The sequence below is a fragment of the Oryctolagus cuniculus genome, chromosome 6, assembly GCF_964237555.1.
Source record: "Oryctolagus cuniculus chromosome 6, mOryCun1.1, whole genome shotgun sequence".
NCBI lineage: Eukaryota > Metazoa > Chordata > Mammalia > Lagomorpha > Leporidae > Oryctolagus > Oryctolagus cuniculus.
Genome location: NC_091437.1, coordinates 29,517,567 through 29,587,611, shown reverse-complemented (window position 1 = coordinate 29,587,611; position 70,045 = coordinate 29,517,567). Strand labels below are relative to the sequence as shown.

Below are 70,045 nucleotides of genomic sequence, written 5' to 3'. Positions count from 1 at the left end.
GAGCCAGGTACTTCTTCCCGGTCTCCCATGCAGGTGCAGGGGCCCAAGGACTTAGGCCATCTTCTACTGCTTTCCAAGGCCATAGCAGAGAACTGGATTGGAAGAGGAGCACCCGGGACTAGAACCGGCGCCCATATGGGATGCCGGCTCCGCATGCGGAGGATTAACCTACTGTGCCACGGCGCCAGCCCTTCCATGAACTTTTTGAAGTTTGCTTATACTTAATATTTTTCTGAAAACTGACTATCTTTTTAACTTGGCTCCTGCTAAGCAATATATCCAAGAAATTATATATTTAATTTGCTAATTTTATTCTTGCATTACACACCAAAATATTAAAATACTTATTTTTCACCGCATTCATCGGTCTGACCCCTAAACCATCCTGAGTACAATATACATGTATCACCCACTGGGAATGTCTTTGCTCCTACTGCAAAATTCTAATAATCCCAAAATGGAAATGCATTTTTAGAAAGAAAAAATATATACTTCCTGAGTCAACAGCCAGCAGGACCCTTGGAACCAAACAGTGGTGTTTGACAACATTTTCTCTCACCCCACAGTTAGAGGACTCAACGCTAACTCCCATGCCCTGCATCTGGGGTGAGTCCTGCCCACTGCTCTTCCCTCAGCAGCCCCACAGTTACACATGGTCCACCTAAGGACCCAGTCCCAGGCTGCCCTCGGCCTGCAAACGGTGGCAGGGGGATTGCATGGCCCAGTGGGAATGTTGGCCCCTCTTTCTCACCCAGGTGACCAAAGGGTTGTGCGCTCCTCCAACATAAGAAATCACAGGTTCCCTCTGCTGGGTCCCTTCACCCCCTAACGCTTCCTGGAACTATTTGGAAGATACAATCCAAAAGACTCCTAGGGATCCTTGGCTGGGAACTCTTCTCTGGCAAGAAATTAGAAATCAAGAGAGGAGAACTGGACTCCTCGCTGGGGAGAGAGAACAGGAGGCATTTCCCTAGTGAACCGGCTTGTCTGCAACACCTACACGATGAAACAACTGAACAAAATGTCTTGAATCATCAAGGTTGATCTATCACTACCTCCAAAATTCCCAAATCTGGCAGATCATCAGAATCATATGAGGGGTTTTTAAAATGAAGTTGAAAATACCTCTGTGCTATTACTCAGAAATTCTACTCCTGGGTATTAACTCACAAGAAATGAGAACATTTTTATAGCACAAAATTTATTTCATTTATTATTCATAATGGCCACGGATGATGAGATGCATACACCAGGAAAACACTCAGCGGTAAACAGCAGTGAACTATCGATGTGATACACCCAACCACGTGGGTGACTCCTGAAGACTACTGAGAAGCAAAAGGAACAATATACACAAGAAGTGCCTATTCTGGGATTCCAATGACACAACATTCAAGAACAGGCAAACTCATCTACGGTGACAGAACTCACAACAGTGGTTCTCCGTGCAGGCGGACGGGAAGGAGAGACGTTCCGGGGTGATGGGAATGTTCTGTATCTTGGGAGTGGCATTAGCCAGATAAGTGCACACATCCATCAAAACTCATCTGACTCATCTAACTCCGCAGACCTGTGCATTTCACTGTTTGTAAATTTTACCTTAATTAAAAAAAAAAAAAAAGCTGAAAAATACATTCTGATCCCACCCTACTGAATCAGAATTCCTGGAGGTAAAACCTGAAAATTTTTATTTGAAAAAAACAAAACAAACCAAAACAAAACAAAACTCCCCAGGTGTGTCTGAGACACTGCTGAGTCTGGGAACTTCTGGCTCCAAAACAAACTTTGGCTGACTCCCTACAGTTAATGAGATCTCAAGAAGTGACAGGCTTCTATAAGGAAGGAAGATCATATAACAGCTACTGCTTTTGGAGTACTTAGATTCCCAAACTCCCTCAGTAACCCAGCAAGGCAGTTTTTTTTTAATTTTCTAATTTTTTATTTATATAAATGGAACAAACTTCATGTATCTCATACAGTTTTAAGAACATAATGACATTTGCCACCCTATTCTCCCTCCTTCCCTCACTTCCACCCTTCCTCCTACTTCCTTTCTTTTCTTTTAATTTTTGCAATAATATACTTTCTTTTTTTTTCTTTGAGAACAAGTTTTATCATTAATTAAAGAAGCACCTAAGGAAACAAGCAATGGAGCTGGGCACTTAGGCGTATCTAAAAGCAAGGTGGTTATTATTGTCTCTGTCTTATAAAGAAGCTGAGGGCAAGGTTCCTGCCCAAAGCACTCAACTGGTCGGAGGCAGGACTACACAACCCAACTCTTCCTTACTACAGGCAGCTTATTCTTTCCAGCACTCATTCAGTCGGCAAGCAGAACCTGTCAAGTACTGTGTACCTTCTTGCTGTCAGGCACTGGGCTGAGCACAATGCCACAGCAACCTCCCCAAGCAAAGCGTAGGAGGAGGGGTGCCGTACGTGCCAGGCCAAGCCTATGATGCTCCCTTTACATCTGCCTTCCAGCCTCCGGGAGGGAAAGGGCTCCCAGCGCTCTTTTGATTTTGGTTACGCAGGTGGTTTGGGGAAAGGCAGGAGGTAGCTGGTTATGTAAGCGTGACTACAGGAAACCTCCATGCAGCTTACTTTGGGAGCTTTCCAGAAGCTAACATCAATAGCAGGCCACGTTAAAAATGGGTTAAAATCATTATCAGATTATGAATAATTCACCAGGCACCCCCTGTTACCCATTACATTTTGTTCTACATAATTGCTTCCTGGAAGTCTGCTCCCAGTGCGGGGAATTGGGAGTATCCATAAAATTGAATATTTCTGCTTTTGACAAGTAAATTTAAACAAAATTATGAATTAGTTTCACTCCACCGCTGCCTGTCCCTTTTGAGCTGATAAGACTGGTCCTTGACTCAGCAAAATAACTGAGCAAGTGAGAAAGGGTCTGAATCCTTTGAAAGGGAAATCAGTGCCCCCTCCAGACCAGGCAGTGTCCCAAGGATTCCGCATAATTCAGAGGATGCGGGATGGGATGGGGGCACTGCTGGAGGAATGTCTGGGGAGGATCAGTCAACCCACAAAACATACTCTGCATGGTATGATGTGAAACTGGAAGCGACCAGGACAAGAACAGCAACCAAGCTGTGACTCACATACCAAACATTCATCTTTTTTAAGCATACAATATACTGGTTTTTAGTATCTTCACAAGATGGTGCAACCATCACCATTTCCTGCTCCCATTTTCATCCCACAAAGAAACCCCATGCCCATTAGCAGCCACTCCCCAGCACTCCCTCTCCGCAGCTCCTGACGACCAGTAACCCACATTTTGTCTCTACAGATTTATTTCTTCTGGACATTTCCTATAAATGGAATCATGACTCCCTTTGCTTTGATAATATTCACAAACTACATCAGGGCTGTAGCATGGGTCGCTGCTTCATTCCTTTTAACTGTTGAATAGTTTTCCACTGTATGGCTACATCACATTTTATAAACCCATTCACCAGCTGGGACACAAGTGGGTTATTTCAACCTATTGGCTATTATGGATACTACCACTATGAATATTCAATTGCAAGTTTTGTGTGAACACATGTTTTTAATCCTCTTGGGTATATACCCAATAAATGGAATTGCTAGTCACAGACTAACACTCTTGGATGTATTATTTTTTGAAGAAATACCTCACTGTTTTCTACAATAGCTGTACCACTTTACATTCCCACCAACAATGTACAAGGGGCTAGCCTTTTTGCTTATTTTTTATTTATTTTTTTTTTTGACAGGCAGAGTGGACAGTGAGACAGAGAGAAAGGTCTTGCTTTTTCCATTGGTTCACCCCCCAATTGGCCACTGCGGCCGATGCACCACGCTGATCCGAAGCCAGGAGCCAGGTGCTTCTCCTGGTCTCCCATGCGGGTGCAGGGCCCAAGGACCTGGGTCATCCTCCACTGCCTTCCTGGGCCACAGCAGAGAGCTGGACTGGAAGAGGAGCGACCGGGACTAGAACCCGGTGTACCAGTGCTGCAGGTGGAAGATTAGCCTATTGAGCCACGGTGCTGTCCTGTTTCTTTATTTTTAAAATATTTATTTATTTATTTGAAAGGCAGAGAGACAGAGAGATCTTCCATCAGCTGATTCACTCCACAAATGCCCACAACACATGAGGTTGGGCCAGGTCAAAGCCAGGATCCTAGAACTCAATTTGGGTCTCCCACATCAGCAGCAGGGACCTAAGTATTTGAACCACCACCTGCCGCCTCCCAGGGTACACATCAGCAGGATGCTGGTTTGGAAGCAGAGATGACCTGGAACCCAGGCACCCCGATATAGGATGTGAGGATCAAGTGATGTCTTGACCACTGCACCAACACCAACCTTTGTCCTCGTCTAGCAAGCCCTTTCTCTAGCAGCACTTTATTTTCCTTGTCAAAGCTCATCTGCTCTGCACATCATTCACAATTTACATGAAAATCTACTCAACATCACTCATCCCACGGATTATCCCTTCTAGACAGCAGTTACAGTTTAGGAAGCGCTTCTTGGAGATACAGTTCTACATCAGAGCACCCTCAACGGGACTGGCTCTGTGGTGCAGTAGGTTAATCCTCTGCCTGTGGAGCTGGCATCCCACAGGGGCGCCAGTTCAAGTCCAAGTTGTTCTTTTTCTGATCCAGTCTCTGCTATGGCCTGGGAAATCAGTGGAAGATGGCCCAAGTCCTGGGGCCCCTGCACCTGCGTGGGAGACCTGGAAGGAGCTCCTTGCTCCTGGCTTTCGATTGACGCAGCTCTGGCCGTTGCAGCCATTTGGGGAGTGAACCAGTGGATGGAAGACCTCCCTCTCTGTCTCTCCCTCTCACTGTCTGTAACTGTACCTAACAAAAAAGAAAACCCTCAAATTCAAACAGTCAGAAGTAAAAAGAGGATTTATTGACTGTGGAGACTGGGAAGTAGCTGAAAGACTATAAGGGGGAGTTACATTGACCAAGGCTTCAGGGTGAATCAGTCTCTCTCTCTCTCTGTCTCTGTCTCTCTGTGTCTCTGTCTCTCTCTGTCTCTCTCTCCCTCCCTCCCCTCCCCACTCCCTCTTCCCCCTGCTTGTTCCTTATTTCCTTGGTGACACCTTTTTTGCATCTCTCTCCATGTCTCACCTCTATTGCATCTGCTTGGCCTCGTTCCCCAGTCAGTGTTTTCCCATGGTGAGAATGCGACCTGGCGGAAGGCTCAGATCACACCCACCCAGTGCAGTGATTCCAGGGACTGGGCCCCTGCATCTTCCAGCACTGTGTTTATCATGGCCATCCCTGGAACAATCATTCACTCAAAAAAAGTAAGTGTCATGTTTGTCCCATGCTGGCTCCCATGTCCACATTTGTGGCCGGATCAGAAAGGAGTGGACGTACAGGGGTGAGTGGTGGGAGGCACACACAGAGTAACCAAAAATCATTGCTGCCAAAGACCTTCTCATTAAGGGAGAAAGCCTGGCATTAGAAACTTCAGGGGGCCAGCGCTGTGGCAGAGTGGGCAAAGCCACCACCTCAGTCCCAGCTGCTCCACTTCCAATCCAGCTCTCAGCTATGGCCTGGGAAAGCAGTAGAAAAAGGCCCAAGTCCTTGGGCCCCTGCACCCATATGGGATAACTAGAGGAAGCTCCTGCCTCCTGGCTTCAGATAGACAAAGCTCCAGCCGTTGAGGCCAACTAGGGAGTGAACCAGTGGATATAAGACCTTTCTCTTTCTCTCTCCCCCTCTGCCTTTCTGTAACTCTGCCTTTCAAGTAAATAAATAAATCTTTTTTTTTTTTTTTTTGACAGGCAGAGTGGACAGTGAGAGAGAGAGACAGAGAGAAAGGTCTTCCTTTGACGTTGGTTCACCCTCCATTGGCCGCCGCGGCCGGCGCGCTGCGGCCGGCACACCGCGCTGATCCGATGGCAGGAGCCAGGAGCCAGGTGCTTTTCCTGGTCTCCCATGGGGTGCAGGGCCCAAGCACCTGGGCCATCCTCCACTGCACTCCCGGGCCACAGCAGAGAGCTGGCCTGGAAGAGCGGCAACCGGGACAGAATCCGGCGCCCCGACCGGGACTAGAACCCGGTGTGCCAGCGCCGCTAGGCGGAGGATTAGCCTAGTGAGCCGCGGCGCCGGCCAATAAATAAATCTTTAAAAATTTTTTTTCAGTATTTGCTTGCCAAACACATTCTTATTACATTTCCCAACTGATGTCATCCTGATTTATCCCTAAGTATAAAAGTGACTTATTCATAAATGTTATAAATGCAGCCAATTTTTCATAAAAAGAATGATTCTATTTTATGTTTTAAAAGTTAATTTTGAATAGTATAAATATTTCATAAGCAGATACTATTGATGATTTGAACATCACAGAATTATAGTAGACTTTGAAATTGAGAGATGAGGTATTTGAATATAAATATAAAAACTTCATGTTAGGGCCGGCACTGTGACACAGCAGTCTACATCCCACATGGGTGCTGGTTCAAGTCCTGGCTGCTCCACTTTCGATCCAACTCTCTGTTATGGCCTGAGAAAGCAGTAGAAAATGGCTTAAGTCCTTGGGCCCCTGCACCCACATGGGAGACCTGGAAGAAGCTCCTGGCTCCTGGCTTCAGATCAGTGCAGCTCGGGCCCCTGCAGCCATCTGGGGAGCTAACCAGTGGACGGAAGACCTCTCTCTCTGCCTCTCCTCTCTCTGTGTAACTCTGACTTTCAAATAAATAAATAAATCTTAAAAAAAAAAAAAAACTTCATGTTGTGCCAAGGTTATGGTATCTTTACATGGATAAAGTTATAAAATATCTACTATTTGAAAAAAAAGAAACTTCAGACCCCATGACAGATAGGTAAAGCGATCCTTTGGGACTGGAAGGACTGAAATAAATCCCACAGCCTACTCTCTCTGTGTCTGCAGCCAGCCATACTCTGGACAGCCTCCTGGGCTATCGGAGATTCCTGAGGCCCTGGAAACCTGACATGCTCTTTTCAAATTATAGGGCCACAGGCATCACCATGGCAAACTTGGAGACCAGTGCACAGCCATCCCTTAGCCTAATTACTGCCTCCCTCGTCAATCTACTGTGTGTGATTCAGCTTTTTCCACAAGGAACAGAATCTTTTTTTAGGAAAAGCAAGGAGAACTTCAGTAATTGGAATCATTCTCCTTGCTCTCAGTGGGTTCCACAATCTAAGCAGCACTCTTCAGGGGCTTCCAAATAAGGTTAAACCAGATGCTGGAGACCAGATGTCGAGAAGAGGAAATGAGCTGAATCCTCAGATGTCAGAGCTGGAGGAATCCACGGGGACCCTCCCGTCCTCCCACTTGTTTTGCTGAGGGAGAAATTGAGGCTCAGAGCCGGAAGGAACCTGCCCGGTCATGCAAATCAAAAGTGGCAGAGCGAGCCCCAGATCCAGATCTCCCGGTTGGGAACTTTCCTCTTGCCCACACTCTCCCACAAGAACACAAACTCAGAGAAGAAACAGAGCTCCAGCTGCAGCTAAGAGCTCCAGCTACAAGGTCAGGGCCTGAGAACGAGGTGCTGAATGAAGGCACAGGCGTTCCAGCTGGAAGCCACTGGGCACCGCGGGAGCGCCGTCCACGCCTCCGGGAGGCTTTCTTGCTGAAATCAGCTCTGGCAGAGCCGTCATCTCGCTGTGAGTCAGAGGCTGCACAGGAAGCATCTTAACGACACTGCTTGGAGCTGAGGGCGAGAGGAGAGTACCTGAAGGTGAGGAACAGAAAGAGGTGCAGCCAACAGACTCCACCTGAGGACGGAGGACCGGGAACACCCCGAGGGGCCTGCGGACAGGTCAAGTGCGATGCCTCTGTGTATCTGGTGGTCAGGCTGCCCAAGAAAGCAGGCAAGCGGCTCAGACAGATTGTGGAGTTTCTTTTTTTCCCCATGAAGCTGTAAGGGCTCTTTACTGAAGAGTTCAGTTTTTGTTTTGTTTAAGATTTATTTAATTTATTTGAAAGAGCGTCAGAGAAAAAGGGAGAGACAGAGAAAGAGATCACTGATCTGCTGGTTTACTCCCTCAACGGCCACAACAGCCAGGGTTGGGTCAGGCAGAAGCCAGGAGCCTGGAACTCCATCTGGGTCTCCCCTATGCATAGCAGGGGTCCAAGTACGTGGGTTACCTTCTGGTGCCTTCCCACGTGCCTTCGCAGGGAGCTGGATGGGAAGCAAAGCAGCCGTGACTCCAACTGGCACTGCGATATGGGATGCTGATGTCACAGGCGGCAGCTTTCCACGTTGTACCGACACTGCATCCAAGAGCTCAGGACTTGTCGTCTGACAGGTTGCAAACATTTCTCTGCAGCTTTCATTTGTCCTTTGACTTGAGTTTCTCTTCTGAAGTATTGAATTTTCACATGTGATCCTGACAATCTTTTCTTTAGTGTACCTAAGCTTTGGTGTCACAGTTGTATCCATCAATGTGTTTCCCTTAAGCCATCTCAAAACTCAATATCCTAGGCCAATGCTGTGGCGTAGTGGACTACGCTTCTGCCTACAGCATGGGCATCCCATATGGGTGCTGGTTCGCGTCCCAGCTGTTCCTCTTCTGATCCAGCTTCCTGCTAATGGCCTGGGAAAGCAGTGGAAGATGACCCAAGTGCTTGGGCCCCCTGAACTCATGTGGGAGACCCAGAAGAAGCTCTTGGTTCCTGGCTTTGGATCTACGGTACAGCTCTGTTGTGGCCATCTGTGGGGTGAACCAGCGGATGGAAGACCTCTCTCTCTGTCTCTCCTTCTGTCTGTAACTCTACCTCTCAAAATAATTAATTAAATAAAAACTCAATATCCAGAGTATTTTAATTTTTTTAACAAATTTCTCCCAGCACTCTTGAATGTTCCCATGTTTAAACTCTCTGGAATTTATTCTGGTATAAATGTGAGGTAGAGGAGCTGGTGTTGTGGCTGAGTTAAGCACCCACCTGCAGTGCCGCCATCCCATATGGATGCTAGTTTGTGTCCCAGCTGCTTCATTTCTGATCCAGCTTCCTGCTAACAGCATGAGGAAAGCACCAGAAGATGGCTCAAGTGCTTGGGCCCCTGCACCCAGGTGGGAGACCTGGATGAGGCTCCTGGCTTCAGCCTGGCCCAACCCTGGCCATTGCAGCCATCTGGGGAGTGAACCAACAGATGGAAGATATCTCTCTTTCTCTCTCTCTCTGTCTTTCTTTCTCCCTGTAACTCTGACCTTCAAATAAATAAATAAATCTTTGTTTAAAAAAAAAAGCCACCTAACTAATTTTAAAAAATGTGAGGTAGAATATAGTTTTTGTTGTTTTGTTTACCAATGGTTAATTACAACAATAATATTTATTGACTAATAATTCCTCTGTACTTCAATGATGTTTTATAGAGGTACAGACTGACAGAATGTATATGTGACTATATATACTTGACTATTATTTTCATTTATTTTTTTGAGAGGTAGAAAGAAAGGGTGAGCTCTTATCACTGGTTCACTTCCCAGATCCCTCAGGCTAGGGCTTGGCTGGAGTTGGAGCCAGGAACTAGGAACACAACCCAGGTCTCCCAGGCGGTGGCAGGAGCTCAGTGACATGAGTCATCACTTCTACCTCGCAGGGTCCACATCAGCAGGAAGCCAGAGTCAGGATCAACAGTCAGGAATCAAACCCAGGCACTCCGGGGTGGGACACAAGCATCTTAACCACTAGGCTAAATGCCCGCTCCTCTTATTTTAAAAGACTGCACGAATCCTATAAACTCCTTTGTAAGGAATTCAACGTCCCCCCCTTGAATACAGACGGCCTTAGTAACTTCAAATGGTTACAGTGTAAGGGGTGGAGGAAGTGATGACATGCAGCTTTAAGACCAGGCCATACAACAAAGGCAGCTCACTTCCTGCTCGCTTGGCTCAACCTGTTCTGAGGAATGGCAGTTTGTACGCCATAAACAGCCTTACGGGGAAGATCCAAACAGCGAGGAAGGGAGGCCTCCCATCAACAGCCATGAGAGTGCGCCTTCTCAGAAGCACGCACTTTGGCCAAGCCTTCGGATCACTGCAGCCCAGGCAAGGGTTTGAACGTAACTTCTCCAGTGACCCTGGGCCATGATCACCCAGCTAACCACGCATGGGTTCCCGACCCACAGAAACTGAGACGTGCATGTCTGTTGTCCAAGGCTACTACGCTCTGGAGTACTTTGCTCTGAAACAATAGATAGCAAATATAATGGTTTTAGGGTATTTATTGAATGAGTCAATTAGTTTATTGAGTATTCCCAATTCCTCCTCTTCCTCTTCTCACGCCCCTTTCACTCCATTTCCCCTGCACTATCTGTACCATCTGGAAGTGCTACTGAGCAGGGGGTGTTGGGTGTAGCAGCTAAGCTGCCAGTTGGGATGCCCCTACTGCACATCAGAGTGCCAATTCAAGTTCTGCCTCCTCTGCTTCCGATCCAGCTTCCTGCTAACGCACCTGAGAAGGCAACAGATGATGGCTCAAGTAACTGGGCCCCTGCCACTCACATGGCAGACCTGGAGAGAGTTCCTGGATCGAGGCTTTGACCTGGCCCAGCCCTTTCTTGGGTATGTACCAACAGAAATGAGTGTTGATACATGCTAAGGTCTTTGTACAAAATTGTACAAACAGCTCCAAGTTGAGAATAACATGTATGTTTATTAGCAATAGAATGGGTAAAATAAATCATTGCCAATTATGCCACAGAATCTTATAAACAGTGCAAAAGAACAAACTACTACAACATGGATGCATTTCACAGATTGAATGTTGAGTGAAAAAACCCTAAATACTAAAAATAGTGCATACCGAAGAGGCAACCAACAGAATGGGAGAACTTATTTGCAAATTATGCAACCAATAAAGGATAAGTAACCAGAATACATAAAGAGATCAAGAAACTCCACAACAACAAAATAAACAACCCGGTTAAGAAATGGGCAAAAGACTGAATCAGGCATTTTTCAAAACAGGAAATCTAAATGGTTAACAGACACTCAGGATCACTAGGCGTCAGGGAAATGCAAATCAAAACCACAATGAGGTTTCCCCTCACCTCTGTTAGAAGGCTGTCATACAGAAATCAACAAACAACAAATGCTGGCGGGGATGTGGTTGGAAATGCAAACTGGAACAGCCACTATGGAAGACAGTGTGGGGACACCTCAGATATCTCAATACAGACCTACCATATGACCCAGCCATCCCACTCCTGGGAATTTACCCAAGGGAAATGAAATCAGCATATCGAAGAGTTAGCTGCACACTCATGTTTATTGCAGCTCAATTCACAATAGCTAGATATGAAATCAACCCAGATGCCTGTCAACTGAAGACTGGATAAAGAAATTATAGGATATGTACACCATGGAATACTACACAGTGGTAAAAAAAAAAATGAAACCTTGCTGTCTCCAACAAAATGGATGAAACTGGAAAACATCATACTTATGGGGCCTGTGCTGTGGCTCAGTGGGTTAATCCTCTGCCTGCAGCACCTGCATCCCATATGGGCACCGGTTCTAGTCCCGGCTGCTCCTCTTCCAATCTAGCTCTCTGCCGTGGCTGGGGGGGTGGGGGGCGGAAGAGAATGGCCCAAGTCCTTGGGCCCCTGCACCCATGTGGGAGACCCCGGAAGAAGCTCCCGGCTCCTGGCTTCGGATTGGCGCAGCTCCGGCCGTTGCGGCCATTTGGGGAGTGAACCAGCGGACAGAGGACCTTTCTCTCTGTCTCTCCCTCTCGCTGTCTGTGACTCTGCCTCTCAAATAGATAAATAAAATCTTTTAAAAATATAAATTAAAAAAAAGAAAACATCATACTTAGTGAAATAAGCCAGTCCCAAAACCACAAATAGCACATGTTCTCCCTGATCTGTGATAGCCAGGAGAGCTCCTAAAAGGAATTCTATGGAAGTGAAAGTGACGCTTTGAGATGCAGTGACTTGGAACAGCACTTGTGTTGACTGCTAAGGAACAGGGTTTTTTTTATACGATTTGTTGAACTCTTCACTTAGAGTTAATGGAGTTAATCATATGTGTATATAGTTAATTGAAAATAGATCTTAGTAAAAAATAAGAATGGGAATAGGAGAGGGAGGAGGAAGAGCGGTGGGAAGGTGGATATGGTGGGAAGAATCACTAAGTTCCTAAAGCTATCCATATGAAATGCACGAAGTTTAAATAAAAGGTTAAAATAAAAGGTTTCTGGGGAAAAAATCATGCACACATGAAGGTCACAACCAGGCCTACTGAATCTAGAATGAGAGATCAGACAGCTTCCTGCTAACGTACACCCCGGGAGGCCACATGCAGCAGCTCAACTACTTGGGTTCCTGCCACCTACATGGGAGACTTGCATTGAGTTCCTGGCTCCTGGCTTCCGCCTGGTCCAGTGTGGCTGCTGCAGGCATCTGGGAAGTGAACCAGTGAGTAGAAGATCTCTCTCTCTTGTTCCCCTGTCTTCCAAATAAGCAAAAAATAATTCAAGAACAGGATGAAATGAGCTGGTAGACACACAATGCCTGGTGTGCAGCATGTACGTGGTCATTAACAGGCATTATTGTCCATAATTTTCTAAGATCTGCTGTAGTGTCTCTAAACACATGAGCTCATTGACAATATTTAGCATCAGCTGAGCACCTACGTCGGGAGCCAGACTTTGGGTCACCCTTCCCTGGTGACAGCACTCGGCTTCCCATCCATCTCATGGTCCTGGCGGGCTGCCAAGCGCAGTTCTCTGTTCCAGCAGCTGCCGGACCCTTTAAAGCCCAATCAGCCTCGAAAGGCTGTAGCCTGTCGAAATCAGATTCTGGACTCAGGGAGGGAGGGTGCTCCAGACGACTGCTGGGAGGAAGGCAGCTCCCTCAAGGATTCCAAGAAGGGACTAAGAGAAGGGGAAATCCATTCTGGATTGGCTGCCGTTTGGATGTGGCATTAAGAAAAGCAGAGATTAACTAGGGATTGCATACTGCGATGGGCGGCACGGCTGAGTCACTGATTATCCTCGGTAGCAGACGAGAAGAGCAAAGCGGGCCTTTGTGGACATCAGGGTAAGAGGGCAGCGGCCACTCAGGTCAGGGCTCTGATCGCACTGCGCAGCTGCTGCGTTTCCGGTGGGTTTTGCAGCTGGCTTTCTCTTCACTGTGCTCTTGGCCTGCGTTTTCTCTGTTTCAGATCAAGCTGATTTGCACTTTCAGTTCCATATCCTCTCTGCACTCCGTGACTCTGCACGAAGACAGGCTGCCGCAGCACCTGACCACCACCTGCCAGAGATCCGTCAGAGTCCTACAACCTCTGTCCACTGCTGGACAACCTGCAGGCTTGCACCCAGCCGAGCAGCAATGGCAGGCAGCGGCCCTGGCCCTCTCGCCCTGAGCAGGGGCTCTGAGGCATGCTGGGACCAGGGCAGGGCCCTCTCTGCTGGGAGATGGAGGCTGCAGCAGGTCAGCCATGGCCAACCTCCAAGCGGGCTCCGCTCCAACCTGTTGTTGTCAAGAACCCTGTCAGTGCCTGGGCTCTTCCAGCCACCTGAAGGACTCACTGGTTAGCTCTCCTTTCCATTCCAGACCAATTCCAACCTTTCCCCAGTAAGCCTTGTCAAACAAAGCCACTCACTTCCTGTGGCTTGCAAACACAGAGCCCTAAAGAACAGATCTTTTTCTGCAGGCCCTGTGTGGGGTACCGGGATGGAGAGGGAGAGGACACAGGCCCACATGGCTAGACTCATTGTCTGCCTGTTGATGTAAGGGATCAACTTTTCCTATGATTTTTCTTCCCTTTGTAAAATAATTCAACCTGGTCCTCCCTTTCTCTTATTCCTCATTCTATAAATTCTGTGATTGCTCACCACATCCCCACAGGAAGCTCTCAACAGTCACTGAATGAATGAATGAATGAATGGAAGGTGTGATCATCTCTATTTCCACAGATCAGGAACGAAACTGAGACTCAGAGAGGCTTGTAACCAACCTATGCACCTGCTATGGGCAAGTGGCAAAGCAGAGATTGAAAACCAGGCGAGGGGCTGGTGTTGTGGCACAGCAGGCTAAGCCGCCATTGTGGTGCCAGCATCCCATACTGGAGTACTGGTTCAAGTCCCAGCTGCTCTGCTTCCAGTGCAGCTTCCTGATAACCTGCCGTGGAAGCTACTGAAAGATGGATAGGAGTACAGCCTGGGTACTAGGACCCTCACCACACATGAGGGATTTCAGAATGGAGTTCCTGGCTCCTGGCACTTGCCTGGCCCAGACCTGGCTGTTGCAGCCATGTGTTGAGTGAACCAGTAGACAGAAGACCTCTTTCTCTCTTTTTCATTCAAATAAAATTAAATATAAATATATATTGTTGAAAAAGAAAACCAGGCCAGTGTGTGTTTTCTCTCCCTGACACCACACTACGTTTCTCTTATTCACCCTAGAAAGAAGCCCTCTCCTCTTCTTGCATTGGAGAAAGCCAACATACCAAGGAAAGATTCTAACGGTGAGATACAGCATTCCAACCTGGCAGTACCACAAAAAGTTACACACAGAATTATCATATAACCCAGTAATTTCACTCCTAAGGATACACCCCAAACAATGGAAAACACCCATGGTCACAACAGCACTGGTCACAATAGCCAAAGGTACAAACAGTCCAAGTGTCCTTCACCAGTTGGATGCAGATGGTGGTGTATGCACACAGCAGAATAGAACGCAGTCACAAAAAGGAATATAGTATTGAATATGTGGAGAGTGGAGAGCGGATATGGAATATGTTACAACGTGAATGAACCCAGAAACACGCTAAGTGAAAGAAAAAGCACATAGTGTAAATTCAAGTTATATGAAATATCTAGAATCGGTAAATCCACAGATAGAACACACTGGGGGTTACAGGAGCAGGAGGAACAAGGGTTTCTTTTGGGGGAGATGAAAATATTTGGAATTAAAGAGGTGGTGGCTGTACATTATGAATGTTCTCAATACCTCAGGATGGTTCACCTGAAAATGGTTAATTTTATGTTATATGGATTTCATTCAATCATAGAAAATCTTATTACCACTGACCTGTTTAATTAAAAGACATTTTGTATTACACATATTTTACCACTAGAAGTACATATATATTTATATATATTTTACCACTTACATTTACCATACATACACATACACATTTTACCACTCACATTTCAGGAGCTGTCCTGCACTCAGGAACACCAACACCTCCTGTGACATCTCCTGCAGTCTGGGGAACACAACAGGTGCCCAGTGAATACTTGACTTTTTCAGTTGGTTTTTCAGCTGTGCCAGAGAAGCCCTATTCTGGGGGCGGTATGGTTGAACAGCTAGTAGTACAGACAGCCTGGGTTCCAATCCTCAGCCAGCCACTGCCTAGCTAGGTGAGCTTGGGTGAGTTTACAAACATGTCTATACAAGCTTTCTCATCTGTAAAACTGGAGTAATTGTGCCTACTTCCTAGGGTTGTTTTAAAGACTAAGAGAAGGGCCGGCACTGTGGCACAGTGGGTTAACACCCTGGCCTGAAGCGCTGGCATCCCATATGGGTGCTGGTTCTAGTCCACTTCCTATCCAGCTCTCTGCTATGGCCTGGGATAGCAGTAGAAGATGGCCCAGGTTCTTGGGCCCCTGCACCCATGTGGGAGACCCAGAAGAAGCTCCTGGCTCCTGGCTTCAGATCGGCATAGCTCCAGCCACTGTGGCCAATTGGGGAGTGAACCATCGGATGGAAGATCTCTCTCTCTCTCTCTCTCTCTCTCTCTGCCTCTCCTCTCTCTGTGTAACTCTGACTTTCAAATAAATAAAAATAAATCTTAAAAAAAAAAGACTATGAGAAATCATACTGTGTATAAAGGACTTGGAATGCTCCCAGGACACAGCCAGTGCCCGGAAAGATCAGCTGCTAGGTGGAGGGTGAGCAGCTGCTGCCGTGAGCACCCCACCACCCCTTCCATCTCCCACCACTGGTGACCACCCCAAGTCTCTGGAACACCTCTTGTGCTGCAGATACCTATTTTATAGGATGAAAGGAGCCCCTGTCCTCAAAGAAAGCCGACTCCCCAGTGTGGATGTGGAGACAACCTGTCCTGAAATGCCAACGACGCCCTGGAGACCTCGGTTTTTAGCTCCAGCAGCAGTGCAGGGCCCCCAGGAAGCCAATTCTACACAGAAGAATTAGAGCAACTCCTGTTCCCTTTGGCAGCCTGAGTAATTTACACACTTATTATGAGCCCTGCTTCTCAGTCACTCGTTGTGTGGGATGGCACAGCTGCCACCCTGGGAGCAAGACTCCCCCTCTCTCACTCAGCTGCTTCTTGTGCTCTGTGATGTGCAAGAGACCTGGAGACACGGGAAACACCCCACACCCCTGGGCAGCGAGGCTCAGAGCTCCAGCCACCTGCACAGGGGTCATCAGGCTTCTGTCCACACTCCCAAACCTACCTGAGCCCCCTGTCCGTTCCCAAGTCAAACACTTGAGTTTGTAAAATCATTGTTTTAAAAGTAATTAAAGTTGGGGCCAGTGTGGTGCAGGGGATTAAGCTGCCATCTGTGACACTGGCGCCCATTTGAATACTAGTTGAGTCCCAGCTGATCCACTTCCGGTGTGCCTGGGAAAGCAACAAAAGATGGCCCAAGTGCTTGGGTCCCTGTCCCATATGGGAGACCCAGATAAAGTTTCTCGTTCCTGGCTTTGGCCTTGGCCAGCCCTGGTCCTTAGGGCCATTTGGGGCGTGAATCAGCAGATGGAAAAATTCAAACTCTTTCAAATAAATAAATCTCAAAATAAAAAAAGTGCTTTAGTACAGACAATGCACCACAAAAGATGAGTATCAAAAGCATATACCATGAAAAGGGAGGCTCCTCCTGCCCTGGCCTTTCTGCTGCCCTCCGGGAAGCTGCCACCACCTGCTCCTTGAATACGCTTCTAGAAATATCTATGCGGGCGGGAGCACGCATTTATTCTTACCTCCTCGATCCTTGAGCATATTTTATCACACATGATACTGGAAACAGGACTCGGCGTAGTATGTGCTTATTTAGCTATCATTGTATTCTTCTTATCAGCTCATGGAACTTCCTTCCTGTATAGTGTTCCATGTTATAGGTGTGCAAATGGTATTCAACGGGTGCCCGACTGATGGGCATTTAGGCGGCTCCAACATTTCCAGCCACAGCAGGGATATGACTACCCTCAGGGCAGGAGACAGGAAGATTTCCAGCGGCAGGGGGTCGCCGCGCTCCCCCTGTGCCCACGGAGCTGCCTGTATCGACAGTGGCTGCTCCTGGCACTGACTTGGACTGGACACCTTCAATGCCCTACGTCCTGCTTTTCCCAAGGCATTTTTAAAAACTTATCAGAACACCTTCCCTGCAGAGTAACTGGCACTTAAATCACCGACACGGTAACAAGAGCTGAGCAGCCCAGCGCCACAATGGGCTGAAGTATCCCTTGCAGCCTCTCGCGGGTCGCGCGCGAGAACACAGCGAGAATTCAACGCCTCATCTTCACCGCAATAGAAAGTCGCTGTGCTTTGGCCGCAACCAGAGCCGCAGCCTGCGTTAGAAGGGTTCTTCCAATCAGGACACACGTTTCGGACATCAGCCAATCAGCGACTGCGCTCCTGGGAGGAAGAAAGCGGGAGCCGCCCAAAGGGCAGCCAATCAGTGGCGGCCTCCTGCTCTGGATGACAGCCAATAAGCAAGGGCCTCGCTCCGGTGTCGACGCTTCCGCGAGTCCGGGAAGTCGGGGAACGCAGCTGAAAGCACTGAGGCCGCTAAGTTCTTCCGCGTCTGGCATCCGCCGGCCGCCCCACCGGGCGTCCCACTGCTTTAATAAAGTCGCCTCTGCGATGTTGGAGACCCTTTAGAATACAAGTGCAGTTCTCCCTTGCAGGCATACCGAAAATCCCCGTTTTTGCGTCAGATGTCAAATTCAATTTCAATGCAACACTTAACAGGTGGACCCCCACCTGCCCAGGGTTTCTTAGGAATTGGGACTTGAAGCTACACATGCACCAAATCGACGCAGTCCGGCAAATTCTCCCGTTCTTGGCCGTGGCTTCTATTACCTGTTTGTGTATATTTAAACCTCGAAATTAAAAAAAAAATTTTTTTAAAGGTAAATTTTTTCATGAACTTTCCGAGCAGCCAACATTTATCAAATAAAAAAAAATCATATGCAATTGTATATTCAATACTGAAAATAGTGAGAAGTCCGATATAAACTAGCATAGATTAACAGCTAAGCATAAAAGAGATGTAGTTTCCTCTGTTGTGCTAAAGAAAATGATAAACTAACGTTGTTTCATTAAGAATAATTCTAATTGGGGCTGGTGCTGTGACAGACATAGTATGCTAAGCTTCCTCCTGTGGTGCTGGGATCCCATATGAGTGCCAGCTGGAGTTTGAGTCCTGGCTGCTCCACTTCCAATCCAGCTCTCTGCTAATGGCCTGGGAAACCAGTGGAAGATGACCCATGGGCTGTGGGCCCCTGCACACTCGCGGGAGACCTGGAAGAAGCTCCCGACTCCTGTCTTTGGATTGGCTCAGCTCTGGCCGTTGCAGCCATTTGGGGAGTGAACCAGCCGGTGGAAGACCCCCTCTCTGTTTCTCCCTCTCTCTATCCATAACTCTACCTCCCAAATACTCTTTAAAAATTAATTCTAGGCCGGCGCCGTGGCTCAATAGGCTAATCCGCCGGATTCTTTCCCAGTTGCCCCTCTTCCAGGCCAGCTCTCTGCTGTGGCCAGGGAGTGCAGTGGAGGATGGCCCAAGTGCTTGGGCCCTGCACCCCATGGGAGACCAGGAGAAGCACCTGGCTCCTGCCATCGGATCAGCGCGGTGCGCTGGCCGCAGCGCACCAGCCGTAGCAGCCATTGGAGGGTGAACCAACGGCAAAGGAAGACCTTTCTCTCTGTCTCTCTCTCTCACTATCCACTCTGCCTGTCAAAAAAAAAAATATTAATTCTGATTAACATAAAAATAATTGAGGCAGAAGTTGTGATGAAGTTCCTCACTATATTTCATCCATCTCTCAGCTCAGATGGCTGAATGTACTATTAACAGGAATACTCTTGGCCAGCGCCGCGGCTCACTAGGCTAATCCTCTGCCTGTGGCACTGGCACCCCGGGTTCTAGCCCCGGTTGGGGTGCCAGGTCTGTCCTGGTTGCTCCTCTTCCAGTCCAGCTCTCTGCTGTGGCCCGGGAAGGCAGTGGAGGATGGCCCAAGTGCTTGGGCCCTGCTCCCCATGGGAGGCCAGGAGGAAGCACCTGGCTCCTGGCTTCAGAAAGTGGCTTCGGTCATAGTGGCCATTTGGGGTGGGGTGAACCAATGGTAGGAAGACCTTTCTCTCTGTCTCTCTCTCACTGTCTAACTGTGCCTGTCAAAAAAACAAAACAAAACAAAAACAAACAACAACAAAAAAAACACAACAGGAATACTCTTTAGTTCCAAAATTGCAAGTAAAAATTTAAATGCCATATAATATGGGGAGGGGGGCGGCAGACAGAGTGTCAGACAGACTTGGAGGAGAGAGAGAGAAATCTTCCATTCTCTGGCTCACTCTCCAGTTGGTCCCAACAGCTGGTCCAGGCCAAAGCCATTTCCAGGCAGATTAGCAGGGAGCTGGAGCTGAAGCAGAGCAGCTGCAACTGAGAACTAGTGCCCCGGTGTGGGAGCCTACACTGCACCACAACACCTGCCCTAAACAGCAAGATAAAGTCACTGCCATAAGAAAAAGTGTAATAGCTCCATTCATTATCACAGAGATGATCAAATATCTAAATGCTTCACCTTTTTATACCTTAACCATTATACAAATCATAACAACACAAACGACTTTTCTTTGGTTCAATATTTTTCTCATGAATACTTGCTTGTAAGGCTTTTTCAAGTGGAATCCCTTCTAAATGAGTTTTCAGAAATAACAGCAGGGGCTGGCGCTGTGGTGTAGCCAGTAAAGCCGCTGCCTGCAGTGCTGGCATCCCATATGGGCACCGGTTCAAGACCCAGCTGCTCCACTTCTGATCCAGCTCTCTGCTATGGCCTGGGAAAGCAGTGGAGAATGGCCCAAGCCCTTGGGTCCCTGCACCTGTGTGAGAGACCCAGAAGACGCTCCTGGCTTCTGGCTTCGGATTGGCGCAGCTCTGGCCATTGTGGCCATTTGGGGAGTGAACCAGCGAATGGAAGATCTCTTTCCCTCTCCTTCTCTGTGTAACTCTGACTTTCAAATAAATAAAACGTAAAAGAAAAGAAAAGAAATTACAAAATTACCCAGGCTTTTCAGTTAGGAGTTAATGAGAAAATTTTTACTCCTTTTGTTGTAGATAAGAAGCTACTTCAAAAAGTTTGTGGGAAAAAGAAGGAATTGATAGAATGGGCTTATCCTGGTGCAAAGATTTTTTTCATACTATGGGGAGTATGAGTGTTATGAAAACCTATGCATGACTTTCAAAATTGTTTTTGCACCAAAAGAAAGTCATACTTTTAATTGCATTTTCCATGAACTTTTTGAAAGAGCCTCCTACAAGTAAAACTTTGGGTGGTTTTGCATAAAGGAACAAACGATGTGTATTCCAAAGAGAAGCCAAGCATGAATGACTCCATGAGGGTGCCGACTGTCCTGCCCAGACTCTGCATCACACCACTCAAGTAGCATCCAATGTCTAATGAGATCAAAGTAACTGTCGTCAAACAGTTCTCCTACTTGAGCAAGTATAGTATGCTGAACTGAGCAATTTAGGCACCACTGTGACTTTGTTGTCATTCTGAAGTTTTCATTTGTCTCACATTCAGAAAACCCAAAATGCAGAGGAAGGCATCCTCCATTTATGTGAAGCACTGAAATTATCCTTTAATGCCAAAGAAAGGGCAACCAAGATTCTTGACTTTGAAAATAATCCATTGAATAAACCCTATTGATTTCTTATTCATAGTTTTCAGCGGTCAACTTAGCAACAGAATTATGCAAATTGGAAGAGCCGCAGCGAGTGTGCCTGAAGGACCCCATTGCTCACGGAATAAAAGTTGACAACAATGCTCCTTTTTGTCAGTGGACAGCATTTTCAAAAGTCATTGACCAAGAGCTGCAATGTAACCCTGAAGAACGGAGAAGCGAGCTGTGCTATGAAAGATGGCATTCTGCGCTCCCACCAAACTGGAGCAGCGCTTGTCAGAGTTGCCAGCTTCCTGCCAGTACATGTGCAGTCTACTGGCTCCCAGAGCTAACGCTGAGGATGGTTTCCCGTTAGTGAATGTTCAGTGGCCAAAAGAGCACAAGAAGTTGGATGTGTCCACTGCAGAAGCCCTGTAACAATGCAAGTGGGACACAGACTGTCACTGCAAGGGATGTCATAAGCAAATCTGCAAAATGAGCAAGTATTGAGGAGAATGAATTCACCCAGGAAATATAATGGGAAAAGGTGTGTATATTAAATATTTATAATTTATTTCAGTGAATGTATTTATAGTATAAATAGTTCCTATGCAGTATTTTAGTCTCAGTGTATTAATGCAATGGCAATTAGAAAGAAACCAAATTTCATTGAGTATCCTGTATTTTTAATTATTAAATATGAGCTATTGCCCTGGCCTCTGTGTACCTATGCCTTTGTTTGTGCTGTCTGCAATGCCCCCTCCTCATCATTAATGATCAAATGCTAATTTTTTTAAAGATTTATCTATTTATTTTGAAGTCAGAGTTACACAGAGGAGAGGCAGAGAGAGAAAGAGAGGTCTTCCATCTACTGGTCACTCCCCAAATGGCCTCAAGGCCGGATCTGGGCCAATCCAAAGCCAGGAGCCAGGAGCTTCTTCTGGGTCTCCCACATGGGTGCAGGGGCCCAAGGATTTGGGCCATCTTCTACTGCTTTCCCAGGCCAAAGCAGAGAGCTGGATTGGAAGAGGAGCAGCCGGGACTCAAACTGGTGCCCATATGGGATGCCAGCACTGCAGACGGCGGCTTTACCTACTACAACACAGTGCCGGGCCCTTCTCTGCCTTTCAAACAGATAAAATGCATCTTTAAAAATTTTTTTCTGAAAGAAAGAATAGTCCAGAGGAAATGGGGAGTTGTTTGTCATGGGTGTAGAGTTTTGCAAGATGAAAAGTTCTGGAGATTGGCTCACAACAGTGCCCGTGTATTCCACACCACTGCACTGTGGATTCAGAAACGCTACGATGGCAAACCTCACAGAGAAAAAGGAATCCCCCCTCTCCCCTTCTCACAAGCCAGCTTCAGGTGTGTTTTTGAGACCAGAGGGAGGGAGAGACAGCTGAGAAGCCAACCCAGGCGTTTGTAGAGAAAGCGCTGGGCGTGAGGAAGCAGAGGAGGAGGGGCAAGGCCGGAGCTCCCCATGGCCGGGGGCTGAGGCAAGGGAGGCTTTCGTGAGCGCTGAGACCCGCAGAAGAATGGTGTCCTGGAGAGCGAAGGACAGAAGGGAACGGGAACCGGGGAAGGGGTGCAGAGCTTCGGAGTTCAGATTTAGAGCTTCTTCGATGTGCTTCTGAGACGCTAACAATTTCGTGTTTTAGGTTGCTGGACTGTTTATTTAACATAGGAGAGGTCTTTAGGAAATTCATGGAAAATGAGTATTATGAAAACGCTATCGCATGGATTTCAAATTTTCTGCACTTAAATAAACTTATCTTTTCATTCTATTTTCCAGGAACCTTTGATGTCCCCTATAATTCTGGTGAGAGAAGAGTAATAATGATACCCAAACCTATGAAATGGCTGGTACTTAATCATTTTGACCCAGAGAAATGGAAAAATGCCAATTTCAAATGGCTTAATTCTTTAATAACTGACACTTATCAGGCATGGTTGCAAATGCCCCCCACCCTCCACGCTGGTGACATTTTTCTAGCATATGAGATTTGCTGTACGTGGTAAATCACTCCGCACTTAGCAGCTTAAGTCCACAAATGTTATTCTATCACAACTTCTGTGGGCCAGGAATCCAGGGGCAACCTAGTTGTCTCCTTCAGGCTGAGGTGGCTGGTGACATTTCCCTCCTGAAACTGACCAGGGCTCAGTCCTCCCAAAAGTCAGGGGCTGGAGCTTCCGCTTTAAGATGACCCTCCTGGCTGCTGGGCAGGGACGACCTGGGATTTTCCACAGGCTGCCTGGGTGTCCTTACTTGAGAAATAATAAGTAATTCTTACTGTTTTAAGCCAATTGGTCCTGGGGTAATCTGTTAAGCAGCAATAGCTAACTCATAAAATACCCTTCCAAGAACCTCCACTTACTCACCTCAGGGGGAAACAGATATTTATTTGTAAACCCACTCAACCATTCACCCAGCCGTGAAACCTGAAAGGGTTACAGTTGGCCCCAGAGAATGAGCAGGGTTTTTGAGCATGAGTCAGGGCATTGCCCTAAAGCAAGGGTACGGAGCCTTTTACCCCTCCAGTAGTCACAGGGTGTTCCACTGCACGGAGGAACTCAATTCTTCTCATTTGCCAGCTTCAGTTCCAAGACAGCAGGCTGGAAGGATGGGTGTGGGTAACAGGGTGAACACAGGCGTGGAGTGGAGGAGCACAGGGGACAGGAGGGCAGAGCTGGAGAGCATGTGGTGAGCTCAGTGTGTGGCCGTCAGGAGGGTGCAAGGAAATGAGGAGTGTTCCTGCCACCGTACGCTAGTGTTTAATACAACAGCCACACGAGGTCAGTGTTACTCACTTTCTCCTCAATTCCCATATTCCAGATAAGCCAACAGACCTGCAAAAGGTGAGTCATTGTCTTGAGTTACTTAAAAACCAGAGCTTGGCCAGCCCTGAGTTTAACCCCAGGCTGTCTGCTTCCAGAACCTAAGTCTGGAGAGAGACACTGTGCTTCCCCCAGGACAGGGAGCAGGCTGAGTTACAGTCCCAGGGCACTGTGCTCCTGGAAAGATCTGGGTGCAGGTTCTGCAGGGCAGGCCACTGTCACTGAGATGTTTGGAGACCAAGACTTCACTGTGACACAGGTGCAACCCTCCTGCTGACATGAGATTTCTGACTGAATTTAAAAGCAGATGAACAAAAATGACAGCGACACTGAGGCTAAGGAACAAGGAAAGGTATCAGCCCCACCATCCAGGGCTCGCTGGGGTCTCACCAGATGAAGGCGACCCCTATGAGGCTAGTCTGAAGCTGTGCTGGGGCCGGAGGGTGGGTTCCTGGGGCTGTCCCCGGTGAGAACTGCAGAGTGGGCCACCCTGCTGATGGAGGAAGGCCCTGCCCTCTGGGTAAAGCCCTATGATGGGTGACCAGATGCTCAAGTTCTTTGTCCTAACCTCAGCATGAGAAGTTCCCAAAGCCCTTGAAAGTCCTGCACATTCCAAAGTTGATGCAAAAGATTTAAGGTGAAGCTTTTGTTTTGGAATAAGGTGCCATCAAACAAGTCGGGAGGCAGTGTAGGCTGGTGGAAAAATGCCTGGCTCTTGGGGCCCCTGTTGTGGCTCAGTGGGTTAAACCACCAGCATCCTCTATCAGAGCATGGGTTTGAGTTCAGGCTGCTCTATTTCTGATCCAGCTCCCTGCTAATGTGCCTGAGAAAGCAGCAGAAGATGGCCCCAGTACATGGAACCCTACCACCTACATGGGAGACCTGGATGGAGTTCCTGGCTCCTGGCTTCAGCCTGGACCAGCCCTGGCCATTATAGCCCCTTGGGGAATAAACCAGTGGGAAGAGAGCTCTTCCTTTGTCTGACTGTAAATAAATAAATAAATATTTTTTTTTTTTTTTTGACAGGCAGAGTGGACAGTGAGAGAGAGAGACAGAGAGAAAGGTCTTCCTTTGCCGTTGGTTCACCCTCCAATGGCCGCCACGGCTGGTGCGCTGCGGCCGGCGCACCACGCTGATCGATGGCAGGAGCCAGGAGCCAGGTGCTTTTCCTGGTCTCCCATGGGGTGCAGGGCCCAAGCACTTGGGCCATCCTCCACTGCACTCCCTGGCCACAGCAGAGAGCTGGCCTGGAAGAGGGGCAACTGGGACAGAATCCGGCACCCCAACCGGGACTAGAACCCGGTGTGCCGGCGCCACTAGGCGGAGGATTAGCCTAGTGAGCCGCGGCGCCGGCAATAAATAATTTTTTTAAAGCATGGCTCTTGGCCCTGGATAGTCGTGGATGTGTTCCCAGGGGTGTTGCGAATTAGTCTCAGCATGAGCTGCTCAGAAGCAAGCTTTAGTATTTACTTGGGACCAGTAAAGGTGAGGATCGGAAGGTGCCGTTCCCTGAAGAAACTACCCCCGAGAGATGCTTGCTAGGGCTCTCACAGCAGGTGTCGGGGTGTCCAGGGTGCAGAGAACAGGGAACAGGAGTACCCTCCTCTTCAAGCATCATTTTCATATATGGCATGTTTACAGCCCTGTCTCAGGGGCAGCTTTGCCTCTGGAGGTGAGGGGGTTCAGACTGCATGTCGGCTGAAAGCAGGCACATAACAAGTATACGCTGTGTGGCTCTCAGCTGCCACACCTGGACAGGTCAAGGGACCAGCCACATTGCGACAGAACAGGGACAGGACTTGGCTCACTGAGTTAGACACTCAGCCAGGTATCAAACTCCACCCCACCCTATCCCCCCACCCGGAGGCTAAGGAACAAGGAGAGGTCAGCACCAATCGCTCCACCCAGCTCCAAACCCATCAGGAGCAACAGCCACAGAAGACCCCCTGCAGCCCCACCAGAGACTTTCCCAACCCTCACTCACACCCAGAGGAGCCTCCTGGGGGCGCTAGTGAGCAACACCACCACTCTCCGCATCTCAGGTGCTCAGAGGAACAACAGCACCTGTGCAGAACATGGGGCACGAGCTGGATGAAGCTGCTGCACCTTCCCAACTCAATCAAAAGTCCTGTCCAGGCCAGCGCTAATCCTCCTCCTGCGGCACCGGCACCCTGGGTTCTAGTCCTGGTTGGGGTGCCAGTTGTTCCTCTTCCAGTCCAGCTCTCTGCTGTGGCCCAGGAAGGCAGTGGAGGATGGCACAAGTGCTTGGGCCCTGCACCCGTATGGGAGACCAGGAGGAAGCACCTGGCTCCTGGCTTTGGATCAGCACAGCGCCAGCCGTAGCAACCATTTGGGGGGTGAACCAACGGAAGAAAGACCTTTCTCTCTGTCTGTCTCTTACTAACTCTGCCTGTCCAAAAGAAAAAAAAAAAAGTCCTTTCCAGCTCCCGGGGAGGAGCCAGTCGGCCAGTCGGAGGAACTCTTCCTGCCACGGAGTCTCCCTTGTGCGCCAAGATAAGCCCCTAGTAAACCCTGTCTGGGTCAAAGTTCAACCTCTTGTTGATTTCTAATTCAGGCGGGTCACACAACCTCAGGCTGGTACCTACTGGGAAAGGGTCTCACGCAGGCCAAGGCCTACTTTTCCTTCTGAGGCTGCGCTGACATCCTGAGGGTGATGAGTGAGAGCTTGAACTGACTCCTGAGTCTCTTGGCCATGTTTAGCTAAGCTTCTGTTTAGGGTCTGATTGTTTCTTTCAGTCTGCCCAGACTAGCTGGGGGTCCCCAGGCAGCCTAGAATCTCCAACGTACCCTGAAGCCTGAGACACTCCAGTCATTGCCATGGAAACAAAAGCCACAGCACTTTGACCCGTCCCACGTGGACCAACCACAGGAGGATTCCTCTTGCTAGGCTTTTAATGCCCTGTTGAACCTTTTAGGCCTAACTGTGCCATCGAGCTGCCAGTCTGTCTGGTTGGGTGCCCGCCATCTGCGCACGGCTTTGGCTAACAACGGTAGGGGAGGCCCAGCCTGCACAGTCCTTTAAGGCAACAGGTGCCTCTGTTTGGCTACTTAAGCCATCAGTTTCTTCATCCCTGGGTACTGACTACCTTAAGGAGACAGCTGTAGATCATCTCTTTACCCTACGAGGTGGGATCACGGGCATACTCAAACACAGCCCAGCCTAGGTGCCAGGGCACCCACACTCGTCTGTTTTTGTCCACCATCCTTGCCCTAAGACACAGATCCTTTGAAAACCCCCCTGCGCTTCCTGAGTCTGTCTGAGAGTGCTTAGATCAGACTGATGAAGAGCTAGGAAGGCATGAGGGGTCCCGGGGGGGTCTCTCTGCCAGGGCTGCCCACCGTGCAGCACCCTTGGATGGGCCACCCCTTTCTGACTTCAGAGTCTCCCCTGTGGCGTCCTCTGCAGTGTGTGGCCGCCTGAGGATTTCCTCTCCGTGTTTAATCTCCTCGTTAGCATTCGGGAGGCACGCTTCTTTCCAGTGGCCCTGGGAGCGCGGCGTGCTAAGGCGGCACACCTGGCGTCAGCAGAGACTGCGGAAGTCCCCCTAGTCCCAGCTCGAACGCCCTCTGCAGGGCTCATTTTCTGCCTTTTGTGCTAGATGTTCCTGGACAGTCACCTGAATTAGCTTCGACAGTTCGGAACACAGACACAATGGCATAGCCTGCCTTCTGCCACCCCCTTACCACAACACTGCCACCATCTACAAAGCCTGTTTCTCCTGGTTCATTCTGAGATCTCTCCTACTTGAGACACCAGAGCAAGCCTGCGCTAGGGGGTCCTACGACACTGGCCGCAGCATGGCAGGTTCAGAGTCACACAGGAACACAGGGCGACGTCCAGAGCAGGCAGCAACACGGCTTCATATGGCACCCAGTCACCAGCCAGCCAACGGTGCCCTTCTGTGTCCTTAACACCTGCCACCAGGGCAGGGGCCCCCACACGGGCTGTCCCACAGCTTCCCTGCTACTCTAATTACCAAACAGGTGGCCTCAGAGTATGGGCGTTGGGTACTGTGGGACGGCTGTGCGCAACTGCTGTGTTCTCAGCTCTCAAGGCCTGTGCAGCCCTACGGCCATCAGCACTCCTTTCTTACCAGGTAGGATGGGGTGCTGCGAGGAGCTCTGCAGGGCCCGGCCAGTTGCTGACCCAGGAGTCTATTTAAACCCAATGAGATTCCAGCTAGTGCTCAGGGCGCGGAGGATACTGTGGTCAGCCTGCTTTAGATTGACTTTTACAGGCTGGGCGTTAACAGCCCATCCCGTCTGACCCCAGCCCCATACTTCTGCAGTGACCTGAGCTAAAAATGCCTTCTGGAATGGTTTTGGGATCCTTAGGTGCCCCCTGGCCTAGTGTAGCGGCAGGTCCTTCCTGAGAGCGGGCCAGAACATTCAGGAATGTTTAAGAGCGAGGGAGCGAGCGAGGACGCTGAACCCACTACACAGGTCACGGGCTCCAGGAATCTCTTTGCGACCCCTCTCCCTGACCTGCCTTTTAGAGAGCCTTTTCCAGCAGTCGCAGAATGTGTGGCTCTAGAGTTCAGCAAAAAGACTCAGCTTTCTCCCCTTCCAGCTCCAGGGTAACCCCAGTCTTACTGGGGGAGATCTGGATTAAACGATAAGGAGCCAACCAGGGAGCCACCTGCCTTGCCAAGCTTCTTCCGCCAAGGTTTGCCCCAGCCCTCGCTTGCTCTCTGCCCTGGGGCTGTTTCAGACGCCCCTCTTGGCAGTGTGCCCCTGCTTGCAGTAGGCACATTGGATAGGCCTTAACTTCACTGGCGCCGTGCTGCGGCTGGAGGCACGCACCCGGGGAAGCTCCTTTCGTCCTCCGGGGCTGCGTGGAGCAGACCGCAGAGCAAGGGCCAACAAAGCCACCGCCTTCACGTCCTCGAGTCCTCCTCCTCGGCCACTTCTCGGTTTCTGAAAGCCTTGAACGCAGCCTCTAGCCACTGGTCTCAGGACCAAGAGCCAGCGTCTGAAGCTGTCTGGCCGTCCAGGGCACTCTGAGATACACAGCAGCTGTTCTGACGCCACAGGGGAGACTCAGAAGTCAGAAAGGGGCGGCCCATCCAAGGGTGCTGCTCGGTGGGCAGCCCTGGCAGGGAGACCCCCTGGGACCCCTCATGCCTTCCTAGCTCTTCATCAGTCTGATCTAAGCACTCTCAGACAGACGCAGGAAGTGCAGGGGGGTTTCAAAGGATCTGTGTCTTAGGGCAAGTATGGTAGAACACAGCAGCTGTTCTTAGGGCCCCAGAGTTTCAGGGCCCTAAGAAACACACAGGCACTCGCAGCCTCTCAGTGAGGCAGAGGGATCGTCTTTGGATTCCTGATCTCCACTTCTTGCATCCTTGCAGCAACATTGCTGCCAAGCCCTGCCTTCTGTGGGTGCCTGGTATCCTGGGGCCCCAGTCTGAGGGTGACACTGGAAATGACTCCTCAGCCGGCAGGCACTGCTAGTTACCAGCCTGGCGTGGGGCTGCCCAGCCCGCCCCATCACCGGGGTGATGATTAGGGTTTGAATGTCTGCCCAGGTGGGGTTCTAAGTGGTAAAAACCTCCCTTGTTAGTGAGGGGACGCCCTCAGGGCTGGCCCTCAGGCCTTTTCCATGTGTCTTGCATTGACACCAGTCTGAGATGGTGAGCAGCACAGGCATCAAGGCTCCTCCCCCAGCTAGAACCCACCTCCCCCAGGCTCACAGCCAGGCCCTGCCGGCTGGTGCTGAGTGTGCTTTCAGGCCAGGCTGCTCCTAGGTGGAGGGCTAGCCATCAGGGCAGGGTAGGCTGGGGGTCTCGGACACTCCCAGCGCTAGCAGCTGAGGGGTCAGCCTCAGAGCTGCGGGCTGCTGGTGGTCCTGCTCTGTTTCCCTCGACCTGTGCAGGTCTGGGGACCGTCTTCCCCAGGGGCACTCTGGGGCACAGGAAGTACTTCCCTTCGGGCTTAGGAGGGAGCACCAGGTTGAGTACCCCCCCCCATTTCCAGCTCCCTAGGGGGTCTCGGTGAGGGTCACACACTCCTTGGCCCATAAATGGCACCACCACCTTTCCCAACAGTGCGTCTCCCCCACTTAGTCTTCCTTATAAGGTAAAACTAAAACGCGAAACTTCCCATCATGTCTAACTTACCTGGTCCCTGCAGAGATCTCCAAGCCTGACCAAAACGGTGCCTCACCTGTGACAGGGGAAAGCCAGGGTCAATGACCCAGAAATCTGCCCCGGGATCTCTTGCTGTGTCCTTTTGTGATCGTCAGCTTCCCAGAGCAGACCTGAGTTATGCCAGCATTCCAGAGCACCTGTGTCTTTCTAGTCCTGATTCTTTCCTGACAACCTGCAGGCTCTCACTTCCGGTAACTCTTAAAACACTTAGGAGAGCAGCGATCCCAGGCGACTCACTCCCTGATTGCAGGAGGTGCCGGGCGATAGGGGGACAGGGGAGCTCTCAGTCGGCAACTCAGGATCACCAGGCACCAAGGGAAATGTCCCAGGCCAGCAGGGCAGGGCAGTGTGCCCCAGGAGCCAGGAGGCCCCGGACAGGCTGCTGCCGGCTCCCGGTCACCCTGATCCCAGGCTAGGGACGGGGCCATCTGGACTCAAGGTGTTGCCAAATTATCAGCCTCAGGCAGAACTGCTCAGAGGAAGGTTCTGTTTACTTGGAACAAGTAAAAGAAACAGTGGGAAGCTAAGTTCCCCAAAGAAACTGCCTTCCATAGAGGCAGCTGGTCAGGGCTTTCATAGCAAGGGTGAGGGGCGTGTCCAAGACGCAGCGGGAGGAAAAGCCCTCCACTCATGCATGTAAGCAACACACATGTTCATACGTTACATGTCCAGAAAATGGCCCCAAACTCTCCCCTAGGCGGATGGTTGAGTGTCGCAATGAGGAAAGTTCAGCTGAGGCAGGGAAGATCTGACTCAAACCGGTTTCCTGCAGCACCAGCGGTTCCTTGTTTGTGGTGGTCTGGGCTCATGTGGGTGCAATATTGCAAGATAAGCCTCTGCAAAACAACCTCAAGGGAGTTCAAGACTGCGCAGGTGTGCAGCACCCCTCTCCTCTCTGGAATCCTGCATGTGTGGTCACAGGAGCCCCTGAAGCCCCTAACCAAGCCTGTAAAAGACCAGTGGCAAATCTTCCTAGTTGGGGCTTAGTCAAGATTAAGTGAAGCAAGGCAGGCCAATCCCTGGCCCTGGGTATGTGCGTGTATATACTGCATGTATAGTGCATTCTTATTTCTGTAAAACCAGAGTGAATGCTCTCACAGAAAACCAATTTAGAACGTGCTCCCAGCTGTTAGCAAGTGTGGGCAGTGGGATAAACCTGCCTTTTCCTCTAGTTATTTATTGCTGCAATGTTTGATCTTTAAAAAGGCATAGAAAACCCGATTCTGTTTACAACACCGAAGTTGTCACGTCTAGGTAGATAAACGGTGTCCAGAGACACTGGAGACCGGCGAGGGAATTCTGGCTTCCTCCGGCCCCACAACGCGGGCCCTCAACGTCCGGCTGTGGAAGGCGGGGGCCCCCGGCCCCGGGGCCAGACCGAGCCGCGGCCCCGCTGCGTCAGCCGGACCGGCGCGCTCGGCCGCGTGACTCGCAGCCACGTGACTCGCGCCCTGCGCGGCCGCCAGCGCCGAAGCTGCAGCCGCCGCGGGAGGCCGCCGCGTGAGTGGGGAGCGGGGCTGCCGGGCCTCTCCGGACGGGCGGGGGTCCAGGGCGCTGCCCCAGGCTTGCGGCTGGGGGGCCGGGCCGGCGAGCCGCCCTCACCCCTTCCCCAGGGCGATGGGACCATGATGGGGAGGGGGAAGCGCTGTCGCCACCGCCGTCCACTCGGACGGCCAAAGTGAACATTACCTGAGTGAGCAGGTGATCTGAGGGAGCAGGTGGCCGGGGCCGTTGGCTATGGGGGGAACCGAGGACCCAGGACTGGCAGGTCCGGCGGGCGGGCGGGGACGCACCGCCCAGGCCCGGCTCACCGCTCCTCTTTGCGGAGGCCTGCGGGGCGGCGCATCCCCCCGGGCGCGGGAAGGGAGGCGCTGAGTCTCGCCCGGAGACAGCGGTGAAAGGCAGCGGGGCAGCTAACTGCGTGGGGTACACGCGCCCCCTGCTTTAACGCCTGGTGAAGGCGGTGGCGTCGGCACTGCTGGCCTCGCTGTGATACCGCAGGGACAGCTTCAGGGAGCTCGGGTCCTGGGAGGAGGCCCCGCAGCTGGCGACGGCAGGGGCAGGGGCAGGAAGCCGGGTCCGTCCGTCAGGAGCGCCTCCTGGTGGCCGCGCCAGCCTGCCCGCTCGTTCCTCTGCGAAGGGCCTTCTGGCTGTGGCAGCTGTGAGGGAGACCGGTCCGCCAGGATCCGCCCTTTCTCTGCCCCCGGCCCTCACCACCCACTGCTCTGGTCATCCCCTCTCCCACGCAGGACAAGATGAAGCTCATCATCCTGGACCACTATTCTCAGGCCAGCGAGTGGGCGGCCAAATACATCAGGAACCGCATCATCCAGTTTAACCCGGGGCCAGACAAGTACTTCACGCTGGGGCTCCCCACTGGTGAGTGGCGGGGATGGCGCAGGTGCCCGGGATGGGGTTTTTCAGGGGCCTGGAATGTGGGCTCACTCAGCCAGGGGTACCACGCCCACCTCCCTCTACAAAACACAGAAGCCAGGGTCCTATTTAAAATTCAGGACAGATGAAGCCGCGCGTGCACACACACACACACACACACACACACAGAGGTGGGGGCAGGGGGAGGCCTCCATGCACTGGTTCTCTCCCCAGATGCCCTGTAATAGCCACTGCTGGCCGGGACAGAGGGCAGGAGCCTGGAACTCAGTCTGGGCCTCCTGTGTGAGAGGCTGAGGCCCAAATACTTGAGCCATCACTTGCGGCTTCCAGGGTGCTCACCAGCAGGAAGCTGGAATTGGAAGCAGAGCCAGGGCTGTGCCAGGCACCTCCCTCCCCCAGCTTCTTTCTTGGGTTGGTTGGAAGGTTGGCTGCTGTTTGTCCTGTGGGATCTTAGAGCAGGAAGGCTCATAGACTGGAAGATCCTGATCTACCCCAGAAGTCGGCTGTGTCACCCAGGATTCCTTGACAGAAAAGTCCTGGTGCCCCTAGACATTCTTCTGAAGCAACGAATTACTTTCTCATTGCATCTGGAGAGTACAAGCTAGGTGCCATTCGGGGGACAACAGAGAAACTGTCACTCAAATACTTTTCTGTAAGGCTTAATTAAACACAGGACCAACAGTTCTGCTTTGTTCTGGAAAAAAGTAACATGTTTGCTCTATCTGGAGATACTGTGACCCCAGCTCCTCAAGATCACTTGCCTTACTTGTCCAATGCGTTGGCGTTGAGGCCCTCAAACTGTCCCTGCAAGTGGCCGAGACATGACCGTGGTGGGCGTCCCTGGCCACATGGTTTCCTTGCAGCTCGGAACTCTGCCGCCATAGTGCAAGACGAGGCTGTAGACATTACATAAATGAATGTGTATGGCTGTGTACCAATAAGCCTTTCTTCATGGACACTGATGTTTGAATTTATGTAACTTTCTTGTCACAAAATACTAACCTTTTTACCCTTAAGAACTATTTCAAATGTAAAGACCACCTCTAACTTACGAGCTATCCAGATAGAGGCGCAGGCCAGATTGAGCGTGCGGGCTGAGCTTTGCCACGCCTTCCTGGGGCTGGCCACCAAGTGTGGTTGTGGGCACTCAGCATAGCCAGGACCAGAGCGCTGGCTGGGACTCCCCTTCTGACTTGGTTCTCGCCGCTCTCCAAGGTTTTCCCTGTGGGGCACACTTCCCAGCATCCGGCACTGGGGCCTGCAGGGGCGTTCATGGCTGTGGCCTGTCTTGCAGGGAGCACCCCGCTCGGCTGCTATAAGAAGCTCATCGAGTACTACAAGAACGGCGACCTGTCCTTTAAGTATGTGAAGACCTTCAACATGGATGAGTACGTCGGTGAGTCTGCCCTCTTGAGGTTCTTGGGTGACTCCAGGAGGGTTGCGCTTCTCTCTGCGCGCACGGTGCAACCCTGGGGTGGGATGGGGGCATCTCAGGAAGCCCACGATGCTGATCAGTTCCTGTCTGCCAGGCTGGGTTTACTCCCCTCTCCGCAGCCACTCACAGAGCTGACTCTGTAGACAAGACGTGGCTCACAGGTGTAGGACAGCCTTGTGCCCCATCCATACCTAATAAATTAAGGAGCACCTCCTCCTCCCCGCTGCCCAGCGGCATGCCCATTGTCTCTGGAACAAATGACGGCAAGTGTCCCCCAGGGCCTGAGTGTCCCCCAGGGCCTGTGTCTGCACGCTGTCGCCAGGGTGCACCGCCAGCTCCCTCTCCTGCCAGTCGCACTGCTGGGAAGCTGTGCCTTGATGTTCTGTCACCACACCATGCCCCAGGCACTATGTAATGGCTTCACTTTAAGCATTCTTTTGTTTAAAAAAATGTGGAGACCGGGGCTGGCACCGTGGCTGACTTGGTTAATCCTCCACCTGCGGCGCTGGCATCCCATATGGGCGCTGGGTTCCAGTCCCGGTTGCTCCTCTTCCAGTCCAGCTCTCTGCTGTGGCCTGGGAGGGCAGTGGAGGATGGCCCAGGTGCTTGGGCCCTGCCTGCACCCACATGGGAGACCAGGAAGAGGCACCTGGCTCCTGGCTTCGGATCAGCACAATGCTGGCCGTAGCAGCCATTTGGGGAGTGAACCAATGGAAGGAAGATCTTTCTCTCTGTCTCTCTAACTCTACCTGTCAAAAAAAAAAAAAAAAAAAAAAAAGTGGAGACCAACAGGTGGAGTAGAATTTGCCGCCTGAAGCACTTCTGCATGTGTAGGAGGGTTACACACACACTGCGGGGCAGCCATCTGCACAGCTCACCTTGGCAACCTGGGTCCCCGCACAGACCACTCCTCTCCGGCCCTGCAGCCCGCCGTTCCACTCTCTGTTTCTCTGACTGTGCTGAGTCGTAGCGTGTGTCAGAACGGTTTTGTTTTAAGACTGATTTATTTACTTGAAAGGCAGATTGAGAGAGAGAGAGAGAGATCTTGTATCTGCTGGTTCACTTCCCAAATGCCCACAGCAGCCAGCGCTGGGCCAGCCCAAAGGCAGGAGCCTGGACCTCCATCTGGGTCTCCTACATGCGTGTCAGGAACCTGAGTACCTGGACTTCATTTACTTTAAACATTATTTTTCTCCTTGGATGAAAAGCAAATCCACTTTGGGAGCCCTGAGATAATTCTCTCCAACGGCTTGGGGTTCATGCTGAGCAGGATGTAACTGGGGGTGAATGCTGGGGTGGAAGGCACAGGGTGAGGGTGTGCTTGCTTGCTTTCCTGGTCCTACCCAGAAGCCCGCATTCCCCAGCTCCCAGGCTGTGGGCATGTCTTATAAAGAGCAGAGTGAGGGGACTGCTGGGTGGGCGGGCCCTTGCCGACAGCAGCTGGTCCTGGGTGTGGGGGTGCCGAGGGCTCCCCAGTGGGCAGCACCTGCATGTCCTGCATCCTGGGGGCAACGCTGTGGCTCATACTGGGCGTGCCTAAGTGTCCCACGGCCCCCCAGGGCTGCCTCGCGACCACCCAGAGAGTTACCACTCCTTCATGTGGAACAACTTCTTCAAGCACATTGACATTCACCCCGAGAACACCCACATTCTGGACGGTAACGCTGCCGACCTGCAGGCCGAGTGCGACGCCTTTGAGGAGAAGATTAAGGCTGCGGGTGGGATTGAGCTCTTCGTTGGAGGTGAGCTTGACCAGCAACAGGACACATACAAGGCCGGGCTAGGGGCCAGACTGCACGGGGAGGAGCAGACAAGATACAGGTCATGCTCTCTGTGCCAGTGCCGGTGGCATCATCTGTCACCCTGTGGAGGCAGGGGATGGGAGCCCCAGGCCCCTCCCTGGCCCTGTGAGATTTGGGGGGCCCCCTCTTTCTGTGCTTTGATGCCTTCTCTGTACATTGAGAGGGCTGGTTTGGATTCTGTGATTCTGTCTACTCCCCAGTCCTCAGGTTCTGTTGCTCTTATCACTTGAAGTCAGGGACCCATGTAATTCCAGAAGATTCCACACAGCCCCTGCCTGCTAGTGATAGCCAGCTGAACCCGAGAATCTGTGACTGAGTCAAGGCCCCCTGGCAAGGGGCAGTGGGGAAGGTGGGGGCCGTGGGCGTCTCCTATGCAACTGGTGCCCTTGCTGCTGGCCTGGGCAGCCCCTCCTGTGTCCTTCCTTTGCACCCTGTAGTTACGCATGGTAGGGTCTCCCCGGACTGACCTGTGCCGCGCCTGGCTACCCTCTCCTGGATGTCAGAGTGTCCTGTTTGAGATTCTGTAAACATTGCAGCCCTTGTTCCTCTCCTGTGCATGGTTCATTGGTTCACTTGCTGCAGCTCCATCCCGGAAGTGCTACCATAACCGCAGGCAGGAGACAGAGCGGCGCTGCTCTCTGATGATGGAGGGAGGCAGGAGCCATGTGAAGTGCTCCTCACGTGGCCTCTGAGGGTGGCAGCACGCCAGCAGTGTCCGCATGCGCCTCACATAGGATGCTCCTGGGGGAGCAGTGAGGAGGCAGCATCTCCAGGGCCTTTTTATCCAGACCCTCGTTAGGGAAGGACAGAACCTCCATCCTGGACACCAAGGGTCCCGGGGACTCAGAGGGCTGCCTGCTGTTCCCCCACAGGCATCGGCCCCGATGGACACATCGCCTTCAACGAGCCGGGCTCCAGTCTGGTGTCCAGGACCCGGGTGAAGACGTTGGCCATGGACACCATCCTGGCCAATGCCAGGTTCTTTGACGGAGACCTGGCCAAGGTGCCCACCATGGCTCTGACAGTGGGTGTGGGCACCGTCATGGATGCCAGAGAGGTAAGGGCGCAAGGGGTGGGGCTGGAGACTTTGTTCACTTTAACTAGGCCGCTACCACCTGAATATGCTCTTTTTAAAAAACTCTTACTTGGAAGGCAGAGAGTGAGTGCCCATCTGCTGGTTCACTCCCCAAATGCCCACAACAGCTGGGGCTGGGTCAGATCAAAACCAGGATCCAGGAACTCACTCTGGGTCTGCCACGTGGGTGGCTGGGACCCAAATACTTGAGCCATCATCTGCTGCCCCTCCAGGCTGCACATCAGCAGGACACCGGGATCAGGAGAGAGCTGGGACAGAAACTCAGGCACTGCAGATGGGATGCAAGTGCCAAGCAGTGTGCTCACCACAGCGTACAACGCCTGCCCTGAACACACCCTTCCTAAACATGACGACGGCATCCCAAGGCTTCTGATCCAGCCTCCTGCTGACACGGACCGTGGGAGGCAGCAGATGATGGCTCAAGTGCTGGAGCTCCTGCCTCTTGGCTTCCACCTGCCCCGGCCCTGGCTGCTGTGGCCATTTGGGATGTGGACCAGTGGATGGAAGTGCTCTCGCTCGCTCGCTCACTCGCTCTTGCTCTTTCAAATAAGCAAAAACAGATAAACTTTGAAAACTCACACATAGCCTTCCAGCTGTTTGGGGGCTCGTGTGTCACAGCTGTTTTCCGGCCCGCAGGTGATGATCCTCATCACAGGCGCACACAAGGCCTTTGCGCTGTACAAGGCCATCGAGGAGGGCGTGAACCACATGTGGACGGTGTCTGCCTTCCAGCAGCACCCGCGCACCGTGTTTGTGTGTGACGAGGACGCCACCCTGGAGCTGAAGGTGAAGACTGTCAAGTACTTCAAAGGTGAGCAGGGGAGGGCGTGGCCCGGAGGGCAGCTGAGGGTGCCCTAGGAGTGAGGGGCGGAGCTAGTGTTCGCCCCCTGGCCATTATAACTGCCAACCGTGCCCTCACTAACAACCGGGCCCTGCTCGCCATCTGCGTTCGTCTCTTCCGTCGGTGACACAGGGTCCAGCTCTGGAGATGTTTCCTCTAAGGAAGAAAAAGGCAGAACTGCACGCAAGGGCTGTATGGCGATCCCACAGCAGCCAAGTCTCGGGCCTCATGCAGGACTGCCATCTAGGGGAGGCACAGAACTGGCAGCCCACGGAATCTGGTGCTTGAAAATGAACCTAGGCATTCCCCAAAGGCCCCCAACAGCTAGAGCGGAGCCAGGCAGCAGCCAGGAGCCAGGAACTCCATCCAGGTCTCCTACACAGGTGGCAGGAACCCAAGCACTTGAGCCACAGAGCTTTAAGCAAATTGATGTGAAAAATCCTCATTTACCAAGCAGGTCAATTAGGAATTGGTTCTTTGTTGAAAAGATTAACAGTTGGGGCTGGCACTATGACATAGCAGGTAAAGCTACCGCCTACAGTGCTGACATCCCATATGGGTGCTGGTTCAAGTCCCAGCTGCTCCACTTCTGATCCAGCTCTCTGCTATGGCCTGGGAAAGCAGCAGAAGATGGTCTAAGTCCTTGGGCCCCTGCACCCATGTGGGAGATCCAGAGGATCTGGCTTCAGATAGGCACAGCTTTGGCCGTTGTAGCCATCTAGGGAGTGAACCAGCAATGGAAGACCCCCCTTTGCCTCTGCCTCTCCATAATAAATAAATCTTTAAATAAAAATTAAGAGCTAAGTAGTCACCTCCCCTGGTGATTGCATTTGCATGAGTTCCATGAACTCTGACACTAATTCCGAGGAGGTGTTTATCATTTGTGGACAACACAGAAAAAAGATACCCATGCCAGAACACAATTTGAAAGCACCCAGATGTTAGTGTGGAGAATCATGGGGTTCTACCAGCAGTAACCGCTTTTTGTTCTTAATTTTTTATAGGTTTAATGCTTGTTCATAACAAGTTGGTGGACCCCTTGTACAGCATCAAGGAGAAAGAAATTGAGAAAAGCCAGTCTTCTAAGAAGCCATACAGCGATTAGTGCGTGGTGGGGAGCTGCTACCGAGTACCTCCTAGGGACAGGGCTTTCTGGAAACTGTCTTTAGGAGAACACAGTTGTCCCTTTCATCCAGTCTGGTTACTCAGATCTAAGTGGGGAGGTGATCCTGGCTTGGGGCTAGCAGCCTGGTCGTGCAGTCCAGCCACAGGGAGAATGGAATTTACCCAGAAAAGAAAAACCTCAGGTGGCACTGCTGGCACTCTGCCTGCCCCCGCCAGGTCAGGGGCTCTCCTTCGGTTCTGTCTCAGCCGCTGTTCACACGGGCAGCACTTGCCCCGGCTCTCCAGCGGGAGGCCACCGCAGGCTGCCCGGCACCGACACTCCCCCTTGGTAGAGTGCTGGGTGCTCCTCCCCAGACGCCTGCTCCTTACTTGAGACCCATCGGCCAGCTCGCACAGCACCTAGAGGTGTGTGAGGAAGCGGTAGCCCTGGCCAGACCCGTCTTTTCTCCAGTGTTGTCTCTGCTCTCACAGCTGGCTTTCCCTGCCCTAGGCGGGCTCCCCAGGGGACGATTTAGGAAGGAGGGGCTGAGGAGGTAGCTTTCGCTGACAAACCCAAAACCCCCAGGGACCCGGCCACGTCAGACTCCGCTCCCTCGGGGCCCCAAGGGGAAAGTGGAAACCAGCTTCCCTCCAGAGGCCTCGCTGTGGTTTCTGCCGTCTACAGTCAGTAGTCAGGACACAGTCCACTGGGCCAGCAGAGTCGGCCCCGAGTTCAGGGGTGCGTGGAGCCGAGGCAACAGGCTGGCAGGCGGCTCAGATACCACACTCTTGCTTCCAGAGGAGCTGGGTGCCAAGACCAACCCCAAATGCTTCTGGCATTGTTTCCCAGCCAAAAATCCACTGCTCTTCTCACCGTCCCGGGTGCACGCTGTGGTCCGAGGCTGAGAACTGGGCAAGTAGAGGCCCTGTGCCCACGGCCGCCACCTCAGCCTTCGTGGAGTGGCCGCTGCCCCCTGCTCCCTGCTTCTGTGCCTGTTCAAAGCTGCTGCTGTCCCTCCTCCTGGGAGAGCTCCATGGCCGGGCTCGGCCTCACCCGCACAGTGCTGCGTCTGGTACCAGCGTTTCATCTGTAGTTTTTATACTCAATTGTGCTGTTATTCTGTTTTAAGCTACCAATCAATGGACTTGTTTGCACTGTGATATTTTTCTATTAAATTCAGTACTTTAAAAAAAAAAGTTGTTATCTGTGAATTTCAACCCACAAACTCCAAAGGTCATCTTCCGAGATTTTGTTTCCAGAGTTTCTGTATTTTGGAAGTAGCCCGTGAGCAAAGCTTCAGTCGGTCCTCACAGGGCTGGTCAGAAGGTCTGAGCACAGCACCCGTCTACTGAGCTCTTTACTCATGAGAGCAAAAACCAAAGAGTTCATCAAAATGAAGCACCTTTGTGGAAAAGGGTAAACACATGAGCAGTACACGCTCCTGTTCTGGCTGTACCTGAGAGCCAGACAAGGCCACAGCTGTGAAAAAGAATAATGCAAGTTTGTGATGAGGCACACAGTGAATGGAATAGAAAAGTCTGGTCTTGTTGTTTAGTTAATGTAATGGAGTACCTTGGGTCAGTGCAACCAATGGAGCTGGAAGTTGGGAGAATGGTTTGATTTCTTAACTTTATTGAAATGGAATTTACATGTTGATAAAATTCACCCGCTAAGTATCAGCCTGGTGACGTGTATTAAAGTTAAGACCCGGCGCCGTGGCTCACTAGGCTAATCCTCCGCCTGCGGCGTCGGCACACCAGGTTCTAGTCCCGGTCGGGGCACCGGATTCTGTCCCGGTTGCCCCCCTTCCAGGCCAGCTCTCTGCTATGGCCCAGGAGTGCAGTGGAGGATGGCCCAAGTGCTTGGGCCCTGGACCCCATGGGAGACCAGGAGAAGCACCTGGCTCCTGGCTTCAGATCAGCGCGATGTGCCGACCACGGTGGCCATTGGAGGGTGAACCAACGGCAAAAGGAAGACCTTTCTCTCTGTCTCTCTCTCTCACTGTCCACTCTGCCTGTCAAAAAAAAAAAAAAAAGTCGTGCAGTTCCTCGCCACAAGCCATTTAACACTGAGATGCTCCCCGTGCTCCCAGGCTGCCACGGCTCTGCCTGGTATCTAGATTTTCCTTTTTTTGCTGACATAAAGGGAGTCACAGGACATGTTGTCTTGTGTGTCCAACTTCTTAAGCAGGACAGTCTTTAAGGGCCATCCATCTAACAGGTGCCAGTGGACCACTCCTTTTCATTGCTGAGCAGTATGCCATGTGGATGTACCAGTTCATGCAGTTGAGAAGTGTTTAAACATTCAGTAGGTACATTATATTTAAAAAAACAAAAACAAAAACAAAAAAACCATGAAGACAGACGAGATGTTTGTATGAACCCGGGACCTTGAGGTCTCAGGTCAGCTTCCCTAGTGGTGCCGGCCTCTACAAGTGCCAGGCTGACCAAGTGGTGCACAGACCCCGGGTCACCTGGGCCTCCTCCTCAGGGCTCCTCAAAAAGGAACCATGGTGGGCCATGGTTAGCTTGTCGCCAGAAAATAAAGGCACTTTACAAAATGTTTTGAGTCAGTGTTGTGAGGGCAAACCAGCCAGTGAAATGGTCCCCATTGCTCAGGTTGTAATCATCTGATGAAAAAGGAAATGTGAAATAGAGCAGACTGGGGCCAGCTGGACCTGTGGAGAACAAGTCTGATTCTCTAAAGAGAAAGGCAGTATTTGAAGTGTACACGGAGTTGTAGGAAATGGAGGGAATTTGTTTAAATAACAAGTAGCAGTGCTGACACAAGCTGAGGTTGCCTTCCCTCTAGTACATCTGTATATAAAGTAGAAACGGGGCCGTCGCTATGGCGCAGTGGGTAAAGCCGCCATCCGCAGTGCCGGCATCCCATATGAGTGCCAATTCCAGTCCTGGCTCCTCCACTTCCGATCCAGCTCCCTGCCATGGCCTGGGAAAGAAGTAGAACATGGCCCAAGTTCTTGGGCCCCTGCACCTGTGTGGCCAATCGGGGAGTGAACCAGTGGATGGAAGTCCACTATCTGACTCTACCTCTTTAATTTTTTCAAAGAAATCTTAAAAAAAAAAAAAAAAAAGGTAGAAAGGGATGCGGGGCCTGGGCCGCTCATGCCCCCATGGCTGTCACTCTCACTGCTCAGCTCTCTGCTCCGGTGCTTCCCCATCCTCCAGTGTAGACAGCAAACCCCGATTCCCTCCCTCACCCTGCGGCTGGCTCAGAACCACTTAGTGCCTGGAACGCGTTTTGCTTCCCACTAGATATCAACTCCATGAAGGCCGACAGTCCTGCTCTCCCCCACCCCATAATGGCGCCTGGACAGCTGGGGCAGGGTCACATGCAGAGCTACCAGCTGGCTGGCTCTCCCGAGAGCAGTGATCACACACTGTGGGCCCACTGAGGCACTAACCTTGCTCTGGGAACCAAAATCCACCCACGGTGAGATGCTGGCGATGCACACATCTGTTTCCAGTAAGCCATCCCATGGCAGGCTGCAGAGTTATGAGAAAGTCGCACTGGGGGACCCGAGGGAGCCCTCACCGCCAGCGCGCAGTCAGCACAAATCAGGTCACTGAGTCTGCCTCTCTCAGGCCCCAGCCCCACCAGCTCTCACCGCCTTGAAGCCAGTCCTCCAGCGGGCCCTCTTCTCACCCTGCAGCATCCAACTGTCCTCTTCTCCTGGACCACTCCCCTCAGCCCAAGGACAATTTAGAAACGGGGCCAGCACTGGCCAGCGGTTAAGACACCAGTTAGACTTCATATCCCACAACAGAGTGCCCACGTTCAACACTCAGCTCCAGTCCTGACTCTGGCTCCCTGCTAATGTCCACCCTGGGAGGCAGCAGGTGATGGTTCAAGTACTGGATCCCTGCTACCCATGTGGGAGACCTGTGTGGAGTTCCTGGCGCCCAGCCCCAGCCACACCTGGGGGCTCTTGTGGACATCTCAGGAGTGAACCAGCAGATGAAGCTAAGAATTTTTTAAAAATAAATTACTAAGTAAAACGTCTCCAACTCCAGTCTTTGCCTGCCATCCCTGTGGTCTTCTCATTACAGTTATACTTCATAATTGTCCCAGTTTTTTGGATATTCTGGGTATTTTTCCCCATTCCCGCTTCAAATCTTCAAATGTCAGTTTGGGACGTTCCTGCTGAGACCTTCAGATCACCAGTTCTTTCCTGGCGAGGCTCCAGTATTCAGCCCCATCTCAACGCTCTCCAGCACTGCCTTTTGTTCTGCGTGGGTCTCTGCTTGCACACCTCACTGCTCTCGCCCATCACTGCCACATCTTCCCACCAGAGGCCTTAGCACATGATCGTTATGTGAACTGCCCCGCCAGCCCCCAAGCCTCTGCACGCCAGCCTGGCTCTGAAGCTCGCTCTCTGGCCCTGTTCTGCAGCTCGTGTTACTTTTCACTAGACAGCCAGACGCGACGAGCTGAGTGACAGAACGGCCTTCACCTTGAGGCTGGCCTGGTGTGGCTGCAGCCGCAGGTGTCAGGGCCACAGTTCCCCTCGGCATCCTTGCTTTCATCGTCCTGCTGTCCCTGGGCTTCCCCAGCAACTCCTTAACCTGGAGCCAGGGTCCTGTGGCTCTCGGTGGGCACCCACTGGTGTGTGGCACTGTGGAAAAGCGGTCTACAACCTTAACAAGCCTAACTTGAATTTTTTTTTTTTTTTTTTTTTTTTTTTACAGCGGGTTCCAGCCTGGACCGCAAGCTGCAATACTTCTAGCTGTTTTCCCCTCCTCCTAAGTCAGACAGGAAGCCGCGGGACGTGAGACTGCACTGCCCTGCCCTCCCCTCCCCGTGGCAGAGGCAGCCTCGGAGGAGGCTTTCCTGCAACAGAGAGCCCTTGTGACTCTGGCTGCATTTCCAGGTAGCTCCCTTGCTGCTCTCCTTGCCTGAGGTCCAAGAGGATGCTCCTGCTCTCTTCACAGGGAGAACCCAGCAGGGCTGCTGGGGCCCCTCAGCCAGCCTCCAGGGGTTAGCTCCAGGCTTCGGCTTTGACGGAGCACCCCTAGATTTCTGTGTCCCTCTGGTTTTGGGGTGCAGTTTGCCCTGTGATCTCAAGTCTCTGATGGATCTAGGAAAAGCCATCCATTTCCAGCTGGCTCAGCCTCTTCCTGTTACGAGGCCATCGCTCGCTCGCTCGCTCTCCACATTATTCCCTCCCCAGCCCAGTTAAAACAGCCAAAACCCCCACGACAATGCTGACCGCTCCACTGTCAGAGCTCCTCCCACCTGAGTGCAGCGTCAGGCTTCTGACTGGCTTCGGGGATGCCACGTGCTTCTCCCCTGCCCGCCACGGACTGCCCAGTCCTCAGAGCTCTCTACACAACTTTATCCCCTGGTAGTCTCGCCCAGGCGCCTCACGCTGACATCTCTCGCTTGAGTCACCGTTGACTGCCTACCCAACAGCTCAACTAGGGTAATGACCAGGTACCTCACTTACCTGTCCACAACATTCCCAATTTTCACCAGCAAACCTGAGCTACCTATGGCCTTCTCCCTCTTAACTGCTAAGGCGAAACTACCTTACCATCAACCCCGACACTCACTTCCTCACATTATACATCCAACCTAGGAGCAAATTCTGTGAGTTTTCCCTTCAGGGAAAGTACACAATCTAAAGATTCCAACTGTTGGCACCCTGGATCAAGCCACCTGCTCGTCACACCCGAGTCACTGCAAAAGGCCTCAACGCTGCCCTGTTCCCACCCTTGCTCCCCCGTTCCTAGAGCCAAGCCAGACCTTACTATTCCTCTTCCCAAAGCCCCACAGGCTCCACGCCTGGCACAGTGGAAGTGCACACGGGGTCCTAGGCAGGCCATGGCACTGCCCACTCGTAACTGTCCAGCCTTCCTGGAGCCACGGACCGGCCCCCAGCCCCTGGCCTCTGCCTGGAACCCTCCAGCCCACACGGTGTGCGCTGCATGGCCAAGCCTCTGCTCAAGGGCTACCTCGGCAGCACTTACCTCCTGAGGAACCACATTAGGTTAGCTGTTCTCTTCTTTCGGGTTTGCTTTGACAATGGAGAGAGGAAACCCAGGCAAGGAAAAGCAGGTGTGCTACTTAGTTAGCACCTGGTGACGCTGGCATCAGAATCCAGGTTTTTGAAGCACACATCTTCTCCAAAGCCTCATCTGGCTCAGAGACACAGGAATCCCCGGCCACCTGAGCACCTGCAGCGTCTACACTATGGCTGCCGAGAGCTGACAACACCCCCAAAGTTCCATTGGCCAGCTTTCTGACTGCAGCCCCTCGCCTGCTCAGCTGGCTGCCTTTGTATTATGTCGAGTGCAGGGAGCAGACTGGCTGCTCTCACCTATCACTGGGCATCACAGAGTGACAATTCCTCAATCCCATTTGGGAGCTTAACCGCCTCACTTCAGTGGCTGAAGTCAAGTGCTGCTCCCAGCACAGACAGCTGCTATGATACAACTGCACAGGATGGCAACTAGGGTTCAAGTACAGCGGCCAAGTGTCCTCAAAGTTTCTGGTAATACTGGCTGCTGCCAAGACACCATTCTGCCCACCGATGTATAAGACAGACTACAGTGAAATACAAGGAGGAAAACCCAAGTCCCAGAAATTCAATCTGCTTTGGTAACAAAACCTCAATTCCTGTCTTAACCAGTTACTCTGATTCTAGAACATAGGAACCACTGCCACCTGCTGGTGATGCTTCTTCTGACAAGGTTAATACTGGGTGGGAGAGGCAAATTCCACACTTGAAATTTCCTTTTTCAAAGCCAGCAGCCACAGGAATAGCTTCATGATTCTTACCTGATTAACTCATTATTCTTGATGGAAAACTAAATTCGAAAGGATTTAAAAGTTGTTTTTTTTTTTTTTTTTTTTTGACAGGCAGAGTGGACAGTGAGAGAGACAGAGAGAAAGGTCTCCCTTTGCCGTTGGTTCACCCTCCAATGGCCGCCGCGCTGCGGCTGGCGCACCACGCTGATCCGATGGCAGGAGCCAGGTACTTATCCTGGTCTCCCATGGGGTGCAGGGCCCAAGCACTTGGGCCATCCTCCACTGCACTCCCTGGCCACAGCAGAGAGCTGGCCTGGAAGAGGGGCAACCGGGACAGAATCCGGCGCCCCAACCCGGTGTGCCGGCGCCGCAAGGCAGAGGATTAGCCTAGTGAGCCGTGGCACCAGCCTAAAAGTTTTCTACTGTGAAACGGAACCCTCTACGACCTCTGGGACAGGCACTGCAACAGGGGGGAAGTTGCCACTTGGGACGCCTGCATCCCAGCCTCCTGCTAATGCATCCCTGAAGGCAGCAGAGGACGGCTCGAGTGTATGGGTCCCCGCCAACCACAGGGGAGACCCAAAGGGGACTCTCAGCTTTGGTCTGGCACATCCTTGGCTCTTGGCATGTAGGGAGTGAAGCAGCAGCTAATCCTTCGTCACCTTAGTGATGAAGCCACAGTTCTGGGAACGTGGCTTCTGAGCCTTTTCTCTGGCCTCTCTGCCACAGGTGGGGAAGCGGCCACCCAGTGCACTTCCCTATGTGCAGAGGCAGCCCCTGACTGCTTACTCGGGCAGAGCTCTGGGCTCCAGCTGCCGCACCGAGGAGTCTGATCCACTTAGCCAGAGCTGAATGATACTCTTCATAAAGCTGAGCAGGAAAACACCCAGAACAGGTGAAGAGCCAGTGGAGTGTCCTGAGCAAGAACTGACAGAAAGTTACAGAAAGACCTCAGTGAAAAAACAGTCATTGATTTGCCGAGTCTTCTAGAAACAGCTGATCTCTAAGAAAAGTCTCTCAGCTCCTGAGCAATGTGCGTGCATCAGGATATTCCAGCTGTTCCTGTAACACGAACAGTAAAGATGGATGGGGCAACTGTGACAGCCAAGGCGTCTAAGGAGACAGGGTGAATACAAGTGACAGGTCAGCAGGGGCAGCTGTTTGGGACAGCAGGTAGGATGTCACCTGGGACAGTTCTCTCTCACACTGGAGTTCGAGTCCCAGCTCCTGTGCTTCCCATTCAGCTTCCTGCTAATGCACACCCTGGGAGGCAGCAGGTACGTACCCAAGTCCTACTCAGGTACCTGGCTTCCTGCCACCCACCTCTGAGACCTGGACTGAAATCCTTGTTCCTGGCTTTCACCTGGTCTAGCCCCCGCTGTTGCAGGCATATGGGGAGTGAATCAGCAGATGGGAGATCTATGTCTCTATTAATAAATAAATAAAAGTTTTTAAAAAGAAGAAAAAGGACGTGAGGAAAAAAAGTAAAGAAATCTGAAAAATAAAAAGACCGGTTAGTAACAATGTATCAATGTTGGCTCTTCAATGTGACAAATTTACCATACTAACTCTAATAAAAGGGGAAACTGGTTCTCTGCACCACCTCTGCAGTTTTTCTGTAAATCTAAAATGATTCTAAAATCAAATGTTTTACAAAATGGATAGAAGATACTCAACTGACAAAGGCAAGTCCTTAACCCCAATCACAAGCTTAATCACAGACCCTCTGTTTTTTTTTTTTTTTTTTTTTTTTTTTTTAAAGATTTATTTATTTAAAGACAGAGCTAGACAGAAAGAGATCCATCTGCTGGTTCACTTCCTAAGTGGTTGCAACAGCAGGTTCTGGACCAGGCCAAATCCAGGAGCCTGGGATTCCACCCAGGTCTTCCACAGTGGGGGCCTGGGGCCCAAACACTTGGGTCATCATCTGCTGCCTCCCCAGGTGCATTAGAAGGGCGCCAGGTCAGAAGTAAAGCAGCCAGGACTCAAACCAGCACTGATATGGGATGCTGGTATCACACGTGGTGGCTTAACCTGATGCACTAAAATGCCAGGCTATCTCGACATATTTTTACATTTATTTAAAAGGTGGGAGGGAAGGGGTGCATGAGGGTGGAGAGAGAGCTCTCCCATCTGCTGATTTATTCCCTAAATGCCGGCAGCAGCTGGGACGGGACCAGGCCAAACCCAGGAGCCAGGAACTCCATCTGGGTCTCCCAAATGGGTGACAAGGACCCAAGCACTTGAGCCATCCTTGGCTGCCTCCCAGGGTGCACATTAGCAGGAAGCTGAATGGGAAATGAAGAGGCGACTTGAATGGTACTCCAGCACGGGATGCTGGGTGTCTCAAGTGATGTCTTAGTCTGGCCAAATGCCTGCCTCCAAAGTGACTTTTTAAACTAAGTTATTTGGCATTTTATTTTTATTTCTCAATCCTAGACCAAAAGCTTCTACATAAAAATCAAGAGACATGGCCTCTTCAAATTCCCACCAAAAATATACATAAGATTCACATCAATTTATGGCAAATCTGAGCCCATTTATATAAAAAAACTAAAAAAAACTTTTTGTGATTAAACCAAGTATAAAACTATTCTCTCATGGTTTTTTTTTTTTTTTTTTTTTTTTTTTTTTTTTTTTTTTGACAGGCAGAGTGGACAATGAGAGAGACAGAGTGAAAGGTCTTCCTTTGCCATTGGTTCACCCTCCAATGGCCGCCATGGCCAGTGCACTGAGGCCGGCGCACTGCGCTGATCCGAAGGCAGGAGCCAGGTACTTCTCCTGGTCTCCCATGGGGTGCAGGGCCCAAGCACTTGGGCCATCCTCCACTGCACTCCCGGGCCACAGCAGAGAGCTGGCCTGGAAGAGGGGCAACCGGGACAGAATCCGGTGCCCCGACAGGGACTAGAACCCGGTGTGCTGGCGCCGCAAGGCGGAGGATTAGCCTAGTGAGCCGCGGCGCCGGCCTCTCTCATGTATTTACTTGACAAAGCAGACGTACACAAACCAATCTGTTTCAGGGGGCATTCAAGGAGCTAAAGGTCCCAACCAAAACACCTTAAAATTAGCTCCAAAGACATGCCTCAAAAATAAGGTAAGTCCTATTGTCTTTGTTAAAACTGAGGGATGAAGAATTAGTACCCAAAGAAGAAAGAAACACATTCTCAGCAAATAAATCTATCTCTGGGACTAAACACCTGTGTTGGTTTAAAAATGGGAAAAAAAAACCCTCCCTGTTCTTTCATCAAACTTTATTATGAAAGCTTCTGACATCCTCAACATAATGAGCAACAGCTTCAAACAAAACGATCTCAAGCAGAAGTCAACTAGTCAGGGACCACAGCGCCTGAGCAGCTACAAATGCCCAAACCCACGGCGGGGCTGGCACTGCGGCGCAGCGGGTAAAGCCGCCACCTGTGACACCAGCATCGCATGTGGGCCCTGGGTCACATCCTGGCTGCTCCACTTCCAATTCAGCTCCCTGCTAATGGCCTGGGAAAAGCAACAGAAAGATGGTCCAAATACGTGGGGCCCTGCCGCCCATGTAGGAGTGCCAAAAGAAGCTCCTAGCCCCTGGCTTTGGCCTGGCCCAGCCAATGGCATCTAGGGAGTAAACCAGTGGATAGAAGACCTCTGTCTCTGTCTCTTCCTTAGAAATACATAAATAAATATTCAAAAGTAAAAAGAAAGAAAACCCACACTAACCTCTTATTCAATGATAGCAGTCACTCCTCTGGGGTCTGCACTGGGTAACTTAATTTCAATTTTTTGCCTTCAATTTACTCTTTAAATGAACTGCAGTTCTGATATAAAATGTGCTGCATGGAAGTCCATGAAGCATTCTGGTTTAAACAAAACCCAGGCCCTACACCTAGGCTCCGTCAGGAGCCCCGGTGAAAGAGGTGCGATTTTTCTAACAGTTTGAAAATGTGACTTTTCTGACAGTTTGAAAATGTGTTCAGTGACCTTGGCGACAGAACAAACAGCAGCAACTCTGTTCCAATTATAAGATGATTTTTAAGTTATTTTTATTTTTAAGATTAAGCATCCTCATTGACAGCCCAGAAACAGAGTCCCTGCTGACTTTTTGGACACACACACATCCAAAAGAGTTAAAAGGGATTCTTCGGTTTTCAATGACAAGGTAAGAAAAAAGAACACGTTCACGGGCTCTAGCTGAATTCTTCTGTTCTTTCTAGAAAAATGTGACCTTGCTACCAAGCCATTCCCCAAACCTTAAGGAAAGAGTTTTTTCAAAAAGCCAGCAAAACTCAGACGCAGGAATCTAGGTATCACAAAAATTATCACGCAACACACTGCTGCTGCCAAACAGGGTGGGGAGCCTACTGCCCACAGCTCGTGAGAGAGCAGCAGGAACTCGGGGCGCTAGGACTGAACTGAAACCAACGAAGGAACACGCAGCTTGCTCTGCTCGGGAGTATGTTAGGCTTTCTCCATCTCCGCAGAGGAAATGAAAACATGCTGCTGGGATCAGTACTGAAATTGTTCTAAAGTACGGGGAGAAAACGTGCAGCAGAAGGGGTAGCAAGGAAAAGTTTTGAATCCAAGCTCTACTGCCCAGGAAAGTGGAAGAGGGCTCAAGTTATCCTGAGCCTGCCTTCTCAACTTGGCTCCAAACCAGTAGACTATATATATATATATATATCCCACTAATAATAAATAGCAAGTGACCTACAGTGCTTGTGGTATTAAAAAATATTTTCTTAAATTATTATAAACTTCTATTCTCAAAAGCAGAAAATCAAAACGACACTGGGCCATCCAATCAGTTATTGAGTAAAGGGCTCCCTCCAAAGAGAACTCACTTAGCAGAGGCTGAGGCTGGAGCAGCGGAAGAACACGAAATAAATAGGACAGGCTCTAGGCACAATTTTAATGAGCTTCCACCAGGCCTAGCCGTAAGGGGAGGGGTGAGGGGCTCCAGAAGAAATGGGGCTGCTTCTCAGACACAAGGGGTCTGCAAGTTCAACTACTGACCCTTCTCCTCACCTCAAGCTTGGAGAAGAAAATAAATATTTACTTTTTAACTATTTAGAGCTTTGGGCACATTAAATATTTCATATTCTTTAGTTTCCATTTTCTGAAGCTTTGGCTTAGAATTATATTAATTTATGTTATGTTGAAAAATGTTTGAGTGTGCCTTAATCAGTAGTACCAAATGAAAATATAAACCTTGTTCTTCCTTATCTTCTACACAGGAAAAGTGAATGAATGGCAGCCTAAATATCCTGCAAGATTACTCTGTATACTCAGCGAAAAATCACGGCAAATCATTCCATCTCCACGTCTTGAGCGGAAGGAGTTAACTAGTCTTCAATCTCATCTTCCCAAATATCTCCATTAACATCCACAGCATGAAACAATCTGGAAGCACAGAGTAAGGCATGTAGTTATGCACTTGGACAAAACAGCAGAATTTGTCTTTCCTTCTCTCAAGAACCCTTTCTGCACTCTTCTGATAGTAATCTCTGATCTCTCCTCTTCTTTAGCAACTCCACTAGGGGCTGAAACTGGGACCCCTCTGGAAAAGCTGCCTTTACGTTTCTAGGAACAGCCCTCTCCGGAGGCACACATGCCCCTGGGCCAAGGCTGAGCAGCAGGCGGTGGATTCCACACGTGGTCTGTGGAGCCAGCCAGGGCTGCACACGCAGGCAGTCCAGGAGCTGGACTCCTACAAGACCCTGACCACCACCACTCGGCTCTGTCTTCACAGTCCTCACGCCCGCCATCTGGGCATGTATTCTATTTGCCAGTTTCTCTTCCTTCCCTTGGGTCACTTCACATTTAAGTAATTTTCAACACTAGGTTCCCAAGAGCTCAAGGGCAGGGCTTGTTTCTTCCGTGTCCTTTATTCATTTATAACCCCAGTGACCACAGGCGCTCTACAGAAACCCATAACAAGGATCATCAAGTGATGATGACACCGGAGAGCTGTGGGAACACAGGTGCTCATAGTGCCTAGGGATCCTCCCAAGTTATCACTTACGAATAACAAAGAGGAAATTTTTACCTCTACAACGAAACAAATGACAGTGATGGACATCACGCTAGCTAACAGAGGGGCAGCCTGACATGGTGCCTCCTGATATAACACCTTACAGAGACGATATCATCACGCTTATGGACTATACTTGGCAAAAATGCTACCCAACACTTAATGCGGGAACAGGCATTCGGCTTTGCAGTGAGGATGCCTGCGCCCCACACTGGAGTGCCTGGGTCTGATTCCAGGCTTCAGCTCCCGACTCCAGCTTCCGGCCAAGGCAGCAGGTGAAGGCTCCAGTAATTAGACTCCTGCCACCCATGTGGCAGACCTGCATGGAGTTCCCAGCTCCTGGCTTTCACCCTGGCCCTGCCCTCATGGTTGTAGGCATTCAGGGAATGAATCAATGGATGGGAACTCTGTCCATCTGTCTGCCTGTGTCTCTTTGTCTCTCTATAACTTAAAAAAAAAAAAATCAACTAATTAATTACATCAATTCTTGGTTTACAGCAAATAAAAATAGAGAAACACACAAAAGACACCACCATGGAGAAACAAAACTCTACAAGTTAATTTGTTACATAGGATGATTGGCCTGGACTCTTCAAAAAACCAATGTTCCCATCAACACACACAAACTAGGTGGGCCAAACTTTTCTATATTAAGAGACAAAAGACAGAAGCAAACATCTGATTAGATTTTTGTTCAATTAAAAACAGCTTTAAAGGGAATTCTGAGCCACTACCGAGAAATTCTACATTTATTTATTTGGCATGTAACTTTACTTATGTTTATTATTTTTAAAAATATTTATTTTCATTTTATTTGAAAGACAGAGAGAGAGAGAAAGACATCTATCCCACTGGTTCTTTCCCCAAATGCCTGCAACCGCTGGTGCTGGGCCAGGGTGCAGCCAGAAGTCTGGAATTGAGCACAGGTCCCCCACAAGACTGGCAGGAACCCAAGCATTTGACCATCCTCTGCTGCTTCTCAGGGTGCATGTGAGCAGGAAGCTGGCATCAGAAGTGGAGCCAGGACTTAAATCCAGGTACCCTGACACAGGGTGTAGGCATCCCAAGCAGTGTCTTAACAGCTGTACCCAACACCCGCCCTGTACTGTCCTCATGTAGAAGCCATCTGAAGAGACAAACGTGGCAGTTTTGGAATCAAGCATTACCACAACTCCAACCTATCTTCAAGGAGTTCAATAAAAAATTAAAGAGAACAAATGTACAAAGTGTTATCAACTGTTAATCCATATTTTTCATAGCCCTATTCTTTCAACTTTAATGTGTTTGAAATTTTTCACTATAAAAATGCTGAGAATCGGGGCCAGCACTGTGGTGTAGCGGGTAAAGCCGCCACCTGCAGTGCCGGCGTCCCATAGAGGCGCTGGTTATAGTCCCGGCTGCTCTACTTCTAATCCAGCTCCCTGTTGATGGCCTGGGAAAGTAGTGGAAGATGGCCCAAGTCCTTGGGCCCCTGCACCCATGTGGGAGACCCAGAAGAAGCTCCTGGTTCCTGGCTTCAGATCGGCGCAGCTCCAACTGTTGTGGCCAATTGGGGAATGAACCAGAGAATGGAAGACTTCTCTCTCTCTCTGCCTCTCCGTCTCTCTCTGTATAACTCTGACTTTCAAATAAATAAAAATCTTTAAAAATTTTCTGATAGTGTATATTCTTATTAAAAAAAACATTTTCAAGCAAATAGAAATCATCTACCTGGGAAAGCATGGGAGAGATTCTCTAAATAAGTCCAAGTAAACATGAGGTTTATGGACTGTGAATCAAGTACCTACAATGGCTGCTGAGCCCAGGGAATTGTGTGCACATGTACCGACTGAAACACAGGGAATCAGGATCAGTGAAATGTACAGTCCAGAGAATTCTGTGTACACATACCGATTGAAACACAGGGAATCAGGATCAGTGAAGTGTTTGTAAGGGTTTGCTCTAGAGAGAAAACCCATGCAAATCCAGCAGAAATACTGCATACAGCCAGTACACGTCATCTTGTTACACCCGTCTAATTTCTGGTGGGAAGGACAGAGAGAACAATATCAAGGCTATAAAGGCAAAGGAGAAATGAACACACCAAAAAAATTCAGTTGAACATTTTCCTGGTCTCATCCCTTTTCTCATGGATAACACACTGGTAACTAGTTAATGCTTGCTATTTTGCAATACAAGTACAATATGGAAAACATTTAGCAGAAAAAATATTTAGCAGATAGATCTTCTCTGATAAATAGTAGATACAAATCAAACACATATAGTGTAATGAAAACAATATAGTTAAATATTTAAATGTTTGGGTTAAATATGGTTCAGTGTTAAATCTTCACATAAACCTAAGTGAATACTTGGTATCAAGCTCTCTACTCCATCACAGCACTAAGGCACGGCACAAGCGGTTAAATTTAACACCGGTCTCCTTCACCAGATAACGGGGAATCACCACTAGGTTCAATTCATACATAATGGACTGGAACACTGGAATCAAATGCAAAGCTACGGCTCAATTTTAAAACACACTAAGATTGCTGTCAAGAAGCAAGAGATTGCTCTAATTATCGTCACTCAGATTAATGAAGAACGTCTCCATTTCTCAAGTGTATGCTTGTTGAACAGGTGCGCTACCTTTCCAGAAAAGTGGTTGAGAAGTCAGACGCTTTTCTTAAATCACTAGGATGTAGCTCCAGCACCCCCTTCTCCTGACCTGCTATGGTTTGAACAGGATTCGTCCCCTCAGAAACTCACATAGGAGTAGAATCCCTGTTGTAAGGTGTTAGGAAGAGGGCAACTTCACCAGGCTATGGTGGCTTTGCTTTTTTTTTTTATGGAGGTGGGGGCTTTGCGAGGCGATCAGGATTAGGTCTAATCTTCAGGGTGGAGGCCCATGACTGAATCCCGGTAGCTTTCTAAGAAGAGAGAGGCCAGATGAGGGAGACACACACCCATTTTCTTTGTCTCTTACCACACGATACCCTGGGCTACCCTGAGACTGTGCCAGCAAGAAGACCATCGCCAGATGTGGCCTGTCCATCCTAGGCCAGAAGCATGAGCCAAATCAAACCACTTTTCTCTGTAACTTAGCCAGTGTGCAGTATTTGTTATCAGCAACAGAAAATGGGCTAAAGCACAATACAATGAACTTTGAGGTGGATACAAGGTGAGAAAAACAGCCTCTGTCTGGAAGTACTTTGAAAAGGAAAGCCACACACATCTAAGGTCAGTAACAACACCGAGCAGTGAAACCTGCATTTCCAAAGTGAGAAGGCTTGGTGAACACCGAAATGGATTTCTTAGTCATTAGATTGGCCAGTAGCTCGTAAGCAGTCCTAACATGCTAGCCAACCCATGTGCCCTCATGTACCTGTATGGGGGTCCCACAACAGGGGCAGCTCTTTGAGTTCTTTTCCAACCACTCCTTACTCTCCATCTCTTCCAGTGCCTTCTGAATCACCCTCTTGCCATACCTCTGTTCCAAAAATCTTTTATTGGCCTCATCTGCTTGCAGGTACTCATTCCGTAAGTCTATGAGTTTCTCTAGAAAGTGAAATAGAAAATTAGCTTTTATACAACCCTGCAATGCTGACTAAAAGTCCTTAGAAATGGCCATCCACCATCACTGGCTAATTGATAATACTATTCCCAAGACTTTCTCGTGAAGAAATAATCCAGTCAAGTCATGCACATGGGGATACTTGTAACAATGACAGACAAATGAAGTCTCTAAGGGAATAATGGTGAGCAGAAGAGCAGTATACTGAATGACGTAGCATCCAGTTGTTAGGAGGGCTACAATCCAACTAAAACACTCATTACAGAATCCTGAGAAAAGTAGTCCTGTGTTATAACAAGGTAAAAATTACACATGTGCAAATGACAAAGAACAGAATGAAATATTCCCACTAGAAAAGCTTTACCTGGAAAAGACAGTAAAATCTTATTTTTCCTTTGACTCTGATTTCTTAATGTTGATATATCTATGCAACTATGGACCGACTCATCTTGGACTGGTGTTGTGGTGTAGCGGGTAAAGCTGCTGCCTGCAGTGCCAAGATCCCATATGGGTGCTGGTTCAAGTCCTGGCTGCTCCACTTCTGATCCAGCTCCCTGCTGATGAAGATGGTCCAAGTCCCTGGGTCACCACACCCATGTGGGAGACCCAGGAGAAGCTCCTGGCTTCAGATCGGCTCAGCTCCAGCCAATGCAGCCACTTGGGGAGCGAACCAGCGAATATGGATAGAAGCTCTCTCTCTGCCTCTGCCTCTGCCTCTAACACTGCCTTTCAAATAAATAAATTAAAAAAAAAAAAAAAAAGACCAACTCATCTCAAAGACACAGAGGTTGAAACAGGCACTAACTTTACACTAAGTCAACACCTTTCACTGATAATGAACAAAGCCTACCTTACGGCTGGCTTACGGACAAAAACTATCTGCTGAGTTCTATCAAATAATCAATGAGTAAGACTTACCGCCCTCCACCTCACAGGTGCTACAATGTTGCTCCTGTCAACATTACCCCTTGACACTCTTCAACCTGGCTTTTACTGGAACAGGCAACCACTTTACCTGCAGTTCTTACGCTTCTATTATCTTGATTTTTCAACACAATTAAAGACTTCTCTCAACAGTATGCTAGTCATTTTATTAGTTTGCTTTCCTTATATTAGATTTAGAGATCTGTCTTCTTTTAAAGTAATGGACATTTTCATATTTTAAAAAAGATTTATTTATTTGATAAGCAGAGTAACAGAGCATGGGAAAGGCAAAGAAGGGAAAAGGAAAGAGAAAGAGATAGACAGATAATCTTCCATCTGCTGGTTAACTTCCCAAAGGATCACAAAGGCCAAGGCTGGGCCATTTTCCACTGCTTTCCCAGGTGCATTAGTAGGAAACTGAATCAGAAGAGGAGCAGCCAAGACTGAAACCGGGGCTCTGATATGGGATGCTAGCGTTTTAAGCGATAACTTAACCAGCTGCGCCAAATCGCTGATCCCTAAAGTAGTGAATATTTTTTGAAGATTTATTTATTTTTTTGGAAGTCAGAGAGAGGAGAGACAGGGAGACCTTCCACCTGCTGGTTCACTCCCCAAGTGGCCCAAAAAGCCGGGGCAAGGCCAAGCTGAAGCCAGGAGCCTCTTCCAGGTCCCCTACATGGGTGGCAGGAGCCCAAGCACTTGGGCCATCTGCTGCTGCTATTCCCAGACCATTAGCAGGGAGCTGGATTGGAAGTGGAGCAACTGGGACACAGATCAGTGCCCACGGCTCAACACTCTATGCCACAACACCGCCCGCAATGAACACTTCTGAGACAAAATTCTCTCGGTGGTCTTTCCCTTCCTCTCTGAATCCTTCTGTGTGCTATGCACTCCCATCGCTCTGTCACCTCTACTTTTTTTTTTTTTTAAAGATTTATTTATTTATTTTAAAGGCAGAGAGAGAGAGAGAGAAAGAGAGAGAGAGGTCTTCCATCTGCTGGTTCATTCCCTAGATGGCTGCAACAGCCAAAGTTCAGCCAACCCAAAGCCAAGAGCTTCTTCTGGATCTCTGATGCGGGTGCCTTCCCAGGCCACAGCAGAGAGCTGGATAGTAGAGCAGCTGGGACTTGAACTGGTGTCCATGTGGGATGTCGACACTGCAGCTGACAGTTTTATCCACTACGCCACAATGCCAGCCCTGTGTCTCCTCTACTTCTACAGCACAGATGCTTTTAACCCTGTTATTTTTATCCCTCTAATAAATTAAAACATTTTTCTGGTTCTTCACATCTTAAGGACAAAGGCCTCTGCTCTAATGTTCTCAAAATAACGAAACTGTTATTATTTCATACTTTCCAACATGGCCTGCCCCTACCCTTCACAAGGCTCTGTCCTCGGCAAGCAGAATGCTATACTCCCCTCTCTCATCAGGGCACTTTGTTGTAAACAATGATGCTCTGTGACACTGGCAATCTTTAATCATCATAACAATACACACAGTTTCCATTTTACACATTTTAGCCCACTGTTTCTCAACTTATCCACAGCAAGAACCATTTTTGCTTTGTTTCTCATACCCAATCTGTCAAGGCTAAATACTTCACAAAATGCAATCAAAGGAAAGAATGAAAGTAAAAAGAAAGTACAAGCCCAAGTTTCTATCAGACACGACTGACACAAAATGCTTCTGTGAAATCACTATTAAAGTTTCTAACCTTGACTCTTGATTTCTATATGCAATGATATATCTGCATCAGATCATTAAGTACAACTCCTCTGCGTGGCAGTACTTAGGCCACTGGATCTCGAGAATAACCTGTGAAATCACTATCATATCATCCTTATCAGTCTGAGAGACAAAGCCATCAAAGCCCAGTTAAACCATCACTAAAGGCCTAAATTTCCTTATTTAGATCAGAAATGGCAAACAGGTTTCACCACCTGTGCCAACTTAACAGAGGGTGCCTTTCTGAAGGGCCACAGTAGGAAGATTCTGGGCCTCTCTGGGCTCAGTGAGAAAGTGATTAGTCGCGGCTCACTAGGCTAATCCTCGGCCTTGCGGCACCAGCACACTGGGTTCTAGTCCCGGTCAGGGCGCCGGATTCTGTCCCGGTTGCCCCTCTTCCAGGCCAGCTCTCTGCTGTGGCCAGGGAGTGCAGTGGAGGATGGCCCAAGTGCTTGGGCCCTGCACCCCATGGGAGACCAGGAGAAGCACCTGGCTCCTGCCTTCGGATCAGCGCAGTGCGCTGGCCGCAGCATGCCGGCCGTAGCAGCCATTGGAGGGTGAACCAACGGCAAAGGAAGACCTTTCTCTCTGTCTCTCTCTCTCACTGTCCACTCTGCCTGTCAAAAAAAAAAAAAAAAAAAAAAGAAAGTGATTGGTGACTGATCCATCGAAGCTGCAGTGGATACAGGAGTGGAAGCTTATATGCCCTGCATCTGCCACCCGGGCCCTACACAGTCCATGCTCACGTTCACAGAGGAAATCCCTTCACTGTTCTTACTCTACAATGTCCCCCCTCACATGCATACCTTCAAGTCTTTACTTAGGCCACCTGCCAGAGGGCGCCCTTGGTCTTTCTACCTAAAATCCCAAGGACCTTGCCTTCAAAACATCTCAAGTGCTGTTCTGCTTTACTCCCTGGGCTTCCCTGACACTCACCGCCACCTAATGTCCTTATTTACCTTGTCTGCCTGTCCAAGTCCCTAAGAATGAGGGACTTAGGAGAGTCTGTCTCTTCTGGTTACTACTACATCCCCAGAGCCCAGGACAGTAACCAGCAAAGAAATGTCTGTTGAATGCCTATCTCTAGGCTGAAGAACTGGACTCGCAGGGCTTTGACGGCAAGCAAGGGATAGGCGGTTTCAGTCCATGCATTCAGACATACCTGCAGTCACCTTACACGGAGAGACCCCATGGTAAGTCAATCTGCACAAGGTACAGAAGGCAAAATTGCAGCTGGAGCAGATGCCCATGGTGCAGCCCGGCTCCTGCATCACAGGCAGCTGGCAGCACGGGCGGGGGCAGTACACCACGTCTGCCATCAGGTCCAAGGAGGACTGCAGGAGAAGGCGGTCGTAGCGGGCAAATAACTCTGCTTCCACCAGCTCCTTGACCTGGAAGGAAATGCAAAACGCCACAGGTATGAGGACTCCCCAGCCAGTTCTGACCCTAAGGAGATGCTGCAGATGCTGGCGTAAACCAGATGAGCACACAATTTAACACCTCCACCTCACTTCAAAATTAAACCCAGGGGCCGGCACTGTGGTACAGTGGATTAAAACCATGGCCTGCAGAGCCAGCTTCCCAGATAGGTGGCGATTCAGGTCCTGGATAATGCACCTGGGAAAGCAGTGGAGGATGACCCCAGATATTGGGCTCCTGCACCCTTGTGAGAGACCCAGAAGAAACTCCTGGCTCCTGGCTTCAGCCAGGCCAAGCCCCATCTTTTGCGACCGTTTGGGGAATGAACCAGCAGATGGATGATAACTCTGTCTCTGCTTCTTTCTGTCTGTAACTCTGCCTTTCAAATAAATTCCTAAATTTTTTTTTTTTAAAAATGTGGTAACAGTCTGCATCCTGCCTGAGGTTGTCTACACATATGTCAAAAACTAAACAGATTGTATAATTAAATTTTTAAAAAGTTTGAGACAGAACTAGAGCTAGAGAAAGCATTTCTATCTGCTGGTTCACTTACCCAGTGATCACAAAGGCTGTGAAGGGGGAGAGGGAAGGAAAGGCAGGAGACGGAATCTCAACACCCAGGTCTCTAACATAAGTGGTAGGAATCCAACTAGCTGAGTCATCACCCTTGACTCCCAGAGTCTGTATTAGCAGGAAGCTGGGACTAGGAGCAAGAACCAGGTATCAAACCCAGCCACGCTGATGTGAGACACAGGTGTCCTAGCTGGAAGCTTAACTGCTAGGTCAAACGCCCACTCCAAACGGTACAATTTAAATAGGTACAGTGTGTTGTAAGTGTTGCCTTAACAAAGAGGCAACAACAGTGGAAAACCAAAGGCTGTACTTAATCTAAGGTCTATAAATGATTCAGTTCATCATTCCAAGGAATGTCCCCTTCAGATTTCAACCTTACACAAAGAAAGGCTAATGACTTCCCTGAGGTTGGAGGGACCCTCGCAGACAAAGTAAATCAACAGAATTCCCTGGTAATTCCTTTAAAAAAAAAAAAAAAGATATAATTATAAAATTATTTATTTGAAAGGCAGTGAGAGAGAGAGAAAGGAGAAAGAGAAAGCAAGTTCCCATCTGCTGGTTCTCTTCTCAAATACCCATAATACTTGGGGCTAGGACAGATCAAAGTCAGGAGCCAGCAACTCAATCTGGGTCTCCTTCATGGGTGGCAAGGACCCAGGCACTCGAGCCTCCCAGGATGCACATTAGCAGGAAGAGAGAAACACGAGCAGAGCGAGGACTTGACCCCATATATTCCGATATGGGATATGGGCATCCCGAGCTGTGTCTTAACTGCTGTGCCAAGCACCTGCTCCAGGAATTACTTTTTTAGCATTCACCCTTGCCAAGGACTGCCCATTCCCAGAGCAGCTATGGAAGCATTTACATTCACATAAATGAAAGACCACAGCATTCCTCATAGAGCGAAACAACTTGTGGGCTGGCTCCAAGGTCTCTGATTCCCCCACGAACCCTATAAAGGAAGTTCCTTAGGCAGGATCTCCCTTTGCAAAACTCTACATCAGCAAAGCAGTTACCTGACCAGGAGTAGCCACTGAAGGACACTTTGGTTCTGGACAGTTGAGGCACTGAACTTGGCCATCTTTGATCTGGATTTCAAAGTAGTCCTTCAGACACGCTTTGCAGTACACATGCCTGCACTCCAAGAAGTACATGCACTCACTACCCAGCTTCTCACAGAAACAGATACTGCACAGGAACAATTTACTGTTAAAGCATTTTGTCTGCTGAGCTTGATCAAAGTCCAAGATTTCCTGGATCAGACTTGACAGTGATTCCACATCCTGCACAGCTCTCTCATCTACGACTTCCTCTTGGTCTACATCAGATCCGGTAGCTCCTCCAAACTCCAGCTCTTTGGTGGAAGAGGCCTGGGCTGTTCTTCTCTGCACTTTTTTCTGAGATCCCATCTTGAGCTCGAAAGGAGAGACAATATTCAGGTAGGCAAGGGTCTCCTCCTTAAGAAACTGCATCCAGGCAAACAGGACCACACTGCCTCGGTGTTCTTCCCACAGGTTGTCCAGGTGCTTGCACAGAGCGGACAGCTAGGAGAGAAAACACGAGGAAGCTGCTGAGTCTGGAAGATGCTGCTGCTGCCTCTGCCTCCCGACTTCCTTTGAAATCTTTCAACTTCTAAGTGAGGCCTCCCCGCTTCCTGCTGCTGTCTCCACTGCAAAACCAACACAGTCATGGGAGGACTTGGTAACCACTCCCAACACAAGCAAGGGCAGGACACGAAGGCAGAAGCAAGAAACAGCACTGTGAAAACGAGAGAAACCAAGACTCCTTAAGAGAAGAGATCTCGTTCTAAAATGAACTATTCTCCTTCCTTGGGGAGTCCTGGCCCCCATGGGTGCCCTGAAACTGGTTAGCAAAGGACAGTTTTCAAAGACCACCTGTTTTAAAGTTAATTTTAACTTCCAGGCCAATCAAAAAGCCAACTCACCCAAAAGAATCACTAAACAGAATTCAATCTTTCAGATTTACAAGCTACTCTTCACAAAGCAATCTGGGCTTCCATCAGATCCTGGTAAATGGAGGGAAGCAGACTGACATGGACCCTGGACACCATCACAAGCCCTCAATGTGCTTTGGCTGTCAAAGACAAAGCTCACAGTTCCTAAGCTAAGAAAACAAAGGTAAAACTATTTTAACTTTTCCTCTTTAAAGGTGGTCTGTTCAGGGGCCAGCACTGTGGCATAGCAGGTAAAGCCACCTCCTGCTGCGCTGGCATCCCATACAGGTGCCAGTTCCAGCCCCAGCTGCTCCACTTCCGATCCAGCTCTCTGCTATGGCCTGGGAAAGCAGTGGAAGATGGCCCACGTCCTTGGGCCCCTGTACCTGCTTAGGAGACCCAGAACAAACTCCTGGCTCCTGGCTTCGGATCGGCACAGCTCCGACCATTGTGGCCATCTAGGGAGTGAACCAGCAGATGGAAGACCCCTCTCTCTCTCTGCCTTTCAAATAAAAAAAATAAATCTTTAAGAAAAAAAAAAAAAGTGGTCTGTTCAATTGAAAGGCAAATATAAGAGGATTTTCCATTGGGAATTTAAAATATTTGTAAGTTGAGCTCAGGAATTCTAAGCAGATTTTCTTTTTTAGGTAAACATCCAAAAATAAGCATTCCAGATGGCAAACAAATTTTATAAACAAGTGAAAAGGGGCCATATTTTCTGTTCCTGGCTCTGTGTAATGCTGTTGAATGAGCCTGCACATGCGCTAACTTAAATACTTATTGGCAAATTAAAACTGGACAGCAAATGTTTTTTCACATATGCATGAAGATATTTCTAAGGTCAATCATACTTTTGAGAAATCCATCAAAATCTGTTAAACATAATAAATACTAAAAGGGAAGTTCCAAGTGCTGTGTAAGCTGCAGGTCAATGACCAAGCAGCTCCCCTCCATCCTCTCTGCTTCTCTAGTCTTTTCTCAAAAGACCAGCAGGATACATGTAAACGGGAAGAAGGAAGGGTTAACAGCAAGAGAGAAGCTCTGTTGTGTGCGTGCATATTGAGGGGGAACAATGGAAAACACTGGAAAACTAAACCCACTTCCCTCCTTCAGTCAGTCAGCGAATGACTCCTACACATGTCAGTTTCAGTATTAATGGGCAAGATTCCCAATACCATGAAATCAGAGTACAACGATTAACAAGAATTGAAACAAGAAATATTAAGTGATCAATTAAAACCCCAATCATATGCATAAAACTGTCAGAAAATCCTACATGGGACTATAAGACTTAAAATAATGAATACCCTCTGCCACCTCCCCACAAAAGCCAGCATTATGTTGATGCTGGCATCTAAAATTGCAACCACCTACCTAGTTAACCTGTCCCTGTTGTGTGTGTGTGTTTTTGTGTGAGCACGCATGTGTTTGGGTATATGTATGCACATGCATGCATGTAAAATACCAAGTGCTCTCTAGAGAAACAAGATTATAAATATCCAAATATTTACTTATCACCTATCAGTGATCTAAATGTCAAACAGTCTTAATATTTCTGGCCAAGTTAATCATTTGTGTTGCATCTATTATCTGTGGCACAGATATCAGAATGTAAAGTAATATTCTTTTCTTTATTCTTCATGTACTATTCTTTTTTTTAAAGTTTAACTTTGTTTTTAAACCATAAACTCAATTTTTGTAAAGCCATTCTCATCGAAAAGAGCAGACTGATGGGTGGGAAATGAACACCATGCGACCCAAAGGGATGAGCAACCTTGACAGCTTTTTAATACACATCAGCCTATGAATCTTCATCAGGCCTTCTAGGAAAGTAGCCGCTATTGATCTGTTGTATCCCAGAATACTTCACATTAGCTTTAAATCATATTTATGTCTTAATCAAGAGTTGAGGTTAATACTAGAAAAGGATATAGAACCCAGAGGAAATGAGGCTGTAATAATACAAGGTCTCAAGCCTTACGAGAAAGCTACAGGAACTGCACACTTTTCTATTTGTGTGCATTTATAACTATATGATACCAATCAATTCACTATCAATACACAGAGTTTTAAAAAGAAAAACACTTATTTACCCACAAAATCTGCTTACTGTAGCTATATTTGCTCATTTTCCAGTCCTAAGTACAATTTTATCTTGGATTTAAGGAGTGGTTCAGAAACTAAGGAAAAAAAAATGAATACCAACATCTAAGGAAAAAACAAGGACTACAGTCTCCATTACAATACAGATTAAATGGGAAAACAGCAAGACAAGAGAAACAGTGTATTTGGTTAAAAACTACTCCTACTACCATTCATAATGATTACTGCCATTCCTTGTAAAATCACCACACATTCCCAATTCATTAACATGAGGACTCATGAAGGCAAAGGGAAAAAAAATTACAGAATCAAAGCCATTTGTTCTTCATGCACTGAATTCAAGATCATCAAGATAGTCTACCATTAAAGATGATTCTTTAAGTTTCTAGAAATGGATAGAAGTTCCGGGTCTAACCTGAGTTGGTGACAGCCACTTGCCACTAAGTGTGAATGAAGGTGGGGAGGAGGATGGATAATCTGGTGGCAGCTCAAAGTTCAGCACAAGTGGAGGCAGAAAGCAAATGGTGGATTCAAAGCCACTATTCTGCAGACACTCATTTGAATTGCCTGAACCAAAAACAAAGATTAGAGAGGATCAGTTGGTCAACACCTGAGTGTCCACTACTGTTGAGCAGAGCTCAGGATAGACTTACAGCTTTACTGAGGGAACAGAAACCCTCCTGAAAGCCCTTTCTACTCCCTAATCTTAACTCCATAGCCACCACCTTAAAAAGCAAAAACAAAAAAACAACCTTGTAACCCCACAAAAAAACTACTAAGTACCATGAAATGCATCATGATCTACAGCTCACTCTTGTGTTCACTTCTGAGAACTCCAAACCCTACTGACCAAGTTATATACAATGTTCTTTTTCTTGTGGTTTACCAGGGAGGATTAAAAATGCCGCCTACAGAAAAGGGTGTTTAGTTCCATGGAACAGCAGCATCAACATTCTCCCAAAGTTACATCTGGTTATTGCACTTCTGTCTTTACTAGATGGCTTTATAGTAGATACATTTGGAAAAGTAGGCCTCAAGGTCTTCCTTGAATGTATCAAAGCAGCAACTGGTTTGTTCCTGAAGCTCAAGGTCAGAGTAACAGCCTGTGTCAAGTGTTGCTGGTAGTTGCAATAATTCTGGAACCTAAGGAGTATTACCATGGCACTTTAAAGCTTTCCAGGTGTTTTCCCCTGCATTTCATTTCCTCTTTGATTATCCCCACTTAACAGCCACTGACAAATGGCTGATAAACTGCTAGCTACAGAAGACTACCATGCGTGAAATACGCAGAATAATCCATTCAGGGGTCAAAAGGTGGGAACAAACTGCAAAGTGCTCCAATTTTCTTTTAAAACAAAAACATGCTTTAAATCTGTAATACCAGCATTTATCACTAATGCCTATAAATCCAAAATGACAGAGTTTAGGATACAATAAGAAATCGAGCATAATCTCTACTTAAGAAAATCTGTATAAGAGAATATTATTAACTAACCGCTCACAAATATCTTGAAATTTTGTGGCAAATCCAAATAGATCCTGGTTTCTCCTCCTTGGACAGACTCGGCTTTTCTGAATTCATCTCCGTCGTAAATGCTCGCCAGGGCCAGCAGTTCATCATCCTGAGCTTCTCGGTCTTCTGACGACATCTACTTTTCTGAGGACCCGAAGACAATCGTTCAGATCAGTTAAGACGCACAGGAGTTGGGAAAAGATCAATGCCCCTTAACAGAAGCGTTTCTCACAACCTGCAAAGCACTCAATATTCTCATTTTTCTGCTAAAGTGAAAATGACAGCCATATCAAGTATTCTATTACCTTTGCAATATTAAGGGTCTTTTTCAAAAACAATGGCTCTGGTGCTTCTAATTGCTGACTTTATCACATAGCCATTTTATGACTGATTTAGGGATAAAAATACAAAACTTTTTATAAAAAAGACAAATCGGGGCTGCTGTTGTGATGCAGTGGGGCACACTGCCGCTTGCAACACCATCATTCATCCCTACCAGAATGTGTCTGAGTCATGGTTACTCTGCTTCCGATCCAGCTTCCTGCTAGCGTGCCTGGGAAGGCAGCTGCAGCTAACTCAAGTACTGGGCTCCTGGCTTTGGCTTGACCCAGACTCTGCTGTTGCAGCTATTTGTGGGGTGAGCTGGGTGATGAAATATCTGTTTTTGACTCTTCTGTATCTCTTGGCCTTTCAAATATAAATTAAAAAAAAATTAAGTGCCTTCTTCAAAAAAGAAATCAAAGTATATTTGATAGCACTGTAAAAATAAACGAAATTTTAAAACTCACAGATATGTCTAGGGCAGGTTTCGTCATCCCAGCATTACTGGCATTTTGGAGCAAATAACTGTTGGTGGGGGGAAGCCCTGTGTTATGCAATGTCTGATACTTAAATGCATTCCTTTGCTTCTGCCCAGATTTAATAGTGTCCTTTCTTCCAGATACAGTCAAACGTACCTGGGGGGACAAAATTACTCCCAACTGAGAAAATTCTCTTCCAGGGGACATGACGAGTACAGATATTAGATGAGTTAGAGAGCTGAGCAAGCAGCGCAATATTAAAACATTAAAAGCACCAGACTTTGTCAACTCTAACAAGCCATAAATTTTAAGATTTACCATGAATGTAGATAACACTTATTTTTTTTTTTAATTTGACAGATAAGAGTTAGTGAAAGAGAGAGACAGAGAGAAAGGTCTTCCTTCTGTTGGTTCACTCCCCAAATGGCCGCCACAGCTGGCGCTGCTCCCATCCAAAGCCAGGAGCCAGGAGCTTCTTCCGGATCGCCCATGTGGGTGCAGGGGCCCAGGCACTTGGACCATCCTCCACTGCCCTCCCGGGCCACAGCAAAGAGCTGGACCAGAAGAGGAGCAACCGGGACTAGAACCCAGTGCCCATATGGGATGCTGGCGCCGCAGGCAGAGGATTAACCAAGTGAGTCACGGTGCCGGCCCCATGTAGATAACACTCATAATGATATTGGACTATAATTGCAGTTGCTCCCTCTCCACTCAAATCTTTTTTAAAAAAACTTATGCTCTTGACTTTTTAAGTTTATTCATTATTTATTTGAAAGGCAGAATTACAGAGACAGGGAGAGAGAGACAGAGACAATCTTCCATTCACTGGTTCACTCTTCAAATGTCCACAATGGCTAGGGTTGGGCCAGGCAGAAGTCAGGAGCCTGCAGCTTCTTCCAGGTCTCCCATGTGGGTGCAGGGGCCCAAGCACTTGGGCCATCTTCCGCTGCTTTCCCAGGCCATTAGCAGGGAGCTGGATAGGAAGTGGAGCAGCTAGGACTCGAACTGGTGCTCATACTGGATGCCAGCACCACAGGAAGAGGTTTTATCTGCTACCAGCAGCACTGGCCCTGATCTTACTTTTTTTACACTGAAATGTACAAACTTGAAAAGGGAGGACATGGCTTTTCTTATTTCAAAAAGTAACAGCACAAAATTAAAACTCATTTAAAATGATTCCGTTTTTAAAAATAAAATATTTTCCCTGGCAGATCATGGCTCAGCTTAAGCTGCATCCTGTTACAGGCAGAGCGCCACCGTCTGAGGTCAGTTAGTACCTGCTAATGACAACAGAAGAAAAGGATATTAACACGGCAGGCTGGATTTCAGTTCAGTTTGGAATTCCTGTTAATCCCATTTATTCTTCAGGCAGTGGAGCTGAGAGTGCTGAAGCTGGCTAAGAGCCAGAGATCTGGGCTCACACTAGCTCAGACTACGGAAATTCTGCCATCTGCGGAGAGAAACACGAAAGATGCAGTTAGGATCCTCTCCCAACTTAAATTCTTTTCCCTTTCTGTTTTTAAAGATTTAAAGTTAGAGAAAGAGAGAGAGGGAGAAAGAGAGAGAAAGGCATCTTCCATCTACTGGTTCACTTCCCAAATGGCCACAGTGGCTAGGGCTGGTCCAGCCCAAAGCCAGGAGTCAGGAGCTTCTTCCAGGTCTCCCACATGGGCAGCAGGGGCTCCAGGACTTGGGCCATCTTCCACTGCTTTTCCAGGCCATCAGCAGGGAGCTGGATTGGAAGTGGAGCACCTGGGACTAGAAGAGCTGCCCACATGGGATGCCGGCGCTGCAGGCAGAAGCTTAACCAGCTAAGCCACAATGCAGTCCCCTCCAAATTTAAATTCTGAATTTCCATACCACCACTTATGTCAAAAACACCCTAACACAGAGCCAACACGCACCCACAGCTTGTCACCCTCCTAGGACAAACAGCAAGTGCATGCTCCTAGCAATGACAGAGGCCTTCTTATCTGCCTGCCTCAGAGGACAGCTCACCACACCCAGGAACAGACACCTTCTCCCACTGCCATTCTTCTCCTCTCTTCTGCTGCTGCTTCTCTTCCTTCACTTCCCAACTCCCCCCAGTTTTTCCTGTCCTGCTCATGAATTAACTAAAATATTACTTTCTGTGCAAAACTGCCAAGTGGGGACTATGGCTAACAGGATAATAGTTTAAAACAAAACAACAAGCGCACACACACACACTTCTAAGTTTTATTCTGAATGTTTTACAGCCAGGCTTCTTGACTGGGAGGAAGAGGAAAGCGAGGATGATTATGGAGAGGCCAATGAACACGCTGAAATGACAGGAGCAAACACGACAGGAAACCACACTTGCTCAGACAGGTTCTCAGATGTGTGATGCCGAAGGCAGCAAAGAACAAGCTTCACACCTGTTTACTGAACACCTACTGTGTGCTGGATTAGGCACTTCCCGTTTCCCTGTTCAACCTCAAGCAGTTCTACCAGGAGGCAGGACATGCTGATTAACATTCTTCCGTGAAAACACTTTCGGATGGGCTGAACCGTGAGTTTGTAGTTTACGATGTTAGGCTGGCGTCCTCCATGTTGTCAGCACATGAACCTCCCCAGGCAGATGCTTGGTTACAGCCCCGACAGCCAGGCCGCACCCCAGGGCAGCTCAATCAGGTCTCTGCAGCGTTCCAAGCCCTCCGGGCGCTTGCACCAGTGCAGCCAGGGCTGAGGATTTCTGCTCCCGACACTGCCTGCCCCACCCGGGCCAGCCCCTTGTCCAGGTCGCTACCTGACCTCGAGGCCGGCCCCTGAAGCGCCTATGCCTCTTGGCACTGTGCCCAGAGAGCTGACTCTCGCCTTTTCCACCGGCACCGAGCAGCGGCTTGCAGTAGCCGCTACCAAAGATTACAGCGCAGTGCTGGGAGCGGGGCACCCGGGGTCCGGGGTTCAGTGACCACACCGCCACAGGCCACTGGCGCAGTGGTCATGGGATCAGCGAGCACAGTGAGCACTGGCGAGCTCGCCCCGCGCCGAGGGAGCCCTTTCCGGGCTGGATCCGGGCCAGACGCCTTCACGCGAGGGTCAAGTCCTCGAACTACGTCCCTGACACCACCGCCAGGTATGGCAGTCCTCAGGCCCAAGGTCGCTCATCAAATCCGGCTCCGGCGCCCACGCACCACCAGACCAGAGACCGTCCGGGCTTGCTGTGTTTTTGGGAAACCGGAAGCTACTACAGCCGAGCGGTAAGCGCCTCCTCCGCTGGCCTGAGGAAAGTCCTGCTCATGCTTCCAGGCCACCCCGCGAGGACTCCGGCCTGGGGGTCCGCCGCTCGCCACCGGCTCACCCACAGCCCGGCCCCAGCCCCGCTGTCGACCCCGGCCCTGCGCGGAGCCGGCTGGCTCTCGGCGCGCCCCTTCCGCCTCCGCGCCCCGCACGGCGGCGCTGAGGTCCGCGGAGCAGCCCCGGCCCGGCCGCCCTCCTCGCCTCGCGCGCCAGAGCGCGGTCCCCACCGTACCTTCCGGCCGCCCCGTCGCACCGGGCCCCAAAGTTCCGCTCTGCGCCCTCGCCCCGGGCGGCGTCCCTGCCACTCGCCGGCAAGGCCTAGAGAGACCCCGGCTCCACCCACGCACCGCCTCTTCCGTCCTTAGAGCCGTCAGCTGAGCGCTGCGGATCCGGCTCCGGCGGCCGCCGCTGTCGGGAGGGCTCTGCGCAGCCGCCATGACCGCCCGGCTTCTCGCAGGCGCCCCCGTCTGGCCAAAGGCGGTCACACGCACCACTCCCCCTGGCGGCTCGTTTGAATAGTTCTGGGTGGGGCCTGGGAATTTGAATGTTTACCAATCCCCAGAGGTGATCATGAGACTACTGTACCAACCACAGAGCTTGCGTCTCTTCAGAACACTGTCCATCCTCCCGGCACCACCTCTATGAAAACAACCAGTCGTGGCTTATAAATGTAATAACCACCACATCTCTAAAGTAGTTAGGATGCTTGAAGTACTATGCTAGGGACTTCATGAATTTTTTTATTCTGTACCAGTTGTTATTTCCAGTTTACAAATGAGGAATTGAACTTAGGTCCATTGAACTTAGGTCCAAGTCACATGATTAGGAGTGGAGCTTAGAATTATATACCCCTTATTCATACCTGGTATAAAAGTTATAAATGGATCAAAGATAGGGGCCAGTTATGTGAGGCA

At 49.5% G+C, this 70,045-nt stretch overlaps 2 protein-coding genes and 1 long non-coding RNA gene across 16 annotated transcripts; 2 read left to right on the top strand and 1 right to left on the bottom strand.

Moving 5' to 3' along the window:
• The first annotated feature begins 7,571 nt into the window (after nt 1-7,571).
• Nucleotides 7,572-14,325, top strand: LOC127490691 (uncharacterized). The gene is made up of 3 exons (XR_007918986.2): nt 7,572-7,708; nt 10,413-10,538; nt 13,143-14,325. It is a non-coding gene; the product is annotated as an uncharacterized lncRNA (long non-coding RNA).
• Nucleotides 14,326-31,210: 16,885 nt separating this feature from the next.
• GNPDA1 (glucosamine-6-phosphate deaminase 1) lies at nt 31,211-39,714 on the top strand. 3 transcript variants are annotated; one of them, XM_008255154.4, is made up of 7 exons: nt 31,211-31,345; nt 32,095-32,224; nt 33,534-33,635; nt 35,234-35,416; nt 36,349-36,533; nt 37,209-37,383; nt 38,418-39,714. In XM_008255154.4, exons 2-7 carry the CDS (start codon nt 32,101-32,103, stop codon nt 38,516-38,518), a joined length of 870 nt encoding a protein of 289 aa, XP_008253376.1. In that variant the 5' UTR covers nt 31,211-31,345; nt 32,095-32,100; the 3' UTR covers nt 38,519-39,714. The 3 variants fall into 3 exon arrangements, with proteins under 3 accessions (XP_008253376.1, XP_008253377.1, XP_002710318.1); XM_008255155.4 differs by having other exon boundaries at nt 31,328-31,546; XM_002710272.5 differs by lacking the exon at nt 31,211-31,345 and adding an exon at nt 31,364-31,563.
• Nucleotides 39,715-49,300: 9,586 nt separating this feature from the next.
• RNF14 (ring finger protein 14) lies at nt 49,301-69,600 on the bottom strand. Of its 12 annotated transcripts, none has more exons than XM_008255151.4 (9): nt 69,364-69,600; nt 67,177-67,320; nt 65,053-65,234; nt 63,973-64,124; nt 60,517-61,044; nt 58,671-58,899; nt 54,670-54,842; nt 53,196-53,326; nt 49,301-50,674 (listed from the first exon to the last, which is right to left on the bottom strand). In XM_008255151.4, exons 3-9 carry the CDS (start codon nt 65,204-65,206, stop codon nt 50,617-50,619), a joined length of 1,425 nt encoding a protein of 474 aa, XP_008253373.1. In that variant the 5' UTR covers nt 65,207-65,234; nt 67,177-67,320; nt 69,364-69,600; the 3' UTR covers nt 49,301-50,616. The 12 variants fall into 12 exon arrangements, with proteins under 12 accessions (XP_008253373.1, XP_002710317.1, XP_017196636.1 ...); XM_002710271.5 differs by having other exon boundaries at nt 65,053-65,214; nt 67,148-67,320; nt 69,364-69,595; XM_017341147.3 differs by lacking the exon at nt 69,364-69,600 and adding an exon at nt 68,286-69,194 and having other exon boundaries at nt 65,053-65,214; nt 67,148-67,320.
• Nucleotides 69,601-70,045: the final 445 nt, after the last annotated feature.

Bases quoted from the DNA above. Each gene is read 5' to 3' on its own strand.
- GNPDA1 (XM_008255154.4), top strand. From the start codon at position 32,101: ATGAAGCTCATCATCCTGGACCACTATTCTCAGGCCAGCGAGTGGGCG. The intron at 33,636-35,233 runs GTGAGTCTGCCC...ACGGCCCCCCAG, and splicing joins CAACATGGATGAGTACGTCG to GGCTGCCTCGCGACCACCCA. The intron at 36,534-37,208 runs GTAAGGGCGCAA...TCCGGCCCGCAG, and splicing joins CCGTCATGGATGCCAGAGAG to GTGATGATCCTCATCACAGG.
- RNF14 (XM_008255151.4), bottom strand. From the start codon at position 65,206: ATGTCGTCAGAAGACCGAGAAGCTCAGGATGATGAACTGCTGGCCCTG. The intron at 64,125-65,052 runs GTTAGTTAATAA...TTTTTGGTTCAG, and splicing joins TTTCAAGATATTTGTGAGCG to GCAATTCAAATGAGTGTCTG. The intron at 61,045-63,972 runs GTTAGACCCGGA...TTTCTCTCCTAG, and splicing joins AGTGGCTGTCACCAACTCAG to CTGTCCGCTCTGTGCAAGCA.